General features: G+C 32.3%; 1 protein-coding gene across 2 annotated transcripts; it reads right to left on the reverse strand.

Annotated features, from left to right (window-relative positions):
* Positions 1 to 16,037: 16,037 nt before the first annotated feature.
* LOC126773377 (cell adhesion molecule 1-like) lies at positions 16,038 to 48,724 on the reverse strand. Of its 2 annotated transcripts, none has more exons than XM_050494306.1 (8): positions 48,621 to 48,724; positions 26,289 to 26,392; positions 23,016 to 23,183; positions 21,062 to 21,225; positions 20,734 to 20,947; positions 18,566 to 18,998; positions 17,367 to 17,470; positions 16,038 to 17,091 (listed from the first exon to the last, which is right to left on the reverse strand). In XM_050494306.1, the coding sequence occupies exons 2-8, from the start codon at positions 26,347 to 26,349 to the stop codon at positions 16,979 to 16,981; spliced, it is 1,257 nt and encodes a 418-aa protein (XP_050350263.1). In that variant the 5' UTR covers positions 26,350 to 26,392; positions 48,621 to 48,724; the 3' UTR covers positions 16,038 to 16,978. The 2 variants fall into 2 exon arrangements, with proteins under 2 accessions (XP_050350263.1, XP_050350265.1); XM_050494308.1 differs by having other exon boundaries at positions 26,289 to 26,407; positions 48,631 to 48,723.
* Positions 48,725 to 72,089: the final 23,365 nt, after the last annotated feature.

Consider the following 72,089-nt stretch of genomic DNA (forward strand, 5'->3'; position numbering starts at 1 on the left):
AAAATAGTATTTTTTTATTTCATGTGTGCATAATATTATACTTTTTATATAACAATTATATAAATTTGAAAAGTAAAATGTATTCGTAAACGTAACCTAACGTAATATGAGCAAAACTCTATTTATTTTATAAAAAATAAAGAAATCTTTATAAATCAGTAAGAGTAAAATGAGATTCTTGAAAGAGGCCTCGTTAACACCACGCGGCGCGACTTTGATCTAAATAATCAACTCATTACAAAAGAAATGAGACTTGCCTTTTTCATTAAAGTAAATTATTGTGTTATTCCATTAGTTATAAATATTAATGTCAATTATTTCGATTTTACTCCTGGTAACGATACTCGATATTTTTCAGTGACATTTTGATTATCATCGTCATGGAGCATCGAAAACATTCATGGTGACATGTTTATAAAATGTGAAAGAGTCATGAGATGCTTCTTAGTCTAATTCTTCTCAGTCAGAAATAATAATAATAATATCATTGGACATTTTTCACACACGGCCATCTGATCCCAAATTAAGCTTGTACAAAGCTTGTGCTATGGGAACCAGACAACTGATATACTACATATACTACTTTTCTTTTGTAAATACATTACATATTGAAAATTACACCCAGACTCAGGACAAACAGACATGTTCATGCACACAAATGTCTGTCCTGGGTGGGAATCGAACCCACAACCTTCAGCGTGAAAATTTAAGTATCTACCAACCACGCCAACCGGCCCGTCAATTGGAATGTTTCACTACTGGGCAAAAGGCTTATCTCCTCTTGAGGAATTTGTATATAATATGCTATATTTGTTTATAGTATAGACTGCCTCGATGGTCTAGTGGTTAGATATTAGGCTGAAAAATGGGCCACCTGGTTCTAAGTGGTCATTACCGCGTATATACATTGGTAATTTGAGAAATATTAATCATCCCTCACATCGCCATTGTGCCCCTAATCTTAGGAACTAAGATATTATGCCTTCATCTGTAGTTACACTGGCTCACTCACACTTCGATGTGTGGTACCTACCCTGACGGGCTACAACTAAATATTAAAAAATATTTAAAATTATTATTACTATAAATATTTTATGTGAATACTTTGTTCTTTAATAATAAAATGATCTTTAATTAAAATGAAAAAATATTCGGTAACAAAAGCGCAGTGCAATAATTATATTATATATTATGTTTTACGGAATTTCTCAAGCGTTCTCGTAATTAATACCAGCTGTGCTTTCGTGGTGTTCCAACAATGGTTCATTATCGTGCAGTAAAGTATTGTATCATTTCTTATTATTATATATAAGAGATAATAGTAACGGTAACATTTTATTTTTAATTTTTATTTAAGTTGACCCGAATAAATAAGTTTTAAGCAAACACTTTGAACATACTTTAATTTTTAATGGAAATGAAAATCTTTCTTAATTTATAACACAAATAATATTTAAGCAAGAAATTAATGAATTTAATCTTCATAAATTTGGCAAGACCCTCAAACCTTCAAATCATCTCTTCAAGTCTGATCTTGAAGAGATGATTTGAAGTTTATTCCATAAAGATGCTCTGCAAGTGATATAATATATAGTGGTTTTTCTTACGATGTTTTATTTCAAAGTAATGTACGAGATAAAATGACACGAATGAATTAACTTAAACACACAGCTCTCAGATTCGAATCCGCAATCTTCGGTTAAGATTTATGTGTAGGACACGTAGCTAAATAAAAATAAACAAATACTAAAAAAATAATTTGTACAGTATCTATTTTTAATTTTTATTTGTATTTATTTAAGGCTTTTGTGTAAATAATATATATTTGTACAAGACATATATATAATAAGAAATATATCATCGAGTAGGAAATCGAAAAACTTAGCAATATTCACTTCAAGATATCAAAACCAGGGGACGTCGTAACGTTGCACAACGTGCCTGACGCCAAAAGTGTTCCAGGATATATATATATATATATATATATATAGATATATAAAGATGATTTATATATATATATATATAAAGAATTATATATGGAAAGATTAAATATATATATATATATATATATATATATATATATATATATATATATATATTCTGTTGGGGTGAGTTATATAACATTATAGTCGCGAGGGATTGACGTTAACGCGTTTTCAAGGTAGCGTCGTTTCTAGAATCTACGTCACATTTTTATGTTTTCTGAATTTTTGAGAGGAGCGGGAACATTTTATGCGGATTAAAATGATATTAATGTCACAGTTACTTTTTTTTTAAATTTATAGTGTTTTTTTAATTTATAATGTTATAATATAAACGTTTTTCAAAAATGTTTTTCAAATACATAAGACGGATGTCCTTTCTTTCCTACATAAGTAGGAAAGAAAGGACATCCGTAACTGCGCAGGACATATTATAGTGCACAAGTATGTGTGCGAACACAGGTGCACTTTTTTCCCTAGGTCTCATAATCCGATGGGACGGCAATCCTACACGACCGGAAAGAATTCTGGCGCAGGACAAATAGCTTTACGTGCTTTCCGAGACACGAGAGTGTACACACTTCCAACTTCCAAACCCCGGGCTACTACTGAGAATTTTCTGACAGAAGAACCCAATAACTTTTTATTAGCCCGACCTGGTTTTTCCAGAATTGAATCCAGGACCTCCGGGTCAGCGGAGGTCTTTATATTTAGCCACTAGACCAACGAGGCAGTCAATCTACCTAGGTAGGTTGACTGTCTGTAACCTAACCTAACCTAACCTACATCAATCATTCTATCGTTAAACAGCACTACTTTGAGCTGGTGGTGGTAACCACATGTCGTTTGATGGCCAATTTGTCAGTTTTGTAAATAAAAATAAATGTCTACACAAACCTTATGTATTTAGGTAGAACTTCTATGTTTATATATATACGTCTAAATAAAATATTTTTATAACTAAATTAAAAAAGACAAAGGAACAAATATGACATCGGATGGTTACCACCTTTCTTCTATAAACACTAGCACTGTAAGAAATATGAGTTAATACTTTACTAGTAATAGCACTAAGCTACTAACCGACCGAAAATTCGTCTCTCATGTCTGTAATTAGGTACATGCAATGGCTCACTCACTCACTCATTATAGTCACACAGAAATCAGCAGTACAAAGTATTGCTGTTTGGCGGTATAATAACTGACGAATGAGTACCCCGATAATTATAATGGGTTATTACACTGGATGATGTTCTATATAATAATTGTTCTCGAGATATTATTTGAAAAGCGAAGCTACATTAACTACAAATGGAGTTTCCGACTACAAATAGAATGTTCTTCATACCTGAAGTAAAATGAAACGCTCGTTTTCTTTCCGGTCTTTACTTTTTAACAGCGACTTACTGCTATGAATGCCTAAAGGTTGAATAGAAAAAGCAACGTTGCGATTACTTAAGCTGTCATATACCTACTTTTCGTGATTCCGAATAGGATGAAATACGCTTTTTTCTTTTTGCCATAAACAGTTTTTATATTTCTTTGTAACATAACTACTTGAATCGGTAAAATACATGTATTGTCGTCGTAGCTAAAATGTTGCTAAAAGTTCATATTTTATGGAAGGTACTTTTGATTGTCTGTCAATAATAATAATAATTTGTGTTACGTCAAATCAATTAAATATTTCATTTACGAATTGAAATACATAGATATCCTTTGAGATATAATTTGTTTTTGTGTAAAATTTAATAAGTAGTTATATTACTTATAAATTTGAACTGAATATGATTTTATTATGTTAATTATAGATCATGCACATACACACGTACATGTGACAAAAACATTTGACAAACAGGTTTTACTCGAACGTTACATAATTATTTTAAATTTGAGCATAAAAGTTCATTCCCATCGAGCTAAGGTATATTATATTTCAATAAAAAAAAATATATCCTAACTCTCTTGACTTTTGTGTGTATTATATTATATACATATTACAGAATCTAAAAATGCAATTTTTTTATATTTTCTAATGTGCTTTTTGTGTGTTAGTCTTTCATTATGTACAAATAATAAAATTAAATTGATATACAATAAATTAAAAAAAAATGCATAAAAATTAAAGCGATCTTCCCGGAATTTTCAATTAATACAATACATTTGATTAAGGTCATACAATCTGTTTTTATTTTTTATTTTTAATAACAAAATTCTCTGAAGCATAATAATGTTCTCTTGAAAAAAATAAAAAATAATAAAAAGGAAAAGAAAATTAGAAGATTCAACACTTCGTCCCATTGGTGTCAGAGGGACTGGCTCATTGTTTGCCCAAAGAATAAGAATTATTTTTCAAGAAACGACGCTAATTCTAGTCTCTATTCTATTCGGTCATATTTTACTGTAATTATGTTTTATAATTCATAACATTTTTAATTATTCATGTTATTAAAACATTTTATAATTTTATAACTATACGAAACAAATACTATTGATAAAGTTTCAAGGTTTTCATTAAGCTGAGTTAAGCTGTTTTAGCAGGTATTGAAAATAAATTAGAAACGTTTTCCAACCATGCCATTAATCATGTTCAAATACGAGTAGTTATTAATTTTAATTATTATCAATTTTCAACAAAATTTACATTAATCAGCAAATTGACGATTTAAAAATCAAATATTGATTATAAATTTTAAAATATAATAATTATCCGTGCATTGACGGAGAAAGAATACATTTCACTGCCCCTCTCTTTCCCATGGGTGTCGTAAGATACGACTAAGGGATATCTGAGCGACCATCTGCTCATCTGGTGGTAGGATGCTAACATCCGCCTGGCTTGTTACCACCGTACGCATGGTGAAAAACTCGTGAAGTGGCTTGCAGCCGCGTTATGAGGTCAGCCAGCGTACAGCCAGTGCCCGAGCGAGTATTGCCGCGATGGGTGTTGGTCCAGTGGAGACGGCTGTTAAATCAATGCCGGGGGAAACTGTATGACCTGCCGGACAGGGAGACCTGAAGAAACGGCTGTTCCGCTGGCCGCCCGTGGCATAGTACAGGGGCCCGATCGTGCCTAACCAGCTCGCGAGGCTGCCCCTCCAGGCCACGCATAATCTCGGCGTGGACCGTCGTGCCGGTTGGTGACCGGAAGGTGAGGTCCCGGCGGCCACTTCCGGGGCGGTTCGGGGGCCCTTCCGTCCGGCGGATCAGTATATTTTCCCTTTTGGCAACCATTTGGGGAAACACACCTCCATACTTTGCCCATCCCTATCGTGGCAATACGTCGCTCGCAACTAAGAAATAACGGTCGTTCAGCGGTGCACACCCCCACCATACCCACGCTATTTGAGGTCGAGTTCACTAACATCCGAGGACTCCACGCTAACCTCAACGCTGTCCACCACCATCTCGAGACAGCACGGCCAGCAATATTGTTTCTCACGGAGACGCAAATACTCCGCCCAGCCGACACCAGCTACCTTAACTATGCCGGCTACATGCATGAAGAATCTTTCAAAGCGAAAGCCGGAGTATGCTTGTTCGTCAGGGTGGATGTTTGTTGTCACCGATTGCGCTGCTTGGAGGACCCCTCCTTCTCCATGTTGGTGGTACGTGTGGACCTGGTTCGTCAGAGTCGAGTCTACGTGTGTCTCTACAGATCCCACAATGGTGACTTGGAGACAAGCCGATTATTTGACCATCTTGGTCGAGTGGCAGATGCTGCGCAAGAGTTTCCTAACGCGGTATTGGTGTTTTTGGGGGATTTTAATGCTCACCATGAATCATGGTTGAAATCTCTCAAACCTGACCATGCTGGAAGAACTGCTCATGCTTTTACTCTCACACACGACCCAACTGGTTGATCAGCCCACCTGGATCCCTGACATTGATGGGCAAGCGCCTTCTCCACTGGATCTTCTGCTGAATTGTCACCCGGTAGAATATCAGGTTGTGGTTAAAGCTTCACTTGGTTCTTCGGATCACGGCCTTATATCTACCAAAGTACCACAGGCCAAGCTGCCGCCACCAGCGGTATGCAAACGTCGCGTTTGGCACTATAAGTCGGCAGATTGGGACGGTATGCGCGATTACTATGCGTCAGTCCCTTGGAAGGACCGTTGCTTCCGTGGCAATGACCCGACAGCTGGTGTCGCTGCTGTTGCTGATGAGATCATGTTAGGAATGGAATACTACATTCCTAGCTCAGATCTCATTAGTAGGGGTACGCGTAACCGTTGGTTCACTCTTGAATGTGCCGATGCTGTATCATCTAAGCAGGCGGCATATCGCGCGTGGATAAACGGCTGCGTTAGCGGGGCATGTAATATTGACTCACTGAAAGCAAACTACAATAAAAATTCCAAGTCCTATAGAAAGGCATACACGAGAGCGGAAACACAGCGCATTGTACAGATTGGTCATGACCTTATTTCACATAATAGGGGCTCCCGTAGCTTCTGGCGTCTGACACAGTCCGCAGGAGACAGCCGTTCTCCTGGCTAAGCTCTTTGCCGATAACTCCGTGATCGATGATTGTTGTGCGCTGCCACCAACAATACGTTCATGTGGCCACACGATGCCTGACATCAAAATCAGGCAACGTGATGTGCGTGCGGAGCATCAAACACTTGATATACGGAAAGCTAGCGGTCCCGATGGAATATCAGCCATAGTGCTGAAGAAGTGCGCGGCGGAGCTGTCTCCTGTGTTAACGCACCTGTTTCAACTTTCTCTCTCTTCGGGATGTGTGCGGAGGCTTGGAGAAGAGCTAATGTGCAAGCGGTCCCCAAAAAAGGGGATCGGTCTGACCCGGCAAATTATCGACCAATAGCTATCACCTCAGTACTTTGTAAGGTGATGGAACGGATTCTAAACAACCAACTGATCCATCACCTAGAAGATCACTGTCTAATTAATGATCGTCAGTACCAAGGGTTTCGACCAAAACGGTCCACAGGTGGTCTTCTAGCGTACGTAACACACCTCTGGGGTGAAGCTATCGACAAGCATGGAGAATCGTTAGCTGTCAGCCTCGATATCTCCAAGGCTTTCGACAGGGTCTGGCACAGAAGTCTTCTCTCCAAGCTACCGGCATATGGTCTGCCTGCTCAGCTATGCACCTGGATTGCCAACTTCCTACACAAGCGTAGCCTTCGTGTTTTAGATGATGGTTGCGCTTCACTATTCTATGTAGTGAATGCTGGGGTACCCCAGGGATCTGTGCTATCTCCCACACTCTTTCTTTTGCATATCAATGATATGCTCTCTCTTGGGAACATACATTGCTATGCAGACGGTAGTATAGTGCATGGTGGATACCACGGACGCGTAGTGGCTGGGCGGGCGGAAACTGAGGAGAGGCGGGAGAATCTTGTCATTGAACTCGATAGGACGTTAGAACTCATCGCCAAATGGGGTTCTGATAATCGTGTTGAGTTTAATGCCAAGAAAACACAGGTAAGCGCTCTCACAGCGAAAAAGTCACCATTTTCCTCTCTTCCCTCCCTCTGTCGCACACCGCTGATGATACAAAGCAAAATCGCCATGCTGGGGATGGACGTTTGCTGCGACCTTAGTCCAAGGGATTACATCGAGGCTATTATAAAAACAGCTTCACGGAAACTCGGAGTTCTGAACAAGGTGCGGCGCTTTTTCACGCCACAACAACTGTGCCTGCTGTACAAAACACTGGTACGGTCTTGCGTTGAATATTGCTCGCACCTTTGGGATGGCTCCGCTAAGTACCTACTGGAGGCCTTGGACCGGTTGCAGCGACGTGCAGTACGTATTATTGGCGACGTAAAGGTCACAACCACCCTTGAACCTTTACAATTGCGTCCCGACATAGAAGCACTGAGCGCTTTCTATCGACTGTATAACGGCTAGTGCTCTGAGGAATTATTCTCTCTAATTCCTGCTTCCCCCTTCCTTCTTAAGTCCACGTGAGCTGGTTCTCGATATCTCCGCCTAACTGTGACATCAATTCCATCGCGCACAAAGAAATTTGGCAACTCCTTTCTTTGTCGCACTTCCAAAAAATAGAATTCCTTACCAGCTCACGTGTTCCTCTCCTCTTACAATCCGGGTTCCTTCAAACAAGGCGTGAAGAGGCATCTTGCGGGCCGGCAAGGCGGGGACGGCTAGTACAGAACATTATTCCTGACTGTACTGGCCGTCGTCGCGTTTGGACTCTACTACCACTTACCATCAGGTGGAGTAGAGTCATTTGCCATCCCGGCACATATAAAAAAAATATTATAATATTCGAATCGAAGTAAGCGCTGTTAGTCAAAAAGAAATCTTGAAATAAAAAATGTAAGCAAGCGTTGTTTAGTATTTTACTAACTACATTTATGTTTACAATTCAAATTGTGTTCGTTGATGAAAGAGGATATCATGAGGAAACCTGCAGCTGCAAACTACTGTGTCGGAGAAATTTTGAGACTTGTATTTCAGTCAATCCGCAGTGGTGCTTCGTGATGTATTAGAAAAGTGCCTTTGCATAGTAGTCGTACAATTACGGTACGTAACACGTTCTCGTGGTAAAAAATTGTTATTTTTATCAGAGTTTTAATCAGTAATTTTATTTAAAAAAATATTTTTTTTTAATTGAAATAACTTCATAGCAATGTTTCATTTCTGTTTATAATAAATACATAGTATTATTGTTGTTTACATCGGTTAAGTGTTTCGATGCGTATACGTGTGCTAACACTAATTAACAGACCAGTTCGGTGATATAATCACTATTTTTATATTACCAAATATCTTTTATTCAAAAACAAAACGCTAATTCTGTATATATTCTGTATATATATTATATATTAAGAAAATTTCAACCTCTTTTTAGTCAACATCAAAAATCTTTATTTCGACCTTTTTTTAATGCAATTTTTTCAATACAAGTAAATAATTGTAATTAGTTACACAAAAGTGTTGAACTTATTTAGAAGTTATAATTAAATTACGAAAATACGAAATATATGCTCTAGGATCTGGAAGAAAAGATAGCGTAAAGTGATATTTTATGGCAAGATTTCCACTCGATTTAGCTCGGTGAGTAGTTTATTAACTAGATTATATGTCAGTGATTCCTTATTAATGTCGAATAAAACAATTTTAGAATATGAAAATAAACATCTCTACAATTGATTAGTACAAAAAATTCAATTATTGCATATCATGAATCATTTACTGGGTAATTTATTCTACTAATAAAAACTAACATTTGTTTGTGCAACACAACTTAAGATCAAGTACTGCTTTGGTAGTTGCGTATGATGTACCAATCTCAACTTGTTAAATGAAGAAATATAAAGCATATAATACATTCTGTTGTCTCGTCTTGGCGGGGCACTACGGTGCCGCCAGATAATATGTTCTAGTTTAAAATATAGCATCATTACTATAAACAATCCATCCTAAAATCAAAATTTCGACAAAGCGTTTCTGGTGGCTGGTTTAGATTTAAACAACGCGTCAGAGTACAAGTACCTGCGAGTTTTAGCTATAATGAATAATTACCAGTCAGGCCAACGTCCACCTTTTTGCCTTCCTTTAATAATTAATAAAAGCAAATTTATGAGTATAAGCTGAAGCTTACAACCATGGTAACAGATTTGTGATAATATTCTTAAAGAAAAAACATTATTATTGAAAAACATAATTATCATCTCAGATAATTCATTACGAATTTCACTTTATATGTATAAATAAATAATAAATCACTATTTCGTTTCTCCTATTTAAAAGTTGAATTTCTTGCGGTCGGTCATTTATTTTTAGTCCTGTTTTGTAAAAAGTAAGAGTAACAGCCTGTGAATATCCCACTGCTGGGCTAAAGCCTCCTCTCCCTTTTTGAGGAGAAGGTTTGGAGCTTATTCCACCACGCTGCTCTAATGCGGGTTGGTGGAATACACATGTGGCAGAATTTCAGTGAAAATTAGACACATGCAGGTTTCCTCACGATGTTTTCCTTCACCGTTAGCACGAGATGAATTATAATATAAGTCCTGTTTTGACATACATGTAATTAATTTTCTTATTTTCGTATTTCGATATTTTCTTTTTTTTTAGGTGATAGACCTTAGCATCAAGGTACTCAACATTATCAACTTAGTTGCGTTTAAAAAAACTTATAACGTATTCTGGAGATTTTTCTAATAATTTAAATCATTTAAATTATCATAAAGGTATTTATTTAAAACAAAACTAAAAACCGGTTAACGATCCGCGAAGAAAAAAGATATCATGTTGTATAATATATAAATTAAAATACGTAGTTGAAATTTTTGAAGCTGCTTCTTATTTGAAGTCGGCAAAAAATGTATGGCATACGAGTACGTGACAAAAATGAAACGTCTTATTTATAACACAAATATAAAAATGTTGCGCGTGAAATTTTATTTGAATTTTCATTCAAATCACGGCTAAAGATTTTCAAGTTTCACTTCAATAAAATAACAGTACGTTCACAATATGTACTGCTTAACTTTAAATAAATATAAGATAATTTAATAAAAATAGTAACTTACTATGAGTACATAATCATTTTAAGTTATGCCTAAAGCTGATAAAAAACGTTTTTATATATAAAATACCATAGCTAAGTAGAAAAATAATACAAAAGTCCATTTTTGTTTATTTTATATCTATTACGTACGTGGTTTCATTATGTGAACATTATTGTACATATAATAGAACGATGACATTTTTTGATTTGGCTGCCAAAAATACTTTTTGCTATGCACAATTTTTTTCTTCGTACCTGAATTCATTTCCGTGCAACACAAATACAACGCTTTTTGCTTTTCGTGAATATAATTAATTATATAAATGTGTTGTATTAAATAGTCCAACTGTTGAGAATATTTGTGGATTTAACACCACTCGCATTTTCCTTCTTTGTATCACATTAATCATTTTCTTTATACTGTCCAAAAATAACTGGATATTATAAATATAGGTAAAAGAAAAATCTCTGGTTGGGTTTTTATATGCATACATAATATATATTTGTTGAATATCTACAGACTAAGCGTTCGTGCCAGTTTTAGACTTACTTGGTTAATAATTTTTTTTGTTTGTTCAAAATTATTTTTACACTGTAACTATTAACTAAAACTATTAATATTGGCAGAGTAGGACTTTGTTCGAGGTCTTAACAGTTGTTCTACTATGCAATGGCTAATAGTATATAATGAGTTCGTTAGTTAACAAAAACAATAAAATTAAACGACTTTTAAATATCCATCTTAATACATATTAATATATTAATGCGTTTTTTTTTTATTTAGGTAAGTGGATTGGTAATTTGGCGACCTGATGTTAAGTGCTCATAACCATTTATACTTTAAAAAATATTAACCGTACCTTACATTGCCAATACGCTGCCAAACTTGAGAACTAAGACATTTGTCTCTTGTGCCTGTAGTTACACTGGATCACTCATCCTTCAATCCAGAACATAAGCGTATTAAGTATTGTTGGCAGTAGAAAAGTGGTAAGTGTGTGGTACCCAGATGGGCTTGCACAAAGCCCTACCATTAGGTAGCTCTGTCAGTTCATCACGATTAAAGCAATCATATGATAGTAATTAAATGTTACATTGAGGATTATAGGATAATACCTAGATATTCATACCGGTCTGGATGAATAACAGAGTTTAAAAAAAAATATTTAAGATTGTGGACTGTATAAGTATTGTAGTAATAGCCTGTGAGTGGCTAAGGCTTTCTCCTTTTTTGAAGAGAAGGTTTGGAGGAATACACATGTGGCATAATTTCAGTGAAATTAGATATTAGACAAGCAGGTTTATTTACGATGTTTTACTTCAACGTCAAGCACGAGATGAATTATAAACGCAATAAAAATTCAGTTCTCGTCCGGGTTTGAACTCACGATTATCGGTTAAGATTTACGCGTTCTAACCACTAGGCCATCTCGGTTTTTTTAAGTATATTCTGTATAAATATATACTGTAGGCATTTTGCAAGTCTTGTATAGATATTTTCTAGCACAATTGAGTACACCTAAAGTAAATCTCCGAATATCGTGCACCATCACGTTCGACCTTAATATAATTTACCTGTATTGGCTGTGTGTGTTTAGGGCTAATCTCTTTAATATATATGTTTATAATATTTTGCCTTTTATTTATGTATTATTTACAACATTATAAATATCGGTTATATTAATACGTGTTTTTGTTAAATTTACGATAACAATTAGATGTTTATCCCTTATGTTTTTTCATCTATTGCTTGAAAACCTTACCTGAACGAATATTTATCCTTATCATAAATAATAACGTATAATTTATAAGAAAAAATAATTCATATTTCTATCCACTAAATCATCTAGGCTCTTCTATAGCATATCTTTGTTAATATAAGTTTTTCGACTTTGTCGACTAGGGTGGCGTACCTTATACTCAGAATCACCAAGCGGTATTCTTTAAAGGTCATACAGGTATACGCGCCGACTTCGACACACTCCGACGGTAAGGTTGAGGTATGAGGATTTATCTAAAGCCATACATACCAATAAGACTCATTTCACTGTTGTAATGGGGGACTTTAACGCGAAGCTGGGCAAACGATTCGGTGATGAGTTAAAGGTGAGACCAAATGGAATTGGAGACCGCAACCCTCGGGGCCAGATGTTGGCCGACTTTATGGAGAAGGAGGGACTCTTTATATGAACTTCTTTTTCAAGAAGCCAGGTCAGCCGAAATGGACCTGGGTGAGCCCTGATGAGAAAACCAAGAATGAGATAGACTTCATATTGTCGACGAGAAGACAAATATTTAATGACGTCTCCGTGATTAATGCAGTCAAAACTGGGAGCGATCACAGACTCGTAAGAGGCTCATTAAATATCAATGTTAAACTCCAGAGGTCCCGACTGATGAAGTCTACGCTCCATCCATCACCTCTTTAAATCCGAAATCCCGAAGCCTTTCAGCTCGAACTCCAAAACCAATTCGATTGCCTAGCAGACTGCGAGGAAGTGGACACATACAACGACAGGCTTGTGGAAACTGTCCGTACGGCTGGGTCTAAGACCTTCAAGACCAGCCGTACAAAAGGAACCAAAAAGATCTCTGCCTCTACCCTACGGTTTATGGAGGAAAGACGGAAAATGATTCTGGCGTCCCCAGCTGATGCTGCAAGCTATCGGCTGATCAACAGACAGATTTCAAAGTCTCTAACTCGCGACACTCGCCAATTTAATACAATGCGCATTAAAGAGGCCATCGAGCGGAACAAAGGCTCTAAAGTGTTTGCCAGAGATCTGTCTGTTGGTCAGAGTCAATTGACAAGGCTGAAAACTGAGGATAGCAGAATAGTCACGTCAAGATCTGAGCTATTGGAAGAGGTTGAGAAGTTCTACGGTCAGCTGTACACGACAACTCAATCACCTGTCAGTAGTCATGCTGCAGATCCCAGAGCAAGACTAACCCGACACTACACTGAAGATTTTCAGGACGTCAGTCTTTTTGAGATTAGAATGGCTCTCGGATAACTCAAAAACAACAAGGCACCTGGTGATAATGGTATTACAGCCGAGCTTCTGAAGGCGGGTGGTACACCGATCCTCAGGGCTCTTTAGAGGCTTTTTAACTCCGTCATAGCCAAAGGTCAAACGCCAAAGGCATGGCACAGAAGTGTGGTGGTACTTTTCTTTAAGAAGGGTGATAAAACCCTTCTGAAGAATTACAGGCCCATCTCACTGCTGAGCCATGTTTACAAGTTGTTTTCAAGAGTCATTACGAATCGTCTCGAGCAAAGGCTTGACGACTTCCAGCCACCCGAACAAGCCGGATTCCGGAAAGGCTTTAGCACCATAGACCACATACATACGCTGTGGCAAGTTATACAGAAGACTGAGGAGTATAACAAGCCACTTTGGTTAGCGTTTGTGGACTATGAGAAAGCCTTTGATTCGATTGAAACCTGGGCCGTGCTGAATTCTCTTCAAAGGTGCCAAATTGATTATCGGTACATCAGGGTGTTAAAGTGCTTGTACGAGAACGCCACCATGTCGATCCGACTCCAGGATCAGAACTCAAAACCTATCCAACTGCAGAGAGGTGTAAAACAAGGAGACGTGATATCTCCGAAACTGTTTACCGCTGCATTGGAAGATGTTTTCAAGCTTCTGGACTGGAACGGACTTGGCATCAATATCAACGGCGAGTACATCACTCATCTTCGATTTGCCGATGACATTGTAATTATGGCTGAGACCTTGGAAGACCTCGGCACTATGCTCGATGACCTCAGTAGGGTTTCCCAACAAGTGGGTCTAAAAATGAACATGGACAAGACGAAAATCATGTCGAACATCCATGTTGCAACCACTCAAGTCAAGGTTGGAAATTCTGCACTCGAAGTTGTAGACAACTATGTCTGCCTAGGTAAGACATAGTTGTAGACAACTATGTCTGCCTAGGTAAGACCATCCAACTCGGTAGGTCCAACTTCGAGAAAGAGGTAAATCGTCGAATTCAACTCAGCTGGGCAGCGTTCGGGAAGCTACACGATTTCTTCTCATCCCAAATACCGCAGTGTCTCAAGTCGAAAGTCTTCGACCAGTGTGTGTTGCCAGTGATGACTTATGGATCAGAGACGTGGTTGCTCACAATGGGGCTCACAAGAAGGCTCAAGGTCACTCAAAGGGCAATGGAGAGGGGTATGCTCGTAGTTTCTCTGCGAGATCGAATCGGAAATGATGAAATCCGTAGGCGAACCAAAGTAACCGACATAGCCCGAAGAATTGCTAAATTGAAGTGGCAGTGGGCGGGACACATTGCTCGCAGAACCGACGGCCGCTGGGGCAGAAAGGTTCTCGAGTGGTGACCACGAACCGGAAGACGCAGCGTGGGCAGGCCACCTATAAGGTGGACCGACGACTTAGAACGAGTCGCGGGAAGCCGTTGGATGCGGGCAGCGCAAGATCGGCCAACGTGGAAATCCTTGGGGGAGGCCTTTGTCCAGCAATGGACGTCTTTCGGCTGATATGATGATGATGATGATGATTACATTTTTGTTTTATTATATCGGTTTTCATTTGATACATATGCAAAACAATGGATCAATTTTTAAAACACTTTTCTTCAATCTTACAAAGATTTAAGAGTAAAATCTGTTATTTTTTTTTATTTCCAAGATTGGAATGAAATGAATCCTAAAATTGTAACATTAAATTTGTCATTCATATATCATATAGGGTATCATTCTCTCATGATTTCTCTTCTCTTTTTATTTGAATGAACTGTACATTATAAGCTACTTCTCTTCAAAGGGCAAAGAACGATGAACGCTAAGCTTTAATTATTGAACTATCTTAGGTATATTTTAGATGTAGGGTGTGTTTTAACTGACTTGGCAAAAACGCTTAAATTTTTATGCTTTTTCTATGTATATATTTTTTTTTCATGTTTCACTTATTATCAAATTTTTGTAAAGAATATTGTATACTACTTCTAAAGTGCTGTAATATTTTTTTTAAGTCGTCTAGTCTCAACAGGAACTAGTTTTATGAAACAAAGATATATGTTTGAGGTATGGGTGAGGTTTTACGTGAAAATAAAATGTTGAAATCGCTAAAAGATATTATGGCCATAAAATAAAACGAAAGGTTTTTACATAAATTCTCTAAAAGTAATATGATTAAATAGATTTCGCTACTATTACGTTTTTATATGTCTTAAGTCATTATGTGTTTTTCAAATAATAAATAAAAAACATATAATTACAATTTACAATTGGGATTTAAATAAAACAAAGAACATTTCGATTATATTATTTATATGTATATTAACTTTATTGTAATTTTACATTAAGTAATCAAATCTTCATATTCACTGATTTCAAATTAACATGTAATAAATAAATTATAAATCTTAATGATGTTTTTGTTAGGCTATGCCTTGCTTATTTTAAATTTAAACATTGATAATTAAATTTCAATAAGAGCTTACTGTACATTTTGTATTGAATACATGATTATAAATAAATCTAATGTTGTATTCGAATATTTTATATCTTATTCTAAAAATATCGAGTATTAAATAATAATATTTTCTATTATGTACAGCATAATTTAGACTAGGTGATTTTAACACTTAAAAATCTTCTTAAGTCTAATTATCTTACGGTAACTTATTTATCCAAAGAATACTGGACTGATCAAGTTCAAGTAAATGTTTTATTTTTAGAACAGTAGGATGTTGCGAGTCGAGGAATTTATATGAATTGCGAATTATTAAGGTTTACGTACACTAGTCAGCGCGAAGACTTCTTGGAGCTTATTAATTACATTTCTATTCGTCACTGTAACGAAAAACGGTAATATATCAATGTAATTTCCGAACGATCTTCGTTTGTTACGCATTATTATTTAATTCATTAGATCACCTTTTTAGAACTTTTTTACCAATTTCGTAACTGACTTATTTTAAAAGTTTTCATAATTTTCGCGCAATTAAAATCAAGTCCAATTTATTTTTTAACTTCGAAGAAGCTGTTGAACTTTGATCACATATTTTTATATTTAAACATCGAGATATTTTGTCTACGTTGTAATCTATATTCGATATAAACAAATTCATCCTATATTCCTAAAAATACATAACAGACAACATTAGAAAGACCTTGCATATTTGTGTTTAACCACAATGCTGCTTAATTTTTGGTCCTCGCCTAATTAAATTTTAAATGGAAGTTATTTAATTATCTGTGTAGCGTAGGAAAGTCGAATGTTTTTATTATTTAAATAGAAGATGAGTTAAAGCAGATATCTTTTCATTTCAGAAATAAATTAGATTTACAAACAATGTTGCAGTGATTTACATTAAGTACTGTACATTTCAATGCGTATATATCAAGTTTACATTTATTACTCGAATACAAAAGTTACACAATAATGATATATTTGGTCTCTTATGATGAAAATTGGAGGATTGTTAACATTGGTATGTATTTTATATTTTAGGTTAGAAATAATATGAGTAATATCAGAGCGACTAAGCACAAATTATGTGGCTTCCAGAAAATAGAACCTTTATTCCAGGTATCGTGATGTACGGCGGCTTGGTTCTCACCTAATAAAATGAATGTTAATTAATTTTAACGTATATACGCGTAATACGCGTGGTATACGCGTAATACCACATTTAACATGATAAATATAAAATTGCCTTTATAGTAATATCAAAAGTTAAATCAGGGAATATTCTTGTCTAGTAGATAGATAGAATCTATTGACCAATAAAATTATATAATTTTTAAATATCCATTCATAATATAAAAAAATATTATGGTTATATAAATTAATTACTTATATTAATATTTAAATGTATTGCAAAACCATGCTTACCTATTAAAACGTGCACGTTGACTGTCACTTGTGAATGGTTCCGTAATAAGCACGTATATGTGCCACTATCGTTTTGCGACGCTGAACTCACGCTTATTGTAGCACTATAAGAAAAATATTTGAATAAATATATTGAGGAGAATGTTGTTAAATTATAGGTAATATTTTTTCTTTCGCAGTTAACAATTTAAGATACATTAGAAAAAAATATTCTCAAGAACTTGAAATTTTAAATACATTGAGCTAAAAGATATCGAGTTGAATATTTTAAAAAATTCTATACGGATGTGATCCAAAGTGCATGATACCAGCAAGAAATAAATATTCGTACATATATAAAAATCATGTTTAGGTGCTTGTCTTTATTGTTAGTACCAGACTGAATCAAAGTAACAAATAAACAAAATTTGTCTTTAAAATCATTATATAGAATAAAAAAACAATTCAATTTTTTTTTAATATTCTGTAATGGAAAACGATTGAAAACGACCTTTGAGTCAGATAATGAAAAAAAAAACGAAAACGAAAAATGAACTATTACGGTAAAATATTATTCATCTATAAGACCACCATTGTTAGGAATTATTGATTTCAGGAAAGCGGACGACTCCCGGCTTCCATATCGAATGACTTTCACAACCCAGATTCCTTCGATATTATTCATCGTTTCTATTATCTTCAAACGAGAACGTGATTCTTGTACTTATTCCCGCATTTATTATTTCTTATATTGTAATAATCTTCACTTCTTGACATGATAAACTATATCATGATAATAATAATATTCTTTATTGTACGCCACTCAGATACATTTAAGAATTTGAATAATATAAAACTAACTGCATTTAAGATGCATAATAAGACGGTCTTGTATAAACGATGTAATGTAAAATAAGCACTTGCATGTACATGTCTCACTGCTGAGCTAATGCCTCCTACCCTTTTGGGTAGAAGGTTTCGGAGCTTATGCCACCATACTGCTCCAATACTTGGAGCAGAATTTCATTCATGATTTTCTTTCACCACCGAACACGAGATTATATAAACATAAATTAATCACATGAAAGTAAGGTTTAGTGCTATTTGTTTGGGTTTGAATCCTAAATCTTCAGTTGAGCTTCACTTATTCAAACCACTGGGACATCGTAGCTAATACCTACAACAATATTGTTTTGAATTGTTAATAAAATAACTTTTACCTTATATTTCGCCACGATACTGACTCATTGAAGTCTATTCCTTGTTTCTTCCACGATATACCGTAAACATTGTTTACAATGGCTTTCGTAATTGGTTTCGCTGTAGTCACTTCTACTGTACTTGGTGGTTCAGTGTACTTCGCTGTAGTGCTTATACTAACGGTTGATGTTATCGTTGTTGTTTCCACGCTCCAACTTTTATTTAACATTAAATCTAGTCTATTGAATATTGTGCTCATTTTAGTCGACAATTCCGTAGTCGTTGAAGGCGTAGTAGTCGTTGGCGATGTTTTAGTAGTTATTGTAGGTTTAGAGGGGAGAGCCGAGATGTATTCTTCTGATATAACGCAGGAAAGCTTAATGGAACTCCCAGCTTTATAGAATCTATCTTTTACGTCGTGAGTTTTATCACCATTTATTGTCAATACAGGGGCTGTAAAAATTATGACGTAGATGTAAAAATCTTTAAAATATATTTTTTAACTGGCTTAATATTAGCACGGAATTCCGTTTTAATATACATAAAAATATAATATTGTGTATTTATATTATAAATGGTTTTGTTTATGAATCAAATTTTCAAATAATCATTTTTTATTATTTTATTTTAAGCATTGATTGTATTTAAGTTCAACATTTTATAATCGAGGAAAATATTAATATTTATTTCAATTTTTATTCATTGTCAATCGTAACAAATATAATTTGAATAATATAATAATCGTTACATTTTACAAGCTTCAGTACAAAATACTTCAACATTAATAAAACAAAAACAGCTTATCCTTATTTAAATTGAAAAACGGAAAAATGTGTTCAATAGAATGCTAAAGGCAATAACGTCATTTACCGTTTATCCTTTGCAACATTATTGCTTTTGGCAGTATTAATCACTCCGCGCATTTTCATTTTACATCAAGCAATTCCCCATGTATAGCCTGCCAGTCCATTTAACTCCAATAAAACGTATGAACGTATTCATATAGCTTAATAGTCAATATGTCTTTGCTAAGGTATTTGTCATGTATATTCAATGTAATACAAATTGTAATTAATTAAAAAGATTGCCTCGTTGGTCTAGTAGCTATATATAAAGTCCTGGGTCCAAGCCACAGGCTGAGCCAATAAAAAAGGTATTGGGTTTTTCTGTGGACAAAATTCCTCAGTAGCACCCCGGAGTCTGGAAATTGGAAGTGTCTTCCCTCGCGTGCCTCGAAAAGCACGTAAGACCGTAGTCCTGCGTCCGAACTCTTTCCGGTCGTGTTGGATTGCCATCCCATCGGACTATGAAAGTGAGAGAACACAATGCACAAGTGCCCTATTATAGGGCACAATACACTTGTGCCCTATAATATGTCATGTGTTGTTGGCTAATCTATCTTGAGATTGGCCGCGGTGGTCGAAATCGGTCAGGAGGACATCATCGTCATCATCATAATTTGAAATTATACAGGACATTTCTTAATAAAATTTTGACTTTAGCTACATTACTAACTATTGTCATGAAGTGTATTAACACTTGATAGAGGTTTTCAATAATTCATTACAATTCTATACACTGCACTTCCAATCATACGAACAGTGATATCACGTTTCTCATATTGTGTCTGTAATTGCATTGGCTCGCTCAAACTGATAGAAATTGTTGCTGAAATGCTTGAAGATTGATGCCTACGAATATGGACTCATTCAAAGTCATACTACAAATTAAAAGCTTATTATCGTACTAAAAATGTCATATTGTTTTTACTTGTAACTTATCATAAAGAAACGTCACTTTTGTTTTAATTTCAAAGCCTCATCAGATTGTTTACTTAAATATTAAAAAACAATGCGGATGTGATTCAAAGAATATGACACCAACTCAAAGTAAATATTTGTATGGATCATATATATTAATATCATGTGTATGTTTGTTCATGTTGTATGTAATTCCAGACTACGATTCAAAGTATAAAGACTGACACGTTCTCTGAGAATGATTCGTATGCTATTTTTTCGAGACAAAAGTGGTAAAGGAAAATAATATATAAACACAATTAACATTACATCTTTAAATTACAAGTGCACATACATCTGTATACATGTAAAATCTGGTCACTTGTGTTTTCTTTAGAAGTACGTAAAAGTTTCATCTTATCCTACTGGATTTAGTTTAATATACTTACGAAGTACGGAGAAGTTAGCATATATGGTTCTTGGAGGATGTGTGGATATTTGGCACATATAAAGTCCTGCGTCAGACCACTTAACTGGATTGATGCTAAGTCTCCAATTATTTGGATATTGAAATTTCACCGACACCCGGCTATCCCCAGCATAAGGCGCTGGTCCAACTGTTAACAGTTGTGCCGTATCTGTTGTATTTCTGAGCCACATAACCTGATAAAAAATAACAAGTAATTATTTATTATCACAAACATAATACTTTTTAACATGTAAAATAAGCTAATTTTTTCACTTATAACTAAAATTCTATATAAAATTGCTACTTACAGTTTTGTCTTTGAGCATCACGACTCTACAATTTAGAAGAGCCTCAGATCCGACATGTGCTGTAACTTGAGTGACGTTCCTCTCCTCGAAATACGGACCCCAGTGTCGTTCATAGTGGTGGTACTCTTGATATGGTGCATAGTGATGGGACTCCGAGATTTTATCTTAAAAAGAAAATCAACTTTAAATAAAAGTTAAACAAAAACAATTTCAAGTATATGAAATAACATGAAATAAGTTTTTAAATTTTAATTTTAATTACCGTAGGCCCAAAAATAATTTTACCCAATTAGTTACAATAATACGAGGTCAATGTTTTTATCATAAAAAAAACTAAACAGAACTCTTGACTGTATTTAAAGTTAGCCAACTAGGCAAAATGGATATAATTTAAGATTATAAGGATGCACCAATGTGTAAGCAATTGGAGTTGCGATACGATCGCTTTATAGGTCAGGTGCGGTCTCGGCTTTACGTGCTTTTCCATAGTCGGTGCACCACCGTCCGAATTTATTATTTCAGACTGCATTTGAGTATTTCTTACCTTATAATCTGCACCTGCAGTAACAGGGTCAACTGGCTATCACTACTGGCTGTATTGCCACTGCCACTACTAGATCGACAACATGTATTTTACATATTTTACACCTCTTTTTTATCTGGACTCTTAAGCTTAAATGTCGATCAAATTCGTATTTGGTGTCATAAATTTCTTAGTAAAAACATAAAATGTATCATGAGAATAATTATTTAGACTAAAATAAAAATTAATCGTTTTTGAAAGTAAAAATGCTAGAATTTTAACTAAAGTTAGGACGAACTCCGACGAGTAGTTATGATTGGCTATGAGGTGTGTGTTTTTTATAATTCACACGGCTTACATTATTGTAATTCACTTTCAAAATTTCAGAAATTCAGTCATTGCTACTTAAAACTATTTTCATTACTTACGTATTGTACATATTGTATTAGTTTGTTAAGTAGTTATTAAGTTCTCTTAGGAATGTCAACAGCGTTAAGTTTGCTAAGCAAATGATGCTACGCGAGTAAATTATAAAATATAAACAGAATTACACAACTCAAGGATTTAGCTTAACAACGTTATTACATAATCTTCTATGAGTATAATTCTGAACATCCATGAGCTTATTTATTTAGATAAGTGAATGTGTTGTAAGATCATTCTGATTTTAATTGATGATAATAATAATCGTCGTACTTTCAAGTCATTATTGTATTTTGAGCCTAATTAGTGTGATGAATTTGAAAAAATATTATATAATATTGCATATGTATTTTTGTTTGTTTTATAATTATTTACTAAAATAAGTCTGTCATATCTGTTTATTTGTTACCTCATCGTAACTAAACTACTAAACTGATCATATTTAAATTTGACATAAAAGCAGCTTTAGACCTGGATAAAGTCACAGCAGATTAATTACGGAACAATTCACGGATAAGGTAGCAGGGAGTAACTGATCGAACAATTAGAACTACAATATAAGTACTATATTAAAATTTTACCCGACACGTCATTTACATGACATGTATCCTCCGATCATGTCTCATCTCATCTACATATATAATCTCATCTAAATATATATATATATATATATATATATATATATATATATATATATTTATAATGTCCATGTGTTAATTTGAAATATATATGTTGTCTACTTATGCCAAATAATTTAATAGTTGATAAGTAAGAATTTCAGTCAATTTTTTTTCGGTTTTGTACTTTTCAAGGCCCAATTTTTCCGTGATCGGATTTAATTAAAAAAAGAACTTTTTTTTATCTTTTGTAAATAGCATGGTGTTATTAGAAATCTATTCATATATATGCAACGATACAAATTTATAGGATGAATACGATTTATTTTGTTTTCATTTCGTACGAGGTAGCGTAATACATTAACTTTCAAAGGCTGAAATCGATACTCACTCTGTAATAAATGATCGTTTACGTCAGTTGCTCCTTCCCGCTTGATGTTTTCTCGTAGTTTCATGGTAATGTTTCTGAATATCTCCCTGGACAGGGCGAGCCCGTCCTTTTCATCGCTTCGACGCCTCCGAATGCCGTTTGTGTGATAATCTGGTATACCCAGTGGTTCTGGGCAAAATTGTTTTAATGTAAACTATTTCTTAATCTTGGAGAAGAGTAGTATTTTAGAAACCAATTTTCTAGCAATGTTTTATAATACTTATTGCATAGCGTTATACTTACACCAAACAAAATACAATAGATTAAAATTCTTAATTTTATGTTCAAAAACTTTTACGTATACATATATAAATAATCGTATCAATTATTGATTTATTTGAATTTATAAATAAAATAAAAGTAAAAAAAAAGTTTAAATATTTTTTTAGATTCCAGTGAACATTTTTGAAACTCTGTTTATTCTTTTCGAGATATAGGAACAGAAAGACAAGTTGATAGATTGTAACTATGAAGAATATTGTAAAGCACTATATGGTGTCGTCACCAAGTAAATGTAAAAAAACTGCTGCAATTTAATTGGACCACATTATACATAAACAGCAAACACGATATTTTGCAGAATATAAGTTACTTAATAAACTCAAACTTAATAATAATTCTATTGCTATTTTGCCTTTATTAATAATGTTAAATTAAAATATCCGCAAAGTATGTATTTTATGAAATATAATTTAGATCAGTTTTACATAAAACGGCTACTACGGTTGACCACTGTTACTGTTACATTGCAAATGAATTACTACACAGTATACAAACGAGTCGATTGATTGAAATGTCCATTTTGCATCGTGATTCGCAAACATCGAGATATAAATTTCGTCAACAATATTCTGAACAGGTCATGTAAATAACAGAAATTTTCTGTCACACGCTCATTTTCCTCGTGATCACAACGTTGACATTTCATTTTTTAATTGATACCACAGAGCTTTATGCGCATTTTTTAATGTTATGTTTTCGATGTTTTTCTTCTCGTACCGAATTAATAAATAAAAAAAATATGTTTGCCTTTGTAATATACTTCATCAATTTAAACATTATGTTTAGAAAACATACGAGTTCTTCGCATGCAACTTTAAAATATTTTCGTAAGCAATTACTTTGCGACTCGCGCCTCACACAAAACATTAACGGTTCAATACCAGAATTCTACACATACGTATGTATCAATGGCAACTCTACGAAATTCAAACTCAATCGAATGGATGGTTTGCATACACAAAGTAAGCAAAGAAACTATCATAAATTTAGTACGGAAGATGAAATAAAACTTTAATTGTACTTTTACACTTCTTCTAAAAATACATACCTATATAAATCTTATGCTTTCATTAAATATATTATCTATATACATACATCTAAAGATGTCTTAGTCTTTTTCTACATATGTTTGCGAATATATTTCTTATCCATAGAAGTAGGCACGAAATGAAATATTAACTATTCCTTACATCACCGTACACTTTGGTCACTAAGATGTAGCTCTTGTCCTTATAATTCCACTAGCTAACTCACCTTCCAATACGGACCACAACAATATAATGCGGTTTGTCGGTAAAATGTATAATGAGTGTAAACTGATCAAATCGCGGACTAAATAAATTCTTTTTAAATAATCTCTACATTGGTTCATCTTATATCCTTGATATATATAAAATTGAAGATAGAATGCTTTAAAACGGATGGCACGCCAAGGGTAATTGATTTATTATATTATTCAACTTTATTTCATTTGTGAAGCCGACTGAATCAAATTTCCTACAAATGGAATCCTTAAGTCTTCAGGATATTTGAAAATGAAACCTGATTGAATTTTATCAAAGCATGGTATAAAAAAGTATTGTTCTCTTCCACTTATAATATCATATTTTGTAAGGAATATTTTGATTAACAATATTCAATATATATTATTATGGATCAAAATTCGTTTGACAGTAATTATATTTATAAGTTTTTTTATAAGTTATTTATTATTTAATCTCCACAGAAAAAAAGAACATGTCATTGTTTAATTTAATGCAATTTATTTTATTTTTCTTGATTTGTCTGCTTGTAATTATTATATAATAATATATCTAAGAACAATAGAAATTACCATCTTATATTATAAGTATAAATCCACTTTATGTAAAGGTATTTCTTTTTGTCGTTTCTGCCCTTTTATGTGAGTCGATCCTAACGCTTTGAGTATGTTTAGGTATGCCTTTTTAGTTCCAGTAATCATATCTGAGAGTGTTATTTTAAGATAATGAAAAATACTAATGATGACTTTACAAAATTAACTATTTATAATATGTAATAAAAAAGGAACAAAATGGTTTTGACTATAAGCATAAACGTATATTTATATAAATATTTTTTTACCTGTTAATTCATATAATATCTTATGATTTTATATATTTATTTACATTTACTTATATTATATTTACCTTAGCAGTTCTTGATATTAAGCATTAATTTTCGTATGTTAACCATTGTTTGATGCATAATTTTCTCGTTACTACACTTTCATTTCAAATAAACTAAGAATATTAAGTTAAATGTAACTTTTGTTGTACGTTGACATTCCGCTTGGGGATTGAATTAGTCATTAGAGTCATGTGGACCTCTTTTAATCATGTCGTTTTGTTCAAGTCCGAAAACACATTTAAGTTTTGCAAAGTTACATTACGGATCGACCCGTTTTAATTACGGTAAATTCGACACGTCCGGCCGCGATTATTACTAACAATTATTTCTTTTTGCATCGTCTTTCTGAATTAGTTTCGTTAAAACTATCTCAATATTGTGTGAATGTTGGTAATGGTAAATATTTATATTCAATGAAAATATCACGAGTTTTAAGTGTGTTTTTTATGACTACTAATAATTAATTATATTGGACTTCCTCTTAAATAGGTCAGGTCAGGTGGCCTTTGCACAGCTGCAATGGGATATTTAAGGGATATTTAAAGTACTTCTTTACTAATTGTATACAGGTAAATTTTCGAGGTTAATACTATTTCCAAGACATCTAGGCTATTAAGGCAAAAAAAAAACATTGTGTATAACGTAAATCAAAATAAAAAAACATAATTTAAATTTTGATCACAAATAAAATATTGGATTATAAATTACTAATTAATATTATAATTCTTATTCATATTAAAAACATTATTCGAATAGATTTAGATACATGCATGTAAGTAATATCTATGATTTTTAAATATTTACCTGACGCAGTGTGGAAGCAGCATAGCGCTAGACACACGAAGTAGAGACCGCGCCACTGCATATTAGACCGCACATCACAGGCGCTGACGCATCACGCCGTTCACCTGAAAATAGCGATCCTAATTAAACTTTAATTGCTGTTCTACAAATATACAAAGCTACAGCGATCGCGGTGTCCTCTGTAACGTTACGATCACCTACACGCTGTAGCACTTATTTTACAATGTTGCTTCATTTGTTTCAATTATTTTCATATTATAAATATAGTTAATACGTTATCATCAAAAAATGTTTGATCCTTGAGTTTATTCTGTTATTGAAATAAATTTATATTTATGTATTTCGAAGTGGTTCCAGCATATAATCGTTCTGCTGCTCGGCTAGGACCTTCTTTTGAGGTAAAGGTTTATTCCATCACGCTGAGAGTACGAGATGAATAACAAACACAAGCTCGAAACCGAAGATTCTAAGCAATGTGCCATTTAAAATATTGTTATAATAATTTACAAGTTTTTATATAATAATGCAAAATATGTCATTTTTAAGGAGACAAATCAATCAAATCAAAGTTAACAGAAGAGAAGACTAATAATATTAATAAATCAACCAACCGATGTTTTTTTTTAAGCCAAGATGGCCTTGTGGCCACTACTGAATTTTCATGTGCTTAATTTGTGATTATACTTCATCTCGTGCTTGACGATGAATTAAAACATCGTGAGGAAACCTGCATGTGTCTAATTTCATTTAAATTATGCCAAATGTGAATTCTACCAACCCGCATTGGAGCAGCGTGATGGAATAAGCTCCAAACCTTCTTTTTAAAAGGGATAGGCCTTAGCCCAGCAGTGGGACATTAACAGGCTGTTACTGTAACCGACGTTTTAGCAAAAGACACTGTTACGAAGGAATATTATAATATAGTTATTTTGGCATAGTACTGGCATTTGACATTTGCATTGGGGGAGAATGGAATGATATGAGTAGTCCGAGCAGCCTTAATGTATGATGACTATTAGAATATTTTTAGCATTTATGCTAAAAATATCAGTTTTATTTTAATTATAAAATCCAAACATGTATGGTTGAAATAATGATTAATTTTAAATTAACAGTCTGACTGTATCTGAATAAGGTCAATATTACGATTTCTGTATATTTAAATAAATTGATGGACTTAATTTTTTTTTATTTAATTGAAAAATTATACGAGCATCATAATCGCAGTCGGACTTTTGCTATCAATGTTATCCAAGTGTTAAGACTAATCGAAAACGTTACATCTATATTTATGTGATATTTTCTGATATGAATTTCAAGTTATAAAACTACGAATCACCTTTAGGTTCTAAAAGGACATCTACAACAGCCACAGGTTAAAGAAACGCACTGCTCTGACCCAAAATAAATAGAATAAGGTCAGACGAATGATACGATTCACGATGAAAATTATATCTAAATATATAATGATTATATATCTAAATATGGTTAAAAATAATACAAACTGTTTTACAATCGTAAAACTGCCTTGCAAGCAAATATTTATTTCATGTGATTATAATATAAATTAAATGTGAGGAAAACCGCAAGTTACAGATAGTAATAAATATATTCTACTATAATATATTAAATAGCAAACTTTTTTGTGACAGCCGTATGTTTTGCTAGGTTGTGTTTCGCAAAACGAGTTTATCAATTTTCGCATATCAAATATCAATCACTGTTATTTTTTGCTGTTTCTTCTTTTATTACTTTTAAATGATTATTTATGATGAATAATTTTATTTTAATGACGACTTGGTAGTATTTTAATTTAAAACAATACGGCGTACATCACATATTCTACTACTACATAATCGAAAATCCAGTCAAATAATTATAAAATTTTAAGGCATGTTTTCAGATCAGAATCGAACTCGGTCCAGTCGAATGATCATATAGTACTTCAGAGCTTTAGGCCAATTAATCGTTACTCGGAAGAATAAAATTTATGAACTCAATCTTTCATTATATGAATGCATGTCGGTGACGCAAAGCCACGAATTTATCCCCTACGATAAACCGTGTAACGCGCCTAAAGTAGTTTTCACTTCAAAAATTACAACCCTTCTTTAAATGTATAAAAAAGGACTGGATAAAAGTAATCAATTTAATGAAAACTTCATTAAATCCCTAAAACGAAGGAATAGGCAACATTAAATGTAAAAAGTAATATATACAAATAAATAAAATTGAAGTGTAAATCAGTTGAGTTTATCAAAAGTTAAAGTTCACGTACGTGTTTTTGTTGTTATAATATATGTTGAGGGCGAAGCCGTGGCCGATGCCTAGTATATTTTATAGATAGTAATCTCTAAAATTTTAAACAAAAATTTTACTTTAGAAGTAAAGACTAATATAACAAAATTCCAACCTAGTTAATAATTGCAACCTAAAGCCACAAAGTATTTAATATTATTAATGTAAATTGTAATAAGGAAATTAATGAAAGAAGTAAAAACTAACAGACGAAACGACGTAAAAACAACTAAAACGCAAATTTAACCGAACGCGAATGCTATGGCAGAAGGTCATTCTACTCCGGAAAATGTGGACACCGTGATTCAGAAATTGACGTATTTAGCACACCACAATGTATGGACTATAAAAAGACCTTACAGACATATATTAAAACAACAAAAATACGTATGTTTTTATAGCTTTTGATGAATTCAACCAATTTTGATAAAATAAAGACCTTAAAATATTTCTTATCATAATTCAGCTATTTCAATTTGTAATTTTTAGCCATTTCAAAGATTAGTCCGGACAAACAGAGAGACAGATAGACAGACAAAAATTTAAAAAATGATTGTTTTGGTTTTGGTAAGTCGTAAATAGCCATATAAACTTTAAAAGAGGCCGTTATTCTGAAATCATAGATACTTCAATTTTATTTATTTGTATAGAATTGATAAAAAAAATATAATAATCATCATCATCATCAACCATTCATCGTCCACTGTTGGACATAGACCTCTCCAATGGCACGCCACTAAATTCGATCTTCAGCTCTATGTCTCCATCCTCTGCCAGCCACATTGCGTATATCGTTACTCCACCTAGCCGGAGGGTGTCCTACGCTACTTTTGCCAAGGCGTAGTCTCTACTCCAGAACACGAACACCAACGGTTTTCGTTTTTCTGACATGTGTCCAGCTCACATTTACGATTCGATCCTTCAGAGAAACTCCGAGCATAGGCCTCTCCATAGCTCGCTGAGCGACCTTAAAATGGTGGACCAAACGCAATGTCAGTGTTCACGTGTCGGCTCCGTAGGTCATAACCGGTTAAACGCACTTATTGAAGACTTAAGTCTTCAAGCATTGCGGTATTCATGACGAAAAGACTTGACCAAGTTTCCTATATACTACCCAGCTCAGCTGTGTACTCTTCTACGTGCTTCCTTCTCAAAGTTATTTCGACCCAACTGCAAGGTTTGCCCAAGGTATGCATGCTCCTGAACAACTTCGAGAGAAACTCCGTTAAGAGTTATCGGTTCCATTTTGATGTGTTCATTAAAAATTATCTTGGTTTTGTCCAAGTTAATCCAGAGACCAATACGATTAGAAGAATCAGCCATGCTGCTCAGTATATACTACATGTCCTGCACGGTTGACGATATCGTCTGCAAATCTCAAGTGTGAAAGGTACTCACCGTTTATGTTTATGCCCTGCCCTTCCTAGTACAGCTTCTTAAACATATCCTCTAATGCATATGCTAATATGCATTAGTGAACAATTTCAGGGAAATGACATCTCCTTGTCTCATTTCTCGATGGATAGGGTCAGACTGCTCCCCTCACTCTGTAACAGATGACAGTACGGCTCCACCACACGTTACGTAGCGAGAGATGGAGATGGCCCTCGATCGATTAAGGGCCAGAACCACAGCGCCGGGTCCGGACGGGGTTCCAGGGCGTGTTCTGCGTGACGCCCTGGATAATCTAGGTGGGAGGCTTCGGGAACTGTTTGATGAATGTCTCTGCAGTGGGCAGCTTCCAAAGCTGTGGAAGGAGGGAAATTTGGTTCTGTTGCCGAAGTAGGGGCGTCCACTCGATTCTCCTTCGGCATATAGGCCAATTGTGCAGCTGAATGAGACGGGCAAGCTAAGCATAAGGCAAGTGATAAACGCCATGCTTGGTAGCGAAAGGTGCTGGTTGGAGACGGTCTCCTTCTGCAAAAATGTCATGTTGCAGAAGGAGTCAGCGGAGCAGGAGAGTGAAGAGAGGGCCTCCGCTGACTCGCTTCGCCGAAGAAAACCGTGGAGAAGGCGTCGGCGCTATGCGCATGTTCTCCTCCTAGAATTGGAGGCCTGCTGAGGCGGGCCAACCGTCGGGGCGTCACAGTATTATGCGCAAGTGATCCCGTGACGCCCCTCGAAAAGGCGGCGTGGGTACTGCTGGTTTTTTAGTGGGTATTCCGGTGCATGCTCATTGCCGGCGAGTCCCACATACGCTTTAAAAAAAAGAAGGTCTCAATAGAGTCAAAAGCCTTCTCACAGTCCGTAAATGCTAAACACAGGTGCTGATTATACTCCTTGGTCTTCTGTATAACCTACCGCACCGTGTGAATGTGGTCTATGGTTCCATATCCTCTTCGAAACCTGGCCTGTTCCGGGGGCTGAAATTCGTCAAGTCTACACGCGAGACGATTCGTAATGACCCTGGAAAACAGCTTATAGACATGGCTCAAGAGAGAAATAGGTCGGTATCTTCAATAAAGTTTTGTCTCTGTCTTCTTTTGAAGTTGTCTTTGGAGTTCATATAGCAAACCATAAAACTTAGTATTTTGTAACCCGGCTTAAAAAAATGAATGAAGGAGTACAATTACAGGTATACAACTACAATTACATCTTACGAGGCATGCCTTTTAAGTTTTGTCGTTTGAAAAAAAAACACAACTAGAACCTTATAGTAGTTTTTATTGTTTTTCAAAGTATTCACCACGTAGCTTAATACACTTTTTCATTCGCTCAAACCAGTTATTATAACATTTATTTCACTTTAAAGTGGGGGTGTTTAAAATGGCTGACTTGAAAGCGTCGACTGCTTCTTCACCGGACTGGAACCTTTGAACACGAAGACTTTTCTTAATTTTAAGAAATGTAAAGAAATCGTTAGGGCTTAGGTCAGGACTGTATGGAGGATGGTCAAGAATTTCTACTTTTTCCTGCTTCAAATACTCAATCGTTTGACGAGGGCTGTATGAGCTTGCGTTGTCGTGGTGCAGGATGATGCGTCGCTTTGAGTTAGATTTTCGAAGTTCAGCGATGACTTGTAGTAAACAAACTGTGGTATACCACTCTGCGTTAACTGTTCTACGATCTTCAAGTGCAATAGTCATAACATGACTGGTTTTTCCAACGAACGTGGCCACCATCTTGTTTGAAGTGCTTTGAGAACGAACAATTTTAGTCGGCTTTGGCTCCTCTTGAAAGACTGTAGATTGTTGATTGGAATCGGGATCGTAGGCATAGATCCAAAATTCGTCACCACTTATGATGTCGTAGACGTGATTTGACTCTCCTCGGTTGAACCTTTGAAGAGTTTTCTTGCAGTTCCATATCTAGGGACGATATTGACTATTAATCATCAGCTTGACCATTTGTTCTGACTTTTTAAATGTACGAGTATATTTTTCAAGGTTCAATTTAAATTTAGAAAAGAGATTTTCATTACCTCAACGGATGTGTTTTGGTCTATGTTTTTATATTATTTGTATCTTCGTGTACATATGGAGTTTCAATGAAATTCTTCAAAATAGTCTTTAGTCAATTTATTAAATAGCATTTATTTCATTTTGACTGTGGTTGATTCGTATATTATAAGAGGTTTTTTTTTTATTTCAAAATATCCAAATACATTTTTATTACATTATTGTGGTAAAGTTTCATCGTTAAAATACATATTAAACATATTTCATTACTTTTATATTTATCCCACTAAAAGATAAATAAAAAAATAAGAGAAATACCCATCTCATACTAATAATACATAATAGTAATATCAATTTTATTAAAGGGAAAGAAAAGGGTTACCATAAAAAAATCATAGTTCAAGGAAATATCTATATAACCTCATCTACAGTACATAGAATATGCAAAGGGTATCCATCAGTGCCGAGGCTTCGTCTTATTTTACTATGGGAGTTCGTTTAAATAAGCGAAACAATTTCATAGGAACTCATCTTAAATTCCGTCGTCATTTTAATCTGAAATGATTTACTTTCATACTGTTGTCACTTTTTCATCACCTGATTTTTTACCACTTCTAAAGTTGGAGATTAATTTATAAACTAAAAATATTTAAAAACAAAATGTAACCGACTCGAAAAATAGCTAAAGATCCATTAAAATTTGAATAAAATTCATTTGAGTTTATTAAAATATACTAGAAAACTTTTCGAGGTCAGCGCCAAATTTTGGTTTTTAGATTTTCAGTTAAGGAATATATATTTTTTGGCAATTGTATGCTGCTAGAAGATTGAAACATTAAATGATATTCCAATTTGTAATTTAGAATTAAGAATACAATAATAATGATCTGCTTGCCTGTAACTGCAGTGTTGAATCTTACTGAAAATATTTGTTAAAAAGCCGAGATGGCTCAGTGGTAAGAACGCGTGAATTTTAACCGATGATCGTGGGTTCAAGCCCAGGCAAGCACCACTGAATTTTCATGTGCTTAATTTTTGATTATAATTCATCTCGTGCTTTACGGTGAAGAAACCTTGCTTGCGAAAGAAAGAAAGCGTGCTTATTTCACTGAAATTCTGCCATATGTGTATTCCACCAACCCGCATTGGAGCAACGTGGTGAAATAAGCTCCAAAACCTTATCCTCAAAAAAAAGGGAGAGGTGGCCTTATCCCAGCAGTGTGACATTCACAGGCTGTTACTGTAAAGATAATATAAATTAGTATTATAATCCATTAAATTAATGATCTACACTGGAAATGAACAAATTTGAGTGACACTTAAAAAAATTGATTGATTTAGCATCTCAAAACAATTATATTTATGTTACAATGAAATAATTGTAGTGAGTAGGTATAGATACGTTAACCAGCTTTTTGGCTCACACGCGTTCGCGATACTAAATGATTGCCTGCGGTACAAGTATCTTGTTTGCCTTTTATGCCTCGATATTTATCTAAACGATGTGGTCGTTTGCCAAAATAATATTATTGTTTTTATACTCTCTGAGGGCTGTTTAATAAAATGTTAGTAGTGTGAAGTATAAACAGTTTGTAAAAATAATATTCATAACTACCGTTTAGTCATTGTTTTAATCTTTATTTATTAAACTAAAGCATATTAAATACATATTACTCGTGTAAATTAAGGACGGGTTGACGTAAATTTGAAATATGTTTACCTAACATATATTATGCAAGTTCTATAGACATTATATAATAATAGTTTTCGTCTGCAATTTCACCTACGTGAAAGGGTGTTAGGTATAAATAAAACCTAGAAGCATTGGGGTGGTTCCATATCAAATTTCATCATCCGGTTCAGAGGTATAGCTGTGGAAGCGAAACAGATAAACAGACAGACATATGACATAGATAATATTAGTATAGATCTTTAAACAAAATGTGATTAATTACTTAAAATTAATTAAAAAAATTAAGTACTTAATTGTGCGTTTTATATTTTGTATGTTACTCGATGTCTTCACCGATTATGAACGATTTGCTATAATTATTTTATTATTGGATGTGGCATCGCCGTGGAAAACTAGTTGTACTTTTTCCTTTAAACAACGCGTTTAGAAAGTAATCATATTATTTGGTCATTATGTTATTTTACTAAGAAGTAGTAATTATGTAGCAAATTAATTAAATTTTACATTTTAGTTACGCGTAAATAGCGTTATAAAATTTAAAATAGAACATGGTATCTTTACTCCTTAAGATATGATAACTTGATACTTTCAAATGAGAAAATTATTAAGCACGTAAATATCAATGATATGCCCACATCTGGGTGGGTAGACGCTCCTTCAAGCCGAATTTCAAGTTGCCACAACGGCAGAAATTTATTAGACGGTTGCAAGTTTAACATGATGTTTTCTTTTACTACCGACCACTATAATAAAATAAATTAAGCAAATGAAGACGGTACAACTTTTATTTTTTAAATAATTTTTATTTTATATTCTGCGCTTATAACACTGATTATAAAAGCTTACCTAACCTTTTAATATATTGTAATAATATATTCTTCCATTAAGAAAAGTATCATTAAATGTTCACAATGACCTTCTAAGGTTGAAATAAAATTAAATAACAAAGGCAAGTAGAAAGTAACTCACGGAGAAGTTTACTTATAAATTACGGCTAAACCCGGGTATAATGCTCTTTCGCTTTCAGAAAGATATTGTTGAAAATGACCTATTTAGAAGTAACAATTTGAAATATTAAAACTGAACCGGCTTTTATAGTCGCCTAACCGCTTGTTAAGTATAAAGATCCCTTGATCTTAATTTTCTTAAAACTTACAGTTCTTATATCTAAGCGAGTTGAATTATGCGAGATAAGAGACGCACTTGTGTTATCACTGTCACAGAATATTCTACAGTTTTATATAAAGCCTTACATTAACATTGACACTGTGGATTCTATATAAAGTTTTATATTCCTTAGATATAGTTATTTAAAGTAACTAAGTCTTTTTTTATAGAATAGGTAGGTGGACGAGCTATGGGCCACCTGATGATAAGTGGTCACCAACGTCCATAGACATTGGCATTGTAAGAAATCTGAACCATCACTTATATGACCAATGCGCTGCAAACATTGGAAATACATATGTTATGTCCCTTCAAACCGCAACACAACGATATCAAGTTCTGCGGTAGAATATCAGAGCGGGTGATACCTACCCAGACGAGCTTGCACACCACACCAAACTAACTTTTTAACTTACCAATATTTTTAAATGAAATATAGTTTTATTTATTTACGTATTCAATGTGCTTTAATGATATATAATTTATGTTATTATTAACATATATTACGAACCATATTTAAACTTAGATTGCTACTCAGAGATAACATTTATCTGCGTTATCAGCGTTATGGTGTGCGTCTTAGATAGTTTTATATAATTGATATTGAAAAATTTATACTTTGTGGTATACGATAGATATTTATTATAATTAATAAGTGTTATAGAAATAATTTTGTTTTAATTTCTTTAAATTTATTTTAAATTAAAATTTAAGTACATTCATGACACAATTCGAATCTTATTAACAGTAGCTAATGTATTCTCGGAATGTTGCCTCGGACGAGGAAAGTACGATATAAAATTTTACCAATTTTAAAACGGCATGAGCTTCTTGAGCTCGCTTCAAAGTAGTTACGCTGAAAAGACATCGTTCTGAATATTTAAAAGGTTTTCTTTGAGAAATAGAGAAAACCAGATAAAGTTGATTGGATTGTAAAAGTTACTATAATGCGTTTTGATATTGTAGGTTTTATATTTGAAATTATAAAGTTATCAAAAAGATTTAGTTAAAATTTATTTATGAATACTTTCAGAATAATAAAAATTTTGAATTTTCTATTGAAATATATATATTTTTTTATAATATAGGAAGGAAGACGGGCAAATAGGCCACCTGATGGTAAGTGGTCACCACCACCCATATACATTGGTGATGTAAGAAATATTAATCAATCCTTACATCGCCAATACGGTACCCACCTTGGTAACAAAAATGTTGTGTCCCTTATTCCTGTAGTAACACTGGCTCACTCACCCTTCATACTGAAACACAACAATACTTATTGCTGTTTGGCGGTATAATATCTAATGAGTGGGTGGTACCTACCTAGACGGGATTGCACAAGGGCGTTACAAATGTAATTTTACTTTTAGGTACACATTATTTAAAATGATAAAATTTTTAAACGATAATTACGTGTTAGTATTTTTTTATAAAAGAATAAATTTAGAAATAAATTTCTTATTGTTATTATGGTAGTTTCTTTTCAAAGTCAAAATGAAATATATTGAAATTGAACTCACTATAGCGTGAAAGTAGATAAGGAGTAAATCACATGTTTTGCCAGTTCAAGTTAAATGGATTCTCACACCACTGTTTGCTACTTATTCTCGAGTTCAAATAACGTTATATGCACACAATTTAAAACTTATTTTATGTAAATAATAACGATTACATTATTTATGTGTTATTTGTAAGCAATTAATTAGTGAGATTTATGGGCAACATAGAAGATATTTATTTAATCATTATGTAAGATTACTAAAAATCTTTTTGAGCAGAGTATATTTAAATTATAACTTATATATTATTTAGGACAATAGATATAAAAAACGTTATTAATCTAATTAATAGCATATACCTAATTATCATATTCTTTTTTATAATAATTCAAGAAGCTGTAAAATATATCTTTATTCTTCGCTAAATATTACATATTAAATTAAAATTTCAGACACATTTAAAGAACACTGCTTCTAACTTGTATTTCACGATGTTAATCTTTTGGAATTACTGCTTAGAAAATCCTAAGAGAAGCTCTTGAATTCGTAACGATGCGTGTGTTTTTCAAGATAACAACGTCGAGAATATTTTAAGTGTCTTCAAACGAAACATTTCGAATACTGAAAGTAAGAAAAATATTTTCATCACTTTATATTTTAATAAACATTCTCAATACAAAATAAAAACACTTGTGACATTTTTAACAGCATTTATTTTAAGTAAGCCTTATAAAACTATTTTTAATGACCAATAGAAACATTTTGCTCCAAAAATGAATTAATTTCCTTATTTACTATGTTGTAATAATATCAAAATTTATCTAACTTTTTTTCAGAAAAAAGTTGTTATATTTTTTTTATTTAAAAATAGGAATGACCGATATGGTCAAGTGGCAAGAACTCATGAAACTTAACCGATGATCGTGGGTTCAAATTCTGCCACATGTGTATTCCACCAACCCGCAATGGACCAGCGTTGTGGAATAGGCTCTAAACCTTCTTTTCAAAAGAGGGAGAGGAAGCCTTAGCCCAGCAGTGGGACATTCACAGGCTATTACTGTACTGTAATAAATAGCTTTTATATCTCATGTACCACGTATATTACGTTTTTTTTATATTTTTTTATTTATTTATTAGGGAAACATACAGCATATCGTATATTACAACTTAATATAATAATCATATTTTAACACTTATGCCAGTTAAGTTTCCACTACTGTTTTAACAGGGAAGTGGACTAATTTTGATGTTACATAAAATATAACTATTTATGACAAAGTAAAATTTTAACGTAAATATGGTTATGGTTAATTACTAATAAGTATTTTTCACAAGATTATAAAATTTACTTAAACTATTTTTAAACAGATCAATGTGGTTGTATTTTCTATTATGACTATTACAAGATCTTAGAATAAAAGAATTTTTGAAATAATTAGTTTTATAAATGGGTATTGAAAAAGTATCCTGAGAGCGATCGTTAAAACGAGGACACTTAAATAAAATCTCACTGAGCAGATATGGAGAATCAATTAAATTATTTAATATTTTGTAAAGAAACATTTGGTCTCTTTGTTCTCTACGTTCTTCAAGTGGCATAAAAACAGAGTCAGGAAAAGTAAATTTGTATCGCAACCTCCTGATAAATTTGTTTTGTATATTTTCAATTAAGTTGACATATTTTGCATATTGTGGATTCCAAACAGTTGACGCATACTCTAAATGTGATCTAACGAAAGCATTGTACAAAATTGTACAATGCTTTCGTTAGTTTTAATTGATACCACTATAACATAATCACAAACATCTGACCCGAGATTAAACTCGGTGGTATATAAGTAATTAAATCACTGTAATGTTTTTATTTTGAGAAAGTCAATAAGTTCGATTTGCCGATGTTCATTATAAATATTAATAATATGGACTATTTAGTTCTCGTTTAATGCCATTATATACAACCTATTTTGCATGGCAAATATAATCGCTCATTGAAGAGCAAGTAAGAAAGATTGCAGAGAAGCATTGAAATACTAGACAAAGGGGCTAATATCAGATTACTATTCCCATTAAATATCAGGCACAAGTATAACTAACTTTAATTAATAAACACACACTTAATATAACAACACACTCAGTCAATTAATCACATTACGATATTAACTTAATTAGGCCTTAGGGTACTAAAACATTAAACTATTGCGAATATTCAGTTGCCTAGGTTCAAGTCATTTTCCAGAAAATAAGTTATTACTGGTAGCTCAGTTACCGTTCCGTCATATTTATAAACGACGAAATGGGTTGTTATGTATATATATATTAACACCTACACACAAACACACACACGAAATGCATACACAAACTCACGTGCACACCAATATAATATGGATTTTATAACAGTATTTAATTTGGTTACTACATGATTCGTAAGAAATAATCATACATAAAATCCCAATGCAATAAATTCCAAAACAAGTGACTAACGAATATTGTATACTTGTGATTTATTCAACGAAATTTAGTTATCAAATTATTCAAATATAAAAATGCTACAAAGCGCTCTGGCTATTTCATTTCTATTTGGAAAACCGAAAACAGCAAAACTCACCGGACCATTGTTTGTAAATTGGCGTATTTCACTCACCGTTATAATGCTCTTGGAGTTTTTCATATTGTGCGCAAACATTCAAGTTTCAACAATAACTGGCGTTCAACTGATGTAATTGAAACGTTTTACTTTATTAAATTTTATCGTTTGTTTTGTTTTAACAGGAATAGTAAAAAAAAATACCGATGAAGAAAACATACTTTGTGTTGACTTTTTAAAGTTATTTTAATATAACTATTATATTAATTATATTATTACATAGGGTTATATTAATTTTCGTGAGAAGAGATGTATATAATATTGTTCTATGATATCTATATTAGAAATGAAATATTCAAACATGTTCATTGAATATTACATTCGATAGTCTTTAGAGAAACATACTAGCTTCGAGTTTTTGTCAGTAAATGGCTGCTCAATTTCGGGTGCCTAATGAAAACAGTGACCTGATATTTGCCCCCTTTGTCCGATACTTTGATCCCTCTTTGCAGTGTTTATTGCTTGCGTTCCAATGCTCAATATTCTTTGCCTTACAAAAACAGTTAAATTCTTTGTAGATTCTACATACCTAATATTTATTATTAAGGCATATATTGAACGAATGTATGAACTTTAAATAGTAAACTTATTTTTATAAATAAATTATCATGATCATCTGTCTATTAGAAACATTCGTTTTAATAGTCAGATTTTTTGTAGTTTGGTTTTTGGTATGAGAATGTTTAGTCGTATTATTGCATATTTACTTAAATACTCAATGATATATCGCCTCGACAGTTTAGTTCTTGTGACGTAGGCGGTAGACTAGTCCTATTAAGGAGAAATATTCTGAGCTGCCATCACAATGCTCTACTATGGGATAGACTTATTATTGCCACATACAGGCTTGCTTACGGTATTTTATTTTACAACCGAATAAATAAGCGAATTAATCGTAAATACAAATAGAGTACTGGATGCTCTTGGTTGTCATCATTTTCACGGACCTCCACCTCTCAGGAGGGCCTGGAAACTCATCTTACGCAATCAGGGTCTTAAGGTTACATTTTATTTTTAAACTTTACTACGTGATGGAGCTTGATAAAAGCCACCGGTAGATGCCACCCACTCATCAAATATTTTACTGCTAAACAGCAATATTTAGTATTGTTGCATTTTACAAAAATTAGAGCGCGAGTTGTTTCAACATATACGACATACGTACAACGTCGCAAGTATTATATAAATGCTATGAAACCATTAAAATGCATTTCAAGTAATTGATCAAGTGTTATCCCGTACAAGTCATAGGAGTATTGGAAAGATTTTAAATAGCAATTTACGACATCCTACCCGCTCGGTTTAAACTTCATAAGATGAAGTTCTCAAGTTTCAATGGAACCTTAAAATATATATCTTTGTAATATTCACGCTTAACCGACTCTTTAAAAGAAACTTTCGTTCAAGCAATTATGTTACAATTAATATTTATTCGCTTTTTGCGTTTGTCCCTTTGTTTTTTAATGTTATCTAAGCTGTATGATAGGTATTTCTGTCTTTTTCACTATTATTTAGGTATATTACAAAAAATAAGCTGTAGAATATATTTAGTAAAATTAGAAACAGTCTTGATGCATTTAATTGTAATCAAACAAGTAAAAATGTTTTAGGGTGCTAACGCACTACATTTTGACTAAATTTTTTGATCATCAAAGGAAGTATAGAAAAGAAATAATCGTAAGGAAACGTGTATGTATCACATAAAAACCTGCCATAGTGTAGAAAAATAAGTTGACAGTAATAGGTCCAAAAGATGTTGATGATGAGAGGAGGCTTTTCTTCATCTGGGAGATGAGATTGTGTTTGTGTGTGTATCAAATTTTTTCAAAGTTTGTCTGTAAATCGGTACTGGTAGCTAGTATATAATATAATATATTATTTTCGAAGAACTAAGTTTCACTGTCTTTAAAGTCGATTAAACGCAGAATCTTCAAACAAAAGTGAGCACGCTCACGATTTATATATTAACAAATCTAATAATAATAATAATATAAAAATAAGGTTGAAAATTTTTATATACTTAAATACTTTGTCATTAAAATTATATGAATATAATTATATATGTTTATTTCTGAAAGCTGAATATGTTTACAAATATAAAATAATAAACAACGTGGATACAAGTGACTTTTGTGTTAAATGACCAGCAAATTTCTTCAAAGGCCGCTCTCAAACATAATCGACTCCAGCTTACTTTTGCCCCAAAAAACTTAATAAACAATCATCAATCAACGTTTTGAATGGAAATGTAGGCAGAGTTCATTTGTAAACTCGAAACGGCACGGTTTAAGGGTACGCCTCAACTGCTTTCATTAACAGAAGGGCTCTTATAACAGCAATGGAAATGTGAAACTGTTACCTCTCGCGATAGAAATCTTTTTGGGAAAAAAAATATTCTTAATTTCATCAAATTTTGATTTGCTTCTAAAAGTAAAATTTTTACTATCAATATTTTGAGTAAACCCTTATTTGAATTTAAAATCGTTTTGTAAGTTTGTTATAGATAAAGCCATAGCCACAAGAAACGCATTCGTTACACGGGAGTATGAAGTCTCCACCTCTCTTATCTTGGACTGCCGCTCAGAAAATCTTAATAACTTTTATTGTTCCGAGGATGTTGCAGTTAAAAATATTGACTTCAATAATGCAATTAGAGTCAATACTCTCAGAAACATTATACATCGGATATCAATAATCGCTATTGGAATTAACTATCGTTATAACATTTTTTTTGATTCAACGAACTTAGACAATTATTTCATTCATTCTATTATAACAAAGATTCCGAGAAAAGAATAGATACGTAGATATTAATTGAATTTAAAATTAATTAAAAGAAGTACAACACTATACGTTACGTAAGTTAGCCATGGTGACACTATTCGTTCTAAAACATTTGTTTCGTTATTTCAATTAATACGTTTCTACCCAAAAATATTTTAAGACGTTGTTCTACTTCTTCAAACGCTATGCTTTCTACTTATCTAAGTATTTAAATTATCCCCATAAAATGCATCACTTAGATGAATGAATTAGTGATTCAATTAGTTGTTCAAAAAAATTTAACCTATATTTCAATAAACCCTTAGTTATTAGAATTCATAAAATACATACATATTTCGATGGAAGCCTCAAATATCTCACGGGTTATCACTAAAACTAAAATTATCTGGTATAATATAGTCACTGCCATAATATAACGCTTTATGACATTTTACTTTCGAATAAAGTAGCAGATATAAATATGATTACTATCCTGCAGAGAAAGACTATTACCGCAACTTATAAACTGGACTATAAAATTTTACTAAAAGATAAATGTAAGGTAAAGTCATGATAGTCGCTTCTCAATATATATTTGTTAATATTATCAATGTTAGTAAAAACATAAATGATTTAAATAAAAACTGTGAAGTGTAATTTGTTACTCCTGTTTCCCGACTACATACATGCTACATGACCAAGAAAGCTTATTTTAAAGCTTATTATGATACTAACGATTTTGTAGATGTTATAGAAAATAGAGGTTAAAGCACCTTGGGAATGAAACGATCGCCTCCTGGCCGTAATAAATAATGATTACTGGATACATCTCAAGCCTAGATGGCCCAGTAGTAAGAACGCGTGGATCTTAATCGATGATCGTGAGTTCAAGCTTATTTATTCAGCTCAATATTGAGTTCATGTGGTTAATTTGTGATTATAATTCATCTCATCTCGTGTCTAATTTCACTGAAATTCTGTCACATGTGTATTCCACCAACCCACATTGGAGCAGCGGGGTGGAATCAGCTCGAATCCTTCTCCTCAAAAGAGGAGAGGAGGCTTTAGCCCAGCAGTGGGATATTCACAGGATGTTACTATGTTTTGCTGTTAGTATGTTTTGCTGATTCTTTTCAAATTGGTCCGGTATTCATTTTAGAACCAGCGATAGATTTTTGACAAACAATAAGCAATTATACTACATGTTGAATAAAGATTTTGAACTTGTCACCAACGGAAGGATGCTATGTAATACATGCTTGTTATTACACTGGCTCACTCGCACGTCAAACAATACATCAATACTAAGTCTTTCTGTTTGGCAGTAGAATAAATATTTGGTTACTAATCTGTAACTGTAACATTAATTATAAAACTTATATTATCTTTACATTATTTTATATTTATTGAATAAATAACAATTATTATTAATTAATTAAAATTTATCCAGGTTTTCACAACATAATACAATTAGATTTCATTATCTAAATATATAAGCAAACGACTCATCACGAGATCTCTAAATCCGCTCGATTGACTTGAAATTTGTCATAGTTAGTCTTTCCCCTTTCTTCTATAGAAAATTCATTTTTCTTCTTATTTGCCCACGCGAAACCGGGAATATTGGCTAGTTAATTATATAATACATTGGAATATAAACAAGCGTTGCCAATTAGCCATATTATTTCCACAGTTTAAAGTATGGTATCATATGTCATTCATTTATTTTCCACATACTATTAGATAAGAGAATATACTTGACAAAATTTATATTTTTCATAGTAATTGCTACAAAAAGAAATCGTATAAAACAGAGGATTGTTAAAACGTTACTCGAACATGTAGTCACATTTTTTCTATGCCAATCTCGTATTTCATGGTGCGACCGAGCGTCCATTTGATATTTTTGGCAGCTATAAAACAGCATTCATCTCACTTTAATGTTTCATACATAAAAATGCATAACATTGCATACGTGCATTAGTTTCAAATAACAATTAAGTTATATTATATACGGAATCTGTATTCTTACTCAATCTTTTAAAATAAAAAGTTAAAGTAATGGCTTGTAAATATTTGACTGCTAAAGTTGCTCCTTTTGAAAAGGATTTGCGCTTATTTCAAAACAGTGCTCCAATCCGGACTGTGGATACACATGTGACAATTTTTCATTCGAGACATGCAAGTTTCCTTAAGTTATTTTACTTCAATACTAAGCAGGAAATTAATTAAAAACACAAATTAAGCACATGATATTCAGTAATGCATACCTGGGCGTGTAACCATAATTATCGGGTTAGAATTCATGTGTTCTAACTACTGGGCCATCTCGCCTCTCAGCCTTTTTAGTTTTTATAAAAATACAACAGTTAAATTGATTAAAAATAATTAGTTAATATTAATAAAATTTAAAGTCAGAAACAAGAGAGTCCTCGGACAAATAACATTAATTCCTCTAACTAAAGCAATATAAATGTCACAAACTTTATCGATATTAATTTCAAACTTAAAGTAACATTTGATGTTCATCTGTAGAATCTATATTCCAAAACCATTAAGTGGAATCTGTTCTGGCGTGTATCTAAAGCAAGCTTAACTTATTTATTGTAGTTTAGTATTAGTAAAGTCTGGCAGCCATACATACGGGCTTAGGGTATTGTTTGAAACTTTAGGTACGAAGCTGTTAAACCAGCCATGAATTCATTACACTTATCAATAGCTTTCTTTTGTTCATGATTACTTATTTCATTTAATTATGTACATTAAAATACATGTAATATACTAACACATTTCAATTTTTTATACTTATAAATTGAACAAATAGATGTAGTTGATCTTTTCATTGTTTTGTTTTTTTTAAATATGACGAAAAAATTATAGGAAATATGGCTGGAATGATTAACATACATTCGTTGTATCATAGCACAAGTTTATTCCTACATTTATAATCTAATAGGTAGCATTTAGTAAGTAGTTAACATCACCCATGACTATGAAAGATGAATGAGTATAAGACCCTTGTGTTATTGCACTGGCTCAGCCACTTTCACACAGGAAGATTTTCAAAAAAGGCGGACGGGCAAATGTACCACCTGGTAAATGGCCACCATCGCCCATAGACATCGTCTGTAAAAAATTTTGACTATACGTTACATTACCAATGCGCAATCAACCTTGGAAAGTAAGATGTTATATCCCTCGTTCACTCACCCTTCAAACCGGAACACAACAATACTAAGTATTGCTGATTGGCAATAATTTATTATTATTATCAGTTTACACACAACCCTATGTAACCTTATTCTAGTAAATTCAAAAAACAAAAAGAATCACATACTATTACGATAATCATGATTATCAATATCAATTTATTTCCTCTTGTTTTTGTTATGATAACCGATTATTTAATTTATTTAAAAATAACATATTTATAAGATTATATTACGAATAAAGTGTTATGCATCGTAATATTTCGCTTCATTTACACGGATTAAACAAGTAACAAGCGCTGCTTTTACGTCATAGTTTACATAAAATGTAGTATGAAATATGTTCATAAATTCTATTTTTCTTTACAACCATTGTCTAGACGGGATGTTTTGTATTTCCAGGAGAATGCTATCTGAAACGCGCTGTTTGCTACAATGCTCATTATTTTTAAAGTGTGTTTAATTTCTCGTCGCATTCATAGCACTTGTCTTACGTATATCAAGTTTAAAACGCAGTGTTGAAAATTAATTTTTCTACTACGATCTATTGAAATAATTACAATAATATATGTAAAGGTTAAGGAAAAATAATTTAAGAGATGACATTAATTTGTATTTAACATTTTAATAACTTTTCAATAAACTATACCTAATCTTAAATATCTTGATATTTAAATGTAAAGGCAATCATTCAATATTATTGTTTTGTATTACTATTATTCTAATAAAAAATTAAAACAAAAAATTAACATGATTCCCCAGAAAACTTAAAGTTAATACATGAAAAAAATCCGAGTACAATTTCTATTTACTTGCTTTACTATGTAGACCACAATGCTGAAAACACTAACAGACATCATTATTTCGTACAAAAATAACATTTTTTAACAAACCTTTCCATGTAATTTGACAGTTAAATATGGCTTGCACTTTTCTAAACGAAAATTAGGTGCCAGCAGACGTAATTGGGCCAATTAGGCGCTATAGTTAAGTAATGCTTCAAAGAACGCTTAACTCTGGCAGGACAGTAATTAGGTAACCTACATTACATTTGCAGCCTAAAAACTTTATTATATATCATATTTTTTTTGGCATAAACATACCACCAGGCCAACATATCTATAAGGAAACTTAATTTACGCAATCCATTCATCATTCATTTTTATTTAGCAATGTTATTTTACTGTTCTATATTCCACGAATGTCGTGTATTTTAGGACATTATGATTTGTCGACGATAGATTAATTAATAAATCTACAAAAATACATTAAGCGATATCTCTTACTAGCAAACGAGTTTTGGGCTAATTAATTTGAATAACTTTAAATATTGTATTTTTGATATATTTACGAATTATTTCTTAAAAATTTAATTAAACAGCTTTCTTTGTTATTACACTTAGAACTTTATATATTTTTTTCGTTTCTTCTTATTTTTAAAACCAGGTCAGGTTTGGGCAAACACCGTGAAATAAAATTCAGCACTTTCCTTAAAACCGTCGGTTTATATACCCAACGCAACTGAAACTTTTAAAGTTATATAATTTTATTATATTAATCACATTACATTTTTCATTCGGTTTTCATAAAATCACTTAAATTTTTTTGCAAAATTGCCAAAAAATAATATATTTAATTTTATAGTTATTATGTTGTTAGTTTTAATTCTATATATTAAGAAAATTTACTCGTAGAATTATGTTATATAAGCAATCTAGGCATTGCCGTACTCTTGATTACATACCACAGATAGCCCCAAAATTGATCGAACCAAACTCATAACATTGAGACGGAAACATAACTATAAATATAGGACAGTATATATAGATTGGTTCTATCATTCATACAATTCAGATTCTAGTACAACTTTAAAATAACATATATTTCACTGTTAAATAACATAATTTTTTTTACTAAATAAATATATTTTTTTAAATATCGAATACATTAACTAATCACTGATTATAATAAAATCGATTTGACAACATATTATTTGAGATGTTTCTATGTATATATTGTCTTATATTTTTTTACAGTACAGTACAGTAACAGCTACAGTAACAGTTGTTTTAAGGAGAAGGTTTGGAGCTTATTCCACGCTGCCCCAATTCGGGTTGGTAGAATACACATGTGGCAGAATTTCAATGAAACTATACACATGCAGGCTTCCTCGCGATGTTTTCCTTCATCGTCAAGCACGAGATGAATTATAAACTCAAATTAAGCACATGAATATTCAGTAGTGCTTGCCCTGGCTTGAAGCCACAGTCATCGGTTAAGATTCACTCGTTTTAACCACTAGGCCATTTCGACTTATATTTTTGCACCTACTATATGGAACTCTTATACTCTATAAGGGTTACAATTTCTAACGTTTTATAAAAAAAAAAATATTTAATTCTTGAATATAATTATTTCATTATTCATGGATTTAATAAAATAAAAAAAAATGCAGATGTTAATTTTAAATTTTGTTGATAAAATGATTAAAAAGCTCCTATATAAAGAATTTGTAAATGTTTTATATAATAACAATTTGGTAGATAATAAATGTTTATTGTCGTATGTGAGAATAAAATTAAATTCAAGAAAAAATAAATTGTAAAATAGATGAACCATTATAAGATTTTCAAGCTATTGAATAAACAACACTTAAAAAATCACAGCTTATGAACGTGTTTAATAGTGCAATTAGAAAATGTTAATTTGCAGTTTTTCTGTAGAGCTCTTAACAAAACTGTCCTTCTAGCTAATTGGGTAACCCACATCAGAAGCGACACAAAAAAAATCCAACTTTGTTTTTGCACGTTTTTTATAAACGCCCAGGGATTTTGCAATCAAATTAAAACTTTTACACAATATCTAAATCAATCTTCATATGGACATATAAGCAAGATTACTGTTATTGCCTGCAGTGACATTTAACTGTATCATATATTACATTTTTATAGAAGCCTCTGATTCGGAATCTTGAAATTTTGCCCAGTTTTATAAAAAACGTTCAAAATTTATTTCTTAACATAGCTAATTTTTATGAGAAAAATATTTTTTATTCCTTGATAATTAAAATATTAGACAATTTTAATATATACTCGTATTTTAACATACATAACAAATCTCATCGCCTCATTAAGTTGTATCATAATTTTTTGTAAAATAAAAATCTCCCAAAATATTAATTATTTTAATTAAATGATTTTATTAGAGTACATTTTATATTACTCCCTTATATCTGTTTTAGGAAATAAAATCCGAAAACGATGAAGTATAACCCAGCTAGTCGTTGAAATTATTTTAAATAGTTTTCACTCTTATTGCTATTTTTAAAATGAAATAAAAAAAAGCTGATGCTTCCAAATATAATAATTAAAAATATATAAAATATTATTTTTTAATAAATAAAATTAAAAAAATATTAAAAATTGTATTCATTAAATTACATCTTTAATTTATATTCATTATTTTAAAATTACAAAAAATACGAATATTATATTAATTTTAATAATTGGTCAAATATATTTATTTAAATTTATTATAAATTACATTTACAGTGTTCTATTTCTAAATTTAAATATTTCATAAGTCAATAAATTTAAAACCTAGAAATAGAATATTCATAAAACTTTAAATTTGAATTAATAAAGTCAAAAATACTTACATTTTTACACACCACACTATAGTATTAAACACGCACTTCCACTGCACTCCACTCGTGTCCTTAGCACAGCGTTCCGTTTGTACAAGAATCGGGTTACCTCAACAAGAGGCTGCGTGGTACTGAGTCCGATCGGGATAGCTGGGAGCCGAATGACGTACACGTCAACTAGCGTTAGCGTACACTGCTACGATACTATTTAATATAAACTGTATATTGGGCGCTATGATATGCAAATCTAAAGGTAATAATTATATATATTATTTATCTGATATTTTTTTGTCAATATTAAAAAAAACTATATAGTTTTTCAATATATAAGTTATATTATAATCTGTTAATCGTATGTTTAAAATTAAAAATATTTGTTACATTTTTTTTAATCAAAAGTAATTTTGGATAAAATTATATATTTTATCAAATGATAGCAGTGTACGGCATGACATTGTATATAGGTAGCAGGCGTAGCAACGTTGGAGACACCTGAATGCGCAAAGGAAACGAAAGCACCTTTTGACAAGCGCAATTTTTTAAATGAAAATAAAAATGCACTTTCTAATTAGCATCGTTACCTCGCAACTTACCTGAAATACCAGCTGCAAATATAATCGTGGAAGGTCGAAAACTTTCCCTTGAATTTAAGGTTATATTAATTAACGGCGAATGAGTATTTTACGAAAGTATTATATATTGTAAAATATGCACATACGCAAATTTTTATGATATGGAGAAACTTATTTACTATGTACTAAAATGTATGTGATAAATTATTTATTACAAAAACTTTTAAATCATTTATAGAGTATTATCATATTTTCAATGAGTACGCGGTTGTGGTATGTTCCTAGATAAGTTTTGGGTGGAACAAAGTTTATTTTACTGCCGTCAGTATTTTTCTTTACATGCAATATAGACTTGTTCAACAAAAGGCATCTGCTTAATAGGGGGAAGATAGTTGCGAAAGTACATGAAAGGAAGAATCCCAGTTAGATACTTTCTGAAACTAAATAGCAAAACAAAAGAATATAATATATAACTTAGTATCTTACAATATAATGTTAAGAACGAGCAAATTTATTTTGCATGGAAATTGTTTTGTTTGAAAGCATAAGATTCTCCTGCCATCTATTGTGCGTTAATGGTATTATATCAGAAATTTTTTACGCAAGTCGCATTAACGCAACAAAGTTTTAACTTAATCGGACGAATAGTACAAAAACAGTTTTTTTGATATTTATAGATAATTTTAATTTATTACAAAACGCATAGTATTTACCAAATTTGATATATTTATAAAATAATAAAGCAATAATAAAACATTTTAACATTCAACAAATATTCATTTAAAAGGCCTCGAATGCCTCGAAACTTGATCGTAATTATACTTGTTTGTTCACACACATTCGATATAATTATCTATGTTGTTATTAGTTTTGTGAATGAGCGTTTCATGTACGAAAACTAAGTATAACTTGATAATTTGGTTAGTAGTGTGATTACATTTTTATGTAATAACAATAACTGGATTTGTTCTTTTTAAACGCACTAAAATTTACAATTAATAACCAGCTAGTATTCGTTCTACATTAAAATAATTATTTATATCGATTTGCTATATGGAATTAATGACTGTTAAATCACTTTAAATAAAAAATAACTTTATATTTTTACTTTATCACAAAAAATATATGACACCAGAAGCTTTGAAACATTCGTGCCCGGAATTTAGTTTTGTTTGTAATTTATTTTGCATGGATGGATTTAAATTTATTTTGCATGGAAATTGTTTTGTTTGAAAGCATAAGATTCTCCTGCCATCTATTGTGCGTTAATGGTATTATATCAGAAATTTTTTACGCAAGTCGCATTAACGCAACAAAGTTTTAACTTAATCGGACGAATAGTACAAAAACAGTTTTTTTGATATTTATAGATAATTTTAATTTATTACAAAACGCATAGTATTTACCAAATTTGATATATTTATAAAATAATAAAGCAATAATAAAACATTTTAACATTCAACAAATATTCATTTAAAAGGCCTCGAATGCCTCGAAACTTGATCGTAATTATACTTGTTTGTTCACACACATTCGATATAATTATCTATGTTGTTATTAGTTTTGTGAATGAGCGTTTCATGTACGAAAACTAAGTATAACTTGATAATTTGGTTAGTAGTGTGATTACATTTTTATGTAATAACAATAACTGGATTTGTTCTTTTTAAACGCACTAAAATTTACAATTAATAACCAGCTAGTATTCGTTCTACATTAAAATAATTATTTATATCGATTTGCTATATGGAATTAATGACTGTTAAATCACTTTAAATAAAAAATAACTTTATATTTTTACTTTATCACAAAAAATATATGACACCAGAAGCTTTGAAACATTCGTGCCCGGAATTTAGTTTTGTTTTTCAATTTATCCTACCACAGAGGCAAAAAGAAAAAGAAAGGTGACATTCAATCAAAGCTGGCAAGAATCACCAATAAAAGGGGATCCGATTTGATTCTTCGCCCTTTTGAAGGGAACACGCAATTGAGAATACTAAACTCCTACATTTGAAGTCTTCAATCCCTCGGATCGTAAATCTGTAATTCCGTCATTGGCGGTCTACCGAATTTTGTCTTAACCTACTTTGATATTTTGTTTTTTGTACACACAAACATTCTATATTTAATTAATAAAGGTTTGCAGTTGAAACACTTGAATGCTGGAGCAATAGTGCAAAATATTTTATTAATAATGTAACACCTCATTGCCTTTACTAGTGACAAGAGAGCTGGTTCATTTTTCACTCAGAGGATTGGATTTGCAATTCATAGGGGAATGATTAGAATGATTGGTACAGTAGTTATTTTTAAATTTGTATATTAGCTTTAATTTAAGCGTTAATTAGGAAAGGAAAAAATCATGTCAAGAAAAAAATTATTGAGAAAAATTTGTTCACTTTTACTTTTTTTTTGATCCGACATTATTCTTTCTGAATCGTCATTGATACCATTACCAAAGACAGGAAAAACCCCATTTGTTTATGTTACAATATGCGTAGCAATTCTCAAAAGCTACTAACGACACACTGTAAAACAAGGGTAAACGATATATCTCGTTGGAAAAAGGTACTCGTTTTTTCGTACGATGTGATCCACAACTCACTAGTCCCCTTGTTCCTCCCGAATACATGTTGATGGGCTCCGACTCTCCGGCGAGGCTTTGAAATTTGACGCTCTGCGAAGCCTAGATTGAAGTGTTGGTATGAAACTTTCGTTTGCTTCAGTACTACAATGTTTCAACGTGACACAATTTCAAACTTTATTCCGTTCCACGCTCATATTTTAGGTTGCAACGCGGGACCTTATTTTTATTTAGTTTGTACTCGAAGAAATAAACTTTGGGTATCTTGGGAATTGCAAAAGTAAATAAATGAATTTTTTATCCGTCGAGCTCATGGATAAGGTCGATTTACGGAAATAAATTTTTAAAACGAAATATTACTTAAAAAAAAAGTATTATTCAATGGTTTTCTTCTACTACAAAGCTTCTAAAAATTGTTTTTTTTATGCACAAACAATATTTCCTTTGAAAACCAGAAAAGTGAGTTTTGCATGACATATTTACGTTTATAGAGTTTTTAGGCACGAGATTATATTATTTCAATACAATAAAGTTGAATATTAAATAGGCCAGTTCATGGCTACGAAATCATTCTATCAATCTCATCTCGATGAGCCATTCTGCGTGTATATAGATTACTAATACTACCGGAATTAGTGTTTAATAGTCAGAGCATTCGAAACGTTATCGAATTTAAACACCATTTATCAATTTGGGTATTTTGTGCGGCAAAATCAATAGTGAATCCCAACGAGTACTCGCTTTGGCTGCACACATATCCCATTTAACTTCCGAAATACCATTTACGGTTTTCGTCAACGACAGTTTTGAAGTATATTAATCCTTTATTGAAAGAGTTTGGGACTTCTTTACGGTATACTTTTTGTGTAGTCGGAAAAGATTTATCTTCGACTATTGAGGTTTTTGATACTTTGTTAATAAATAAGTCACATTGTGATATACGTGACAGAATATTTTATAAATTTCAACAGAAAAGAATCGTTCTTGTGGTGTTTTCAAGTACGATAATTTTACTATTTAATTTACTTTTATATTACACAGATCTTTGTGCCTAAAATGTATTTATAATATTTTTTCTCTTGTTTGGCGGTAAGGGAAATATCGCGAACAAATTACGATAATACGTCAAATGAAATTCTGCAATATGTTTGTGTGTCCATCAACCCATACTAAAGTAGCGTGATTGAATGAGCTCCAAACCTTCTCTTAAGAAGTGAGTAGCTATTATGGGAAGTTGAGGTCTCGTGGGATATTTGGGTTATTTCATACTAATGGCTGACATTAACTTAACTAAAGATAGTTTTATACTTGTAAATTTCGAAATGAGGCTTATTTGAATAAAATAATTGGTATAAAAATATAAAAATATCAGACAAGAATATTTTCTAGCTTAGTACATAGAGCGCGTTACCATAGTTGAGTTTCAGTTTTATATCTTTTTTTTTTATTGCTACTTTTATTTTTATTCATAAATTCTATAACTAAAAATTAAAATAAAAAACAAAATACGCATTACAAATTTATAGAAAAATCGTCGTAGTTTTTAACTTTTCTTATAATATTAACATATCTTGATAAAATAAAGGAACAACCGCAAAAATTTCCCACTGCTGGGATTAGCCTTATTTCAAGAGACTGGTTCAAAGCATATCAGTGGACATACACGTGGGATAGAATTTCATTAATCAACTGAAAATTTCCATATAATATTTTTCGTTATTGCCAATCAAGAGATGAGTCTTAGGTAACAAAAATAAATCAAACATAAACCAGTGGTTTGAATCTGTAATTTTCGTTGTGAATCACGTAATCTTACCTCAATACTATTTACGCTATATGTACAATAATCATCATAAAAATATAATTTAATGATGTTTTGAATACTTTGAACACATAGTAACAGTAACAGCCTGTTAATGTCCCACTGCTGGGCTAAGGCCTCCTCTCCCTTTTGAGGAGAAGGTTTGGAGCTTATTCCACCACGCTGCTCCAATGCGGGTTGGTAGAATACACATGTGGCATAATTTCAATGAAATTAGACACATGCAGGTTTCCTCACGATGTTTTCCTTCACCGTCAAGCACGAGATGAATTATAAACACATAGAATACTATTAAATTTTATTGTAAATTAAAAATAGCTGAACCTTAAACCATGTCATTTCTCCATTAGAAATAAATTATTGAACAGAGTATAAAACATGATTGTAGAATAATAATTAATTACATATTATTTTAGTTACATAAAAAAATTAAATATTGATAATTTTTACTTATTTTATAGATGGCTTAAATATAAAAAAATAATAATGTGCACTTAATTTTATGTACATATGTACATAAATATTGTATTCATCAAATTATGACCATAAATACTTTTATTTAATTTCTTAAAGTAGATTGATAAAAATAGTAAATTATACACTTCAGTGTAAGACAAAGAGATGGTTTATTAATTCTTGAAATACATTTTCCTAAGATCTTTTGAATTTTAATAAAACGTTAACACTAAGAAAATGAAGAGTAAAGAGAGGGAAATAAGTAATATAAAAATGTAGTGAACGTCGAGGCAGGATATCGACGATATCATAAAATTTATTTTATTCCACGGCTCGGTATAATGCACCAAACTGCATTATTTTTCATTCGATATCGTTCCAACGTTCCTTCTTTATTAAAATAGTTGACATACGAATACGCATATCGAAATGCCTTTTTATTACTCGACTACGCAGTATAATGGAGAGCTATGATAATTTTATCAGATGTATGTTCATCAGTAGTACTTGTAGCTTCTAAGCTACTTATCTTATTTTTTAAGTTAGCTTCGTCTTATGTCCAGGCTGTACTCATATTGTGCAAAAAAACTCTGCCTTCTGTCTATGACGATTATGTATGGCCACGTTGCATCGTCGTAAAGTTTATTGCGAAGTCGCGAGGGTTATTGCTTATAAAGTCTAAAATTTTTTTGTTGTTATACTTTGTTATCTGCATCGAAATATACAAATAGTAGCAATCATTGCACAGGTAGTCCAATAGAAGTGTGTGAGTTTGTCGCGATAAAATCAATTGTTGCGCGAAAGTTTAGTAACAGTGGAGAGAAATGTCTTCGGCTTTGCCCGAGGTACGGAAATCTTCGCAAAAAATAAAGTTCCATACATTGCTATAATAGGGATTAGTGCTGTGATGTCATATTTACTGTAACGTGGCGGATATAAAAAAAAAACAAATGTTTTGAGTTAGGTATTTTGAAATAAATATTTTAATTTTTTTATATGTTTTAATTTTTCTTCGTGCCTTTTCGTACTTTTATTTTAGTTCTTTAAATTATTATTTAAACAAGTAAGACTACAGTAACTGCTTATAATTTCTTCTGTAATGGTTTCTGTTTTTTTTTAAATTTTATTTTATCATAAACCATTTATAAACATTATTATACTTTACAATTCAACAATATCGAATTTCGTCGAAAAGCTTTATTCAATATGATATTGGACAAAGTATTTTTTGAATAAATTCCGGGAAGTGAAAATTCTTATTAGAGAGATATTAAATTTGATATAAATACTTCATATATATTTTTATACGTAAGACCAGTTGAGTTATTACTGTAGCATGACAATTATTACAACCTAGTGACAACTAAGCTAGCAAGCTCATGAGAAATAACAATAACTAATCATCTGACAAGAAAGTACGCGTTACGAACGAAATTTAAAAAGTTAGACGGATAGGTCTAATTTATTGAAGCAATATATCATGGAAATCGTTTAATATTTGTTTAACCTATTAAAAGAAATATATCATATTTGATTCATTTAAAAAATATCGTGTTTGATCTAAAAAAAAGTTAATAATAAATCTAATAAAATTTAACTTTTTTTATTTATTATGTAATGATTTCAATAAAATTCACATCGGATAAATTAGGAATCGACTATAAATGTCCCAAAGCTGGGCAAAGAAATTATCCTGTCATCTTGCGGAGTAGGTTTAAAGTTTATTGTACCACGTTGCTTAAGTGCGGGTTTGTTGATATAAATGCTGCAGTTTTATCCGACACATGCAGATTTCCTCGCGATGTTTTCACGTACGTAAATTATAAAAACTAATAAATAATAAAAATATAATAATTAAAAAAGATTATAGAAAACCAAATGACAATGGCTCGGTTATTTTTCTATGTAATAAATTTTTTTTTCATCTCAATTGACATTTTAATGTTGTTGAGACTGGTATTTTATTTGGGTTCGCCAATATTATTTAGACCTTAGTCTTTCGTCAAAAAGAACTACATGATTAATTATCAGTTCATAAGTTACTCGAACCTTAACACACAATATCAGAATATAAATAACCGTCTTTTGAAAAAAGCAAACGCAAGCCAGTGTAATTACAGGTATATATTAATTATATTTATAATTAAATTAACGTATATGAAATTATTTATTCCTTATATAGTGGCTATGGCTACTTAAATAGCTTATATGCTAAGCCCGGGGTTCTAGGTTTAAAACCCGTCTTTTTTTATGGTGATTTATGTCAAGAATTTGTCAGTACCAGTACGGAGTTTAAGAGTTAGAAATGCACCTGTACCTGAATTATCATAGAGTTATGACGATGAGAAAATATTACGACTACTTATAATCAAATGATCTATTAGTCAATTGATAATGAACTTGAAACCAACTGTTAAGAAGTCATGCAAAAGAGCTTTAACTTACCTCGATACAGTAACACAGTAACAGCCTGTTAATGTCCCACAGCTGGACTAAGGCCTCCTCTCCCTTTTGAGGAGAAGGTTTGGAAGAATACACATATGGCAGAATTTCAGTGAAATAAGCACGCTTTCTTTCTTTCACAAGCAAGGTTTCTTCACCGTAAAGCACGAGATGAATTATAATCAAAAATTAAGCATATGAAAATTCAGTGGTGCTTGCCCGGGTTTGAACCCACGATCATCGGTTAAGATTCACGCGTTCTTACCACTAGGCCATCTCGGCTTAATTATATATGTAAGACGAAATTCCATTATCAATAATACCCATTTACTTTAATAACAATATATTTGTATACATAACAATATACACATTGTTCAGGTTTATTGATACTCATACCCGTCTCGTAACAGAAGAAAGATATATCTTAACCACATCAAATCCTTCGCACTAAGAAAACATTTCCCATCTCGTGTCTTGAACAGAGACAATCCTATTACCCTAATGTTCGTGACAATGTAGAAGATACGGTGAATCATCAAAAATAAAATACGTTTTACACGGTAAAAACTCTTATATATGTATTAAGTGTAGGTGTGATTGTTGAATCAGTGGATTTCTATTCGTGAATTGTTTCTAAGTTTATTCTGTGTTGGGTAATAAATTGCCTCGTTTTGGATCATTACTCCTTCTAAACTGGCTTTGAGCTACCCACAAAATAATGATTAATGTAATCCGTATCCTTTTATTCTGTAATATAAATAACGTTATAATTTTTAAAATGTATTCGATTCATTCATTTTTGTGTGATCTTTATCCTTAAATGTTAAATAATCATTGCATATGCCTACGTTGACATATTACGTAGATTTTCTTATTTTTATGCAAAATAAAGATGATTTTACTACATTCATATTTTTTTTTTTGTTTAAATAACTTAATAATTTGTATTAAATTATATATTAAACATCTTTTTAAAATAATCCTTTTTATTTATTGTGAAGTTTAAAAATCATTAAAAAATATCTAATAAAAAAGGGTAATTTTATTATTATATAGTACAAAAAAACAATATTTTTTCAATTTAAGTATTTTTAAATTGATTCACGTAAATTGATTTAGAAGATCCTCAACAATATTACAACAATGCTAGCATAACTTTAAACCGCAGCTACGATAGATCTTCAACAAAATAAATCTATTAGTTAAGTTCTTGAAGCAGATTTAGACGTACCTTCAGTTGAAATATCTTGATTCGAGTTCAAGTCCAAACTACTGATAAACAATGTCAGATATTATCCTGTTGTTCGCAAACTAGACAGAAGGAAACGATGACAAGAAGTGTTCTACTTAACAACAACTGGTAACTAGTCGCTTTGAAACATTGTATAATTTGAAATAGACTGTTATTATTCTATTTATATCAACTTAGTTTCAATATCCTGTTTTTTATTACGTAAACAATCTCTTCAAAATAGACAAGTTTACGGGAGCAAGACAGACTTTTTTAAAAAGATATAATATATTGAATTTTAAAATATTTTATTATATCTAAGTGACACGACTGAACAGAGGCTTATATTCTAGTCGAACGTTCTTTTCCTTTTAACAAATCGTTTCCCAGGACATACGATCCCAAAGCATGGAATGACACAATGGCTAACATTCCGCTGATTAAGCATTCACTTCTATAGTCTTCATGCTTTGAGCTAACATAACTCCTCTCCCCTTAAGTTCGAAACCATCAGAGACTCCGTCCTGCCGATACCAGCTACCTTAATTATCCCGGCTACACGCTTGAAGAATCCTTCAAAGCGAAAGCCGGAGTATGCTTGTTCGTCAGGACGGATGTTTGCTGTCACCGACTGCGCTGCTTGGAGGACCCCTCCTTCTCCATGTTGGTGGTACGTGTGGACCTGGTTCGTCAGAGCCGAGTCTACGTGTGCCTCTACAGATCCCACAATGGTGACTTGGAGACAAGCCGATTATTTGACCATCTTAGTCGGGTGGCAGATGCTGCGCAAGAGCAATTTCCTAACGCGGAATTGGTGTTTTTGGGGGACTTTAATGCTCACCACGAATCCTGGTTGAAATCCCTCAAAACTGACCATGCTGGAAGGACTGCTCATGCTTTTGCTCTCACACATGACTTGACCCAACTGGTTGATCAGAAAAAGTCAACATTTTCCCCTCTTCCCTCCCTCTGTGGTACTCCGCTGGTGATGCAAAGCAAAATCGCCATGCTGGGGATTGACGTTCACTGCGACCTTAGTCCAAGGGATTACATCGAGGCTGTTATAAAAACAGCTGCACGGAAACTCGGAGTTCTGATCAAGGTGCGGCGCTTTTTTACGCCACAACAACTGTACCTGCTGTACAAAACACAGGTACGGTCTTGCGTGGAATATTGCTCGCACCTTTGGGATGGCTCCGCTAAGTACCTACTTGAGGCCTTGGACCGGTTGCAGCGACGTGCCGTACGCATTATTGGCGACGTAAAGGTCCCAAACACCCTTGAACCTTTACAATTGCGTCGTGAGATAGCAGCACTGAGCGCTTTCTATCGACTGTATCACGGCGAGTGCTCTGAGGAATTATTCTCTCTAATTCCTGCTTCCCCCTTCCTTCTTAAGTCCACGCGAGCTGGTTCTCGATGTCACTGCCTAACTGTGACATCAATTCCATCGCGAACAAAGAAATTTGGCAACTCCTTTCTTTGTCGCACTTCCAAAAAATGGAATTCCTTACCAGCTCACGTGTTCCCCTCCTCTTACAACCCGGGTTCCTTCAAACGAGGCGTGAAGAGGCATCTTGCGGGCCGGCAAGGCGAAGGCGGCTAGTGCAGAACGTTTTTCCCGTCTGTACTGGCTGTCGTCGCGTTTGGACTCTACTACCACTTACCATCAGGTGGAGTAGAGTCATTTGCCCTCCCGGCGAATATATAAAAAAAAAAAAAGACATCTGGACATCTGGATTCTGAAGGTTTCGATCCCTACTTAAAAATTTTTCTTTTAACCTTTTTAAAATTAAATACATAACAAATAATATTAAATATAAAATTAGGATCCCTATACTGACACTATTCACTTTTATTACAGATTCTATTTCACTTTCACTTAAACTATTTATCTTGAAAAGCGCAGATAGGTATTTTATATCATCCAAATTGGTTCCTTTAATATCGATCGGTTCGGCAGGAATAGATATATTTTTATTCTTTATCTCAGGTAAGTTAATACTAGGTGTCATCTTGTATTCAAATTTTTCCAATATGTTGAAAATAAAATAACTGGAGATCGCCAAGAATGACCTCACAGCCAGTATCGATTTGTACGAGATAAGTTCCAATCATAGACGTTTTTGTTATATCGTTTCCACACTTGTAGGACATTACTTCCTTATCTCTTGAATATATTATCCAACGAGCAGCAGAAAGACGTTGGGTTTTAATTTTTGCTATAAGAACAACGCGTTGATGACATTGCGTTAGATTACTGTGAAACTGCATTAACTGTTCCATACTATACATATGTACTGGTTATCGCTGAGAATTGACACGGAGACGCGACCGGCAAGTATTTTGAACCTTCACCATAAGAAAGGGATATTCGGGAATAATGATAAAAGTTTCATTTCTAACTTGATCCAAAATAGGTAATGAATACATTTTATAATAATTAAATATATTATTATCAGTACGAGAGACTTCCATAATAAATGTTATCTGGTTTCCTTTTCATCGACATTTACTGGTATAGAAGTATTGTCGTCTGATCCTATTACATTTAATTTTATACGGGAAAGAGCATCTGCATTTGTATTCAGTAGATTTGAGTCTACTATTGAAAATTTTTACTTTATTTTAATTATCAAGGTCACTAAAATTTTTTCTTTTAGTGTGTTCGAAATATTTATTTTCTTTCTAATAATATATTTTTTTACTTCATGCTTTGGGCTAACATAACTAAATAGAGGTCGTTATCAAGAACAAATAAAAACATTGTTCAAAATATTGAATAAAAAAATTTACAATCATGTATACTTTCATATTAATTTCCTACATAAAATCGACTCAATACCTCTCGATGATTTCCACATTTATTTAAAAAAAATACAATAAATGCAACTATTTTATAAATATGTATAACGCTACAAAAAAAGACGTTTGTTGAATGAAGCCTTAATCTATTTTTAGTGTGTTATTCATTTAGACGCAAATTAATTAGTGTTTGCTTTAGTTTGTTTTTGTTTTTAATTTAAACGTACGTTATATGGTTTGTTCCTTAATTGAATTAAATAAAACAGTAAAACGTTGTTAAATATTCATTTTACATCTATATTCAATTAATTTATAATTTAATTATTATTATTGAAGAAACAGTAAGTGTTTATAGTAGTAGCCTGTCTGATTTCAATTATATTACTTATCGAGGAATATATCGCGATAACTATTTTTATTTAAATCTATTGATCAATGATTTATAAATAAAGTTTTAGTATATATCATTTTGATTAATCATAAATAGGAACATAAATTAAATAAATATTTTATTACTTTCACAATCTACTGAATAACAGACAAACAAAATACTCGCTCTAATTGAAAACAATAAACGACAATTTTATTATAAGATTGATAATTCAACTCATTTTCTTTATAACACTATGTTTAAACTCGAATTCGTTTCGTTAGTCTATGTTAGAACTTAGACTGTGTTGGATGGAAGAGAACCCTGACTAATTAATCATTTTCTCTTTCTTTCACCTGTAACTTAAAAACATATAATATATTTTTCTATTCATGTAATTTGTACTTGGACTTTTATTCATATTACTTGTATTAGCTTTGAGTGTATTCATAAAATAAACATTGTAGTAAAACGTTTTATATATAAAAAAAATGTTTGAATAGGAAACGTCAATTGTGGTACGACGTAATTGACGTTCGAGGCGACATTTGGAGTAAACAAACATAGGTACAAATAAAAGAGACGTTGTTTAATATTAGGTCCTTACATATGAAATTAGTGTTTTGTCGTACTGAACACTTTGATCTGAATAACCCTCCTCTTTGGTTAAGAATTCCAAATTCAAATTTATAAATTCATTTAGCTGGTACATTTGAGTTTTGAAAACAGTCATTCATTTGTTTCTTCCTCATTATTTTTTTCTTTGGCGTCGCTTATTACCGCAAAATGGTAAACATGAAATATCGGTATATTTACGAGCACGAGTTCTACCGTGGCACCAGTGCTGCAGAAATAGTTCGAAGGATTAATGATGTGTACGGTGCTGATGTCGCAAAAGAAAGCACGGTACGGTTTTGGTTTCAACGTTTTCGTTCTGTAAAATTCGACCTTCAAAAACAACCCCGTGGATGGCCGGAGATCAAAGAGGAAAATGAAGAATTAAAGGCTATTGTGGAAGCGGATCCATCACAAAGCACTTCAGAAATAGCTGCAGGCTTCGGGGTAAGTGATAAAACTGAATTAATTCACTTGAAGCAAATCGGGAAAGTAAAAAAACTTGAACGATGGGTACCTCATGAATTGAGTGAATCGAACTTGCAAACACCCGTCGACTACTGTGTTACTTTGATCAACCGACACAATAATGAAGGGATTTTTAATCGAATCATTACCTATGATGAAAAGTGGATACTGTACGATAATCGGAAGTGGTCGTCGCAATGGCTGAACCCTGGAGACCCAGGAAAATTCTGCCCTAAACGAAAATTGACTCAGAAAAAGTTACTTGTGAGTGTTTGGTGGACTAGCGCCGGTGTCGTTCACTACAGCTTTCTAAAATCTGGCCAAACGATTACGGCAGATATCTATTGTCAGCAATTGCAAACCATGAAGGAAGAACTAGCTGATAAACAACCGAGATTGGTCAATCGCTCTAGGCCACTGCTTCACGACAACGCAAGACCACACACTACATAACAAACAATCACTACGTTAAATGAGCTACAATTGAATTGGTTGGAAAAAAATTCAATTCCGATGCGGCAGTACAAACCGTCTTCAAAGAGTTTATTGATTGTCGCCCCCATGGTTTTTTTAGTAAAGGAATCAATGAACTACCTATGAGATGGCAAAAGTACATAGATAACAACGGTGCGTACTTTGATTAATTAAATATATTTTACAAAAAAAATTGACTTTATATTCCTCCCGTACAAAACGCCAATTTCATATATAAGGACCTAATGTAATATTCAATTTAATTTAATGTTATATTGCACGCACGCATTACAAGTTAAAAAATACATTTTATAACGTTTACAATTCGAACGGAGTACTGAGAAAACAAAACAAGAAATAAAATAAATAAAGAATGCTTTCCGCATTTAGTAATTAATTTGAGTAATTTTAATGTAAAGAAATGGTTATAATGAAGTATGTGAGCAATCTGAGGTCAGGATAAGATGGTGACAAAGCAAATGTCATAACTGTTTGTTGTTCTAGTGATTGCTAGAATATGGAATATAATTATTAATTTAAGACCCTCCAGTGATAAGTCATTCGAGTTTTGAATTTTTAAATACCCTAATATTAACCATTATGGTTAAAACCAATACAAGTTTTTGTCGTTTCTGAAATTAAATTGAATACGTAGGTTGCTTTACTTTTCTCTATGTAAGTAAGAGGATTATTACTGTACATAATACAATATTATATTTTTGAACACCTACGCCTCATCATAAAATGATTGGAAATATATTTATAGATAGTAAAGACTTATTAACCGAAAAAGGAATTCTTATAGCTTATTTTCGGTTAATAGATTTTCAAAGACATTCCAAACAGCGCTTGGATAATACAATATAACTCTACAATAAGGAAATAAATATATTTCAATATCTGTTATATAAAAAAAACCGTTAAATCATGATGTAAACTTGTATTTTTTCTACATAAAATCACTGTGCCAGTCTGGGTATCCTCATGGTGTTGACGGAATTACCAGTAAAAAGTGCAAAGTAATCAAAGTGTCTAAGTGACGGTTAAAGACATTTATTTTCTCAAAAGATTTACATTAAAATCACTTACAGAGAAAATGACAGTACAATTAGAAAAAAAAAATAATTAAATTGAATAGGCGTACATAGTAAAACAGTGAATGTTACAATAACCTAATAATATCAAAATAATAGGAAGCCGAGATGGCCCTGTGGTAAGAACGCGTGAATCTTAACCGATGATCGTGAGTTCAAACCCGGGCAAGCACCACTGAATTTTCATGTGCTTAATTTGTGTTTATAATTCATCTCGTGCTTTACGGTGAAGGAAAACATCGTGAGGAAACCTGCATGTGTCTAATTTCACTGAAATTCTGCCACATGTGAATTCTATCAACCCGCATTGGAGCAGCGTGGTGGAATAAGCTCCAAACCTTCTCCTCAAAAAGAGGAGAGGAGGCCTTTAGCCCAGCAGTGGGACATTCACAGGCTGTTACGGATCAAAATAATATCGGTACAGAGCAAGCAAGTACGAATAGTTTGTGACATGAAGTAGGGTAGTCCAGTAAAAAGAAAATATAAAAAATAAATAAATATAGTGCGTATACAAAGCAATGACAAATAAGGTGACACATTAGACTCATGTGATGTTTTTAGATTTTATATTTTTAAAAATTTGGTGCGCGATTGTTCATTATATAGACAAGGCAATGCACAATATATACTGTATGTATTTATTTACGATAATGCTTATAAATATACATATATAAATCAACTAATTTAATATTAAATGATTATTGTCATATGTATAATTGATTATAATAAGTGTACATTAACAGTATTCTCTGGTAAATTATTATTATCTTAGTATACACACATAGTTGAGTAGTAGTTTAAGTAGTTATTTTTCAAAAGATAATTAATTAATAAGTAATGTTATTTTAAGTTAGGAGTAGTGTAGTGTTATTAGGTATTATATTAGCTACAATTATATTTATTTAGATAAATTTTATATAATATTAAATTGAATTTTAAGAAGAATCCTTTAAAATCTTTGATATCCTTCGGCAAATTATTGTAGGTGCGGGCTCCTTCAAACAAAATATGTTAACAAATATAAAAATATTACATGTTTATACGAAAAAGTAAAAATACAGATTAAGAGATATAAAATAAATACATTACTACAACACAAATTTTTATACACTATTATTTAATTGACAAAATATGAATGTAATAATAAAATTAAAGATATAAAAAGAAGAGAATACTTATACAACTCATGGTTTGCAGTAAAAGTTTTTTGGAGTGAAAGGTGAATGTTTTTTTTTTTGTCTACTAAAATTTAAGCGCTTTATCATTTTTATATTTCATGGGAATGGGAATTTGTTTTCGATGCGATGTGAGTAACGTTTGAGTTAAACGACATTAAAGCATATGTGTATATTTGTACTAGATGTGCGTGTGTTTATTGTGTATGTGTGTGCATTGTGTTTTTATATGAGTGTTTACGTGTGGGTAAGAGTTTATCTGTGTGTGCTACACCATAAAAATACCAAATATACATACATATTATCTTACTACTACGCCGTAATTTTCTTCAAAAATTGTTACCAAATATAACTTGAGCATCAATATTATAATGTATCAATAAGTGACGTCTATTGAATCTCAACCGAAGCGAGACGGTACTCGTTAAAATCATGTCACGTCGCCACATTTCCGAAGATTCGTGTCATGCCGGTTTCACGGTAGATGACTACATTACCGCAGGTCACTATTATATATATATATATATATATATGTGATGAAATAGAAACTGAATATCCTAAAATATATCTTACTTATATCTAGTATATAGAACGGTGATTATACCAGAGTTAGTATTTATTTTCCGTTATAATGTTGTTAGAATAAAATTAGGATTAGTGGTTATGGAATATCAGGCTGCAGGCCCCAAGGTTCTGGGTCAAAGCCCAGGTTGGACCCTAGACCCCAATGTAAATAAATAATCAATAAAAAGTTATGCGTTGTAATATATATAAGCTTCGACTTGAGATATTTCTTTTATTTTTGTCGGTTAAAAAGTTGGGTTTTTCTATCAAAAATTTCCAGCTTAGCAGCACGAAGTCTAGAAGTTGGAAGTATATAAAATCCCGTGCATTGAAAACTGCGTAAAGCTGTTGGTCTTCCCCCTGAATCCCTGTCATATTGGATTTGCTGGCCCATCGAATTATGAAAGTGCAGTCTCTGTTTTCGCACACACACTTGTGCACTGTAATGTGTCCCGCACTGATGGCGAGTTTCTCTTGAAAATGGCCGCCGTGCCCAAAGTCAGTCAAGGAGACATCACCCTCACCATAAAATATCAAATCTAGAATTACTTTAACAATTATAATTATAATGTTTTAAAAATCTATAAAAACACTATTGTAACATATGAACTGTTTAGAAATATGAAACTCACGTAGAATAATTATTGTTATAATTAATTGTAAGCGCTTTTCTGTTATTCAAATATATTTTCAATGCCACCAGGGATACATAAACATAAGATGCTCGTTAACAAGGTCTTGCAAGAGATAACGATGATAATAAATTCGATGTCCGTACTTCTGAAGTTTACAGTCTCCTAAATGATTGCTCGCGGCCGCTTTTAGCTAATGGTTCAAATGAATCGGATATCTCTAACCTATATAAATATATATATGAAAAAGATAATATTATTTATACATTAACATTTTTAATCAAGTACCCACATAGCATGGTTGTGTTATTGACTATTCTAGAATGACAGGCCTTACATAAGACTTAACAGAACCGATTGCAAATGATCCAAAATCGATTGTTACGTATTCCAGCAAACTCGCCGTGGTTCATTCGCACCATCGACCTTCACAAAGACTTCGAAATCGATTCAGTCATAAAAAACCTCAAAATGCTCTCTACGGCGTATTTTGAGAGAGCCAGATAACATATTAATCGCTGATTTTAAAGGCCTGGTCTTACACCTCCCTCAGAGGATACCTTTTTGACTTAGGCATCCCATGCACGTCTTAAACGACAAATATGATAGGATTACCATCATCTTCGCTCTTATCGTAGGAAAAGCACTACACTCACCATTTCCGCCGACCTAAGCGAGTTCTCACATACGCAACCGGTTGTGACATAAACTCGCAGTGCTACGAGCAGAAGCTCTTCCGACCTCAACAACTACGTGAGCCATAGTTCACTCTCATAGGAGACACCCTCAGGGTGAACGTCACTGGGAGACTAAGAAGGCTCAAGTACGCTGTAAAGGCCAGTAAGGTAGGTACAAATTCAATCAGAACAAAAAATTGTCAACAGGTAACAGGCGGTTTAGTTTTGAATAAGTCACAATCGGTGTTATTAACTGTTTATTCGGTAATTAGTTAGATGAGTAAGTATTATCTAAAAATTGTAATAATATTAATGAATTGATATTAATTATTTTATACTACGACTATATTAAATTAAATTAAATAAATTGCTAAGAAATCAGTATTGTACTTACTATTTTAATATACTCTATGTTTACTTATGGCTTACTATTTGTTTTGTCTCTCGTCACATACATACAATATGAGAATGGTTGTTTATGGTTGGACGAACGAGTCCATGGGTAATAACAATAAAGTGTTATCTGATGGTGATGAACGAATGGAATATTTTGAAGAGTGAATATTTTAGAATAGCATAAAAGCTAAGAACGGGAAGATAGGGTTTTCATAAATCAATTCCTACATATATATGTATTACAGAATACTATCTTTTTTTTTATATATAGAATAGGAAGGTGGACGAGCATATAGGCCACCTGATGGTAAGTGGTCACTAAACGCCCTTAGACATTGGCATTGTAAGAAATGTCAACCATCGCTTATAGCCAATGCGCCACCAACCTTGGGAACTAAGATTTTATGTCCCTTGTATATAATTACAGGCGTAATTACACTGGCTCACTCACCCTTCAAACCGGAACACAACGATATCAAGTATTGCTGTTTTGCGGTAGAATATCTGATGAGTGGGTGGTACCTACCCAGACGAGCTTGCACAAAGCCCTACCACCAGTAAAATACTAAATAAATAAATCTAAAATACTTTTTACTATATTTTGATTAATAATATTATATAATTATTTAGAAATATTAAATTTAGATATGAAAGTATCGTTTTAGAATTTAGATTAAAATAAGTGTGTTCTGTATAGTATGAAGCCTATTTTTTACTTTCTCTATTTTAATTAACTCTTAAGAAAACTTTTTAAAATAAGCACAACACTAAGTGAAAACAATTAATACATGAATTAGCTAAAAATAAAAAAACTTCTCATCATTTCAGGAAAATATTTTATTAAAAATAAAGAAAAATGAAAAAAATTTATTTTATTCCGCTGAAAGATAACGAATCTTTGACGCAAAGGAAACATTTTTTCACTTCTAATCTTCTGAAGGGAGCGTATTCTATTACGCTAATGTCACAAACAGGATGACTTTTAGAAGAAAATCGATTGATGTCAGGAAAGAATACGTGTGTGCCTTTAGCGCTGTTGTAGATATTGACATAAAATACACGGTAAGGGGTTCCCGTAATTTGATTCTGTACGCGGGAATTTTTCGTGTTTCACATCATTAGTTCAGCTACATCACTCGTAAGGTAGCGTTACCTTAAATAATAATATATCGTTACTGTTTTCTTGTTTCATCTCACTTTTAAGGAATTAATTACCATAATAGTGAGGTGAAGCACGTGAACAAAAACCTCGGTATAAAATAATTAACGGTAAAAATCGCAACGTAGTTATGACTGTTATATAATTATTAATATTGGTTACATTAAAATAAATAAAACGTACTACGAATGAAATTGCTTAAGTACCAAATCATACAGTATAGCGTAGTATGCGCTACTTCGTACGGCCTTGTACATTGATCCGTTCGAATGCGCGTGCTTTTCACTAGTTATTTGCTGACCCTTAAGTTTTGGAACAAACTTGAACTACAGTAATTTTCATTTTGATTATGAGTAAAAAAAATGTTGGTGTTTTGACGAGTTAAGTAATTTATTTAATATTTAGTTAGATGTTACATGTTTTAACATAGTTAATCTATTTATTGTAATAATTAATATAAATACAAAAATGTTCTTAATTAAAAATTTCATTGAGTACTGAAAGGTTAGCTTATTTTTACATATTGTGAAAAACATATTCCAAGTCTGTTGAAATCCTAGAATAACAGTAATACACTTTTAAGAAAAATAAAACACGTAAATCATGTGAATTGAATAAAAACATTATAAGGGTCGATACACAAGTAACGTTCAAGCAAAACTCGCCCCTATTCAGGAGCAGTATGGATGCGTTTGAAATGTTAATTGCTTGCTTGCAAAACAAGATCTGTCACATAGTCGACATGCTTACGGATATAAATAATAAAGAAGTATCCATTTGTTATTTAATTTTAAAATAAAGAGTGTCATGATTTTAGGTATTTTTCGTTTAATTTTATTTAATCATGTGCTTTTGATGTACTTATTTCATTTTTTACTGTCGCGAATCGTTATATGCTAATAGAAAACTACTTTAACGTTTTCTCCTTCCATAATTTAAGTTCAACATAATATGTGATTACATTTGTGTATTCATTTTGAATGCGACACATTTATCTGTTGTTAAACTGCCTGTGACTATAATTGTCAATTAAATGAAGCTTAAGATAGTTTTGCAATAATATTTTTTTTTACTTTTTCACTATAAAAATCTTTTAATGGAGCTATAAAGCAAAAGTGCTAATCTCTTATTTAATTATGTATGCGTAAATCTAGTTAGTAAATATATGTAAACAACGTTACATTTTCGAGGGTTGTGTCTGATTAAAAATATAAAAGTAAAAGAATATCTCGATGGAAAAAATCACGAAATGACTAATCTTTACGTTTTTCTGATTTATAATATGCGTAATGCTTATAGATTATTGAGGCAAAAAATGGGTAATTAATTATATTGAAAAATAATCTATTGCTGCTTCTAAGAACTTTTTAAAAACCCCTTATGTTTTATTATTCTATTGGCATTGCTACAATTTCTTTATGCGAAAAACCATATCTCCTATCACCATACTTTAGACTATAGATATAATTATATTTGTTTCTTAAATTGGTTGCTGCGGCGCTGTTGAGAAGAGAAAACTAAAAAAAATATGACAGCGTATTGTGCTATTTATCTTTATGTCAAGAAAACGCAGAGCACAAAATTGTTCATTCAATCCGGAGTTTTTTAAGTAGAATGACAATTTTTTTAATCATTATTATTATTATTATTGCTCATTTTTATGTTAAATTAAATATAATTGTATGTTTTAATGATTTATTATATTTCTATCAGCATCATGTACATACTCTACAATTCAGTTACAGTTTAAACAAAACGAAGCTATGATGCGAAGTACTTATAAAGGCAATTAAAAGCTATTCATATAAGTATCCTAGCATAAGTTCAATACTATTTACTAATATTTTGTATATATAGTCTTACAACCAATAAATACTCACAGTCGGAAAAAATCTTAATATCAATAAATCGGATTAGAGTAGATTTGAAATAGCATTGTTTATTTTAGAAGAAAATTCTTGAGTCTAAGCCGTGGCATAAATTGCATTACTCTTTCTGCGAGAGCATAATTGTGGAAAGAGAACTCGCCGCCACAACCATTAGTAGTCACGTCATTGTCTTTTCTCAATGCATTCACTCGAATAGTATTCAAGCGGTTATTAGAAATGAAGCATAAAATCCTTTGTGTTTTGTCTGCCTTTCAATAAAAGTTTTGTAATTATCGAAACCTCCATAGCTACAATGCAAAAAACATTAAAGCAAGTAGCATTAAAGCTGTCCATGAAAACATGTAAAAAACGTCGACGGATCTAATAACGGACTTAGGTGGATGCTATGTGTATTGATATCTGTAATAAGTATAGTTAGTGGTAGAAAATAAATCATGCTATCTTCTTGTGGGGTCACGACAGCCAATAAGCGTTTTACGCGTATTACGTAGAGATAAATTGCTTGCCTCCGACATTAATGCGAATTTTTAACCGAAAATAAATTACGTACCTGTATTAGCTTGCCTTCGATGTTGAAGTTCTTGCAAGCGACATATTTTTCATAGGCTCACTTATATGAAATTACACACAAATTACGAAATATTCAAAAATGCAAACATAATTTTTAACTATTAGTCATTTTTAACTTTATAAGAGCACTAGTTGCCGCCCACGGCTTCACTTCTTGTGAGATGAGTGAGTAGTATTAAGAACTATATCAATAAATCTACCTTGAAATTAGTATCTTATTATACATTAAACATAACAAAGCATAATTTACTTCTCAAAACATATGTTTCAGAAGCTATCGTTGAATTTTACTTTTAATTTGTACTTCGGTGAGTACTTTAAATCGTGATTTGGTTTTAGTTAGTTGAGTCTCTGATTAGTGTAAAGTTTTAATGTCTTCTTTAAATAACGTGTTCTAAATTCAAGAAACCTATTTTATTTCAACCAAGCAACGCTCCTTGACTAAGGCAAATTAATATTTAATTCTTTGTTGATATTTTATATAGTCATATTTTGAAATTTGTAATATTTATTACAACTAATAGGTACATATGAAATTGGCGTTTTGTACGAGAGGAATAGAAAGTCATTTTTTGTAAAATATATTTAATTAATCAAAGTATGTACCGTTGTTATTTATGCAGTTTTGCCATTTCATAGGTAGTTTATTGATCCCTTTATTAAAAAAACCGTGGGGGCGAGAATCAATAAACTCTTTGAAAATGGTTTGGACTGTCGCATCAAAGTTGAATTTTTTTTTTTGTAAGAAGTAGTCCAAATTCCGGAAAAAATGGTAATTTGTTGGAGCAAAGTCCGGGAAGTACGGTGGATGTCGCAGACATTCCAACTGTAGCCCATCTAAGTTAGTGGTTGTTTGTTGTGCAGTGTGTGGTCTTGCGTTGTCGTGAAGTTAGCAGTTACTGACAATAGATATCTGACGTAATCGTTTGGCCAGATTTTAGAAAGCTGTAGTGAACAACACCAGCGCTAGTTCACCAAACATTCACAAGTAACTTTTTCTGAGTCAATTTTCGTTTAGGGCAGGATTTGGTTGGGTCTTCAGGGTTCAGTCATTGCGACGAGCGCTTCCGATTATTGTACAGTATCCATTTTTCATCACAAGTAATGATTCGATTTAAAATCCTTTCATGATTGCGTCGGTTGAGCATAGTAACACAGCAGTCGAGGCGTGTTTGCAAGTTCGATTCACTCAATGCATAAGGTACCCAACGTTCAAGGTTTTTTACTTTCTCGAATTGCTTCAAGTGAATTAATACAGTTTTATCACTTACCCCGAAGCCTGCAGCTATCTCTGAAGTGCTTTGTGATGGATCCGCTTTCACAATAGCCTTTAATTCTTCATTTTCCACTTTGGTCTCCGGCCGTCCAAGGGGTTGGTTCTGAAGGTCGAAATTTCCAGAACGAAAATGTTGAAACCAAAAACGTACCATGCTTTCTTTTGCGACACCAGCGCCGTACACATCATTAATCCTTCGAGCTGTTT

This window comes from Nymphalis io, chromosome 14, assembly GCF_905147045.1.
Source record: "Nymphalis io chromosome 14, ilAglIoxx1.1, whole genome shotgun sequence".
In the NCBI taxonomy this organism is placed as follows: Eukaryota; Metazoa; Arthropoda; class Insecta; order Lepidoptera; family Nymphalidae; genus Nymphalis; species Nymphalis io.

What these genes read in the sequence shown, in the direction of transcription:
- LOC126773377 (XM_050494306.1), bottom strand. Translation starts at nt 26,349, where the DNA reads ATGCAGTGGCGCGGTCTCTACTTCGTGTGTCTAGCGCTATGCTGCTTC. An exon ending in TGATGCTCAAAGACAAAACT is followed by an intron (nt 20,948 to 21,061) that starts GTAAGTAGCAAT and finishes ATTTTTTATCAG; the next exon opens with GTTATGTGGCTCAGAAATAC. An exon ending in CAACGTGCACGTTTTAATAG is followed by an intron (nt 17,092 to 17,366) that starts GTAAGCATGGTT and finishes TCATTTTATTAG; the next exon opens with GTGAGAACCAAGCCGCCGTA.